The sequence below is a fragment of the Nyctereutes procyonoides genome, unplaced genomic scaffold (assembly GCF_905146905.1).
Source record: "Nyctereutes procyonoides isolate TBG_1078 unplaced genomic scaffold, NYPRO_anot_genome, whole genome shotgun sequence".
NCBI lineage: Eukaryota > Metazoa > Chordata > Mammalia > Carnivora > Canidae > Nyctereutes > Nyctereutes procyonoides.
In genome coordinates, this window is record NW_026575123.1 from 3,932,979 (window position 1) to 4,004,202 (window position 71,224).

At 43.4% G+C, this 71,224-nt stretch overlaps 2 protein-coding genes across 3 annotated transcripts; one reads left to right on the top strand and one right to left on the bottom strand.

Moving 5' to 3' along the window:
* The first annotated feature begins 10,426 nt into the window (after window positions 1-10,426).
* On the top strand, window positions 10,427-44,658 carry FAM234B (family with sequence similarity 234 member B). Of its 2 annotated transcripts, none has more exons than XR_008665955.1 (13): window positions 10,427-10,721; window positions 20,802-21,200; window positions 24,269-24,367; window positions 26,926-27,114; window positions 28,132-28,262; window positions 32,057-32,204; window positions 32,565-32,706; window positions 33,932-34,075; window positions 34,250-34,331; window positions 37,246-37,401; window positions 39,763-39,880; window positions 41,467-41,644; window positions 42,232-44,658. XR_008665955.1 is itself a non-coding variant. In XM_055336775.1 (13 exons), the coding sequence occupies exons 1-13, from the start codon at window positions 10,685-10,687 to the stop codon at window positions 42,235-42,237; spliced, it is 1,872 nt and encodes a 623-aa protein (XP_055192750.1). In that variant the 5' UTR covers window positions 10,430-10,684; the 3' UTR covers window positions 42,238-44,658. The 2 variants fall into 2 exon arrangements, 1 of the variants encoding a protein (XP_055192750.1); XM_055336775.1 differs by having other exon boundaries at window positions 10,430-10,721; window positions 41,424-41,644.
* Window positions 44,659-45,187: 529 nt separating this feature from the next.
* GSG1 (germ cell associated 1) lies at window positions 45,188-55,544 on the bottom strand. Its single transcript, XM_055336785.1, has 6 exons — window positions 55,491-55,544; window positions 51,118-51,436; window positions 49,774-49,944; window positions 48,525-48,677; window positions 47,772-47,883; window positions 45,188-45,814 (listed from the first exon to the last, which is right to left on the bottom strand). The coding sequence occupies exons 1-6, from the start codon at window positions 55,521-55,523 to the stop codon at window positions 45,469-45,471; spliced, it is 1,134 nt and encodes a 377-aa protein (XP_055192760.1). The 5' UTR covers window positions 55,524-55,544; the 3' UTR covers window positions 45,188-45,468.
* Between the last annotated feature and the right edge of the window lie 15,680 nt (window positions 55,545-71,224).

Here is a 71,224-nt window from a genome sequence, read left to right on the forward strand (position 1 = left end):
GCTTCCAGGGGCCCTTGGCCCAGATTCTATGAGAACATGGAAGAGAAAGGGCAACTGAGTGCCTGCAGGCATGACCTGGAGAGTTTTTCAAGGAGTAGGACTGTTTTTCATTCCATATATTCCTTTGCTCAGAGCACATACTGTGGGCTCATGGAGATATCCCATCATTTCCTCTACTTCATTTGGGTCTCCAAGAGGCATGTTTACTCCTGTCCTCCTAGATATATGAAAAGATACAAGCATGTTTTCTCCATAAAGAAGGGCTTTAAAAAACAAAGTTGGAAAAAAAAAATCCACCTTCCTCTCTTTTGTGTCTGTCTGATGTACAGCCCAGCTTCTGGGAAGTGGTTTATGAACCTTGCAGTACCTTGTTTAAGAACAATAATTAGGAATGGTCTGTTGATCCCATCTGCCCCCCATTAGAAGGAGGAATCACTACATGGCTGGATGAGGATCTGGGTGCATGTCAAGGTATTTGCACCTCCTATAATAGGTGTTAAAAGCTGAGCTAAAGAAGAAAGTAGTCCAGGAGAGAATCTTTCTAAGATAGGGCTAGAAGAAGAGGAAATAATATCATTTGGAAAACATAGTATAAGAGAGCAGACATTCACACCTCTCAGGCAGAGATATACAAAAAGAATATTTATGACTGTTGAAGGTTTGGAGGATAATAAATTAATACCCATTTTCCCTGCATAGCTCTGACTGAGCTGAGGATAGATCAAAGGGATGAGAAGATAGATGGAGATAAAAATATCAGCTTCACTATTAAAAGAAAGCCAGACTGAGTGACATGGCTTAGATCTGTGGCCAAAAGAGCTTGCAAATTCTTTGAGTTAGACTTATCCAGAAGGACAACTGCAGAGAGTAGACCAAAATGTATGCTCTGAAAGTAGGCAGATCACTCCTAGTCTGTTCTTCCTTGGTCTCTCTGCAGCATTTCAAACTCTTCATTATACTCCCACCCCAAAACATGTTTTTCTCTTGGCTTCTGGGACACCAAATTCTACTGGTTATTCTCTGATCCCACTGGCTGAATAGCTGGTTTGCTTTGCTGGTTCTTCCCCCTCCTCCAAGAACAGTGAGTGTTGAAATGCCTCAGGGCTCACTCTTCCCTCCCCCTCTTCCCTCTGTCCTCCTCCACACTCACTGTTTGAGCTGATCTCCTTGAATATGGGCTCACAACTCCCAAATTTACATCTCCATTTAGGACTTCTCCCTGAATTCCACTGCCTAATGCCCTTTCCATTTGTGTGTCCAGTTGATGTCCAATTTGGCACAGCCCAAACCAAACCATGATTTCACCTTTCATCCTAGTCTTCCCTATCTTCCCTTCACTGTTTTTCCAGTTGCTCAGGCTAAAAGCCTCAAAGTCTCCTTAATTCCTCCTTTCACAGCTCACATTCAATCATCAGCAAATCCTATGGGCTCTATCTTTAAAATAAATTAAGAGTCTTACCACTTCTTCCCAATTCCTCTGTTACCATTCTTGTCAACTACCGTCAATTCTTTTTTCTTAATTAATAATTTATTTGATGCGGGGGCGGGGGGGGGGGCTGAGTAGGGACAGAGGGAAACTTTAAGCAGACTCCCCACTGGGTGCAGAGCCTAACTTGGGGTTTGATCCTACAACCCATGAGATCATGACCTGAATTGAAACCAAGAGTCAGACACTTAACTGACTGAGCCACCCAGGCAGCACCTCCCCCTACAATTCTCACTGGGATTATTGTAGTAGCCAAAAGCATTCACCACCCCCACCATCCCCACAGTCTGTTCTCAGAACAGCTAAGTGATCCGAAGGAATCCTGAAATCTAAGTCAAGCCAACACTTCTGTGCTCCCAAACTTTCAAAGGCTTCCTATTTAACAAAGACTAAATGCCAAAAGGTCTTCACTTGGTCCTACTATACACTCTACATACTCTGTTTCTGCTTTGGCCATATCTGATCTCATCTCTTACAGATCTTTCTCTAGACTCACCCTTTCCAGCCACATTTTTGCTAATCCTCAAACAGGCCAGGCTTCTGCCTTTAAGACTTTTCACTTGCTATTTATCCTGCCTCCCTAAATCTTTGTTCAAACATCATCTTCTCAGTGAGGTGTTCTCTAACTATCCTATTTTAAATTGGGCACCCTGCTCCCTTCATTGCCTGCAGCTTCCATACTTCATTTCCCCTTCCCTATTCTTTTTTTTCTACATAACATATATCAACATTTGACACAGCATATATTTTATTTATTTATCTACCTTGTTCTCTGGATGACTTCACTGCTCCCACAAACACATATAGCAGAGGGCAAGGAGTTCTGTCTGTTTTGTTTGATCTTACCTCCCCAGCATCTAGAATAGGGCCTAGAAAGTAATGGTCACTCAAATATTTGTTGACTGAATAATTTATGAATGAATGAATGAATAAATGAATGAGTCCCGAAGGGGAAGCAGCTATGTTAAGCATGCTCTCTTTCTTCTGAACTCACCAATCAGAAAACTCCCTTCTTCCATGATCCAGAAATCCTTCCATATGGAAATCTGAGCATTGGTGAATAAATGCCCCTCCCCAAAAAAGACAGAGGAAAATATAACAACTTATTATAAAACATCTCCTCAAGTAAGACCAGCACTAGTTTTTAAGATTGGGGAAGTGGGGGATCCCTGGGTGGCGCAGCGGTTTGGCGCCTGCCTTTGGCCCAGGGCGCGATCCTGGAGACCCGGGATCGAGTCCCGCGTCGGGCTCCCGGTGCATGGAGCCTGCTTCTCCCTCTGCCTGTGTCTCTGCCTCTCTCTCTCTCTCTGTGCGACTATCATAAATAAATAAAAATTAAAAAAAAAAAGATTGGGGAAGTGGTGGAAAGATTAGTTTCATGCAAAACCTTCCAGGTAAAATGAAAACAAAAACCAAACAAAACAGGACCTTCTAGATGAAGAAAAAAACTCAAATTCCTAAGATTAACCCAGAAGATGAAATAAAATGAGACAATCTGTGTTAGGAAGGAGGACATGACTTTATGCAAAATTTCATGCCTAAGCAACCCACCTATGGTCTTTAAAATTGTGGTAAGGAAATAAAAAGTAATTACTCAGATGAAAGAATAAAAATTCCCAGGTCTGGAAGATTATGATGTAAAAGAATAATACTCATGATAAGAAAGAAGAAACATAAATGAATGTGATTTTATGAACTGGATAAATAAAGAGCAGCTTTATATAGCATTCTGGGAAAATTTCTCAGAGCCTTTTAAAATTTTTTATTATTATTTTTTGAAAGATTTTGTTTGAGAGAGAGAGAACACGAGTGGGAGGGGCAGGAGAGAGAGAGAGAGAATCTCAAGCAGATTCCATGCTGAGCATGGAGCCCGACTTGGAGCTCAATCCCAAGACCTCGAGATCATGACCTGAGTTGAAACCAATTGTCAGATGCTCAATCAAATGCACCACCCAGGTGCCCTAAGAGCCTTTAGTTCTCTCTCTCTCTCTTTTTTTTTTTAAGATTTTATGTATTTATTCATGAGAGTCACAGAGAGAGAGAGGCAGAGACATAGAGAGAGAAGCAGGCTCCATGCAGGAAGCCTGATGTGGGACTTGATCCTTCCTTGATCCTTGATCCTGGGACTCCAGGATCACATCCTGAACCAAAGGCAGACACTCAATCACTGAGCCACCCAGGCGTCCCAAGCTTTTAGTTCTTTAAGAACAAGCTCTTGAAAAGAAAATGAAATAAAAGAAGAATGAATGAAAATATTTGTGGTGGCAAAGGCAGAGTAGATGTATTTGTTTCACAGCCTTTGCATGTTTGTGGTGATGTATGTCCTTTCAGCTCTGCCAGTGTGATTACTCCTCTCAAAATCTCAAAGAACATGCTAGAGACAAACTAAGCATCACATCAAGTACTATGCCATATTAAACTCCAGTTTGACCAGATAAGCTCTCTACCAAACCCAGAAAGCCAGCCAGAAGTAAATGGTAATCAGAGTTTTATTAGATTATCTTAGATACAAGATTATAATGAAAACTACTTAAGAAATGAGCTTTAGATAAGATTATAATGAAAAATACTTAAGACAATTTTTAGGTCAAAAGTTTCAGAAATAATTTTTAGGTTTAACACTATTCATTAAATTACATTATAATGATGTGCTTCAAATAAGGAAAACTAAAAGTGTTAATTATATAGGAATGATAATAATGGATGGTATTTAATATAATTGTGTGTTAAGGAGAACTAGCTTTGTATAGTATATCTTATATGGGGTTGTTCACCTCCTCTTCGTGGCAGATTCAATATAGAGGGAAAGAGCTTATTTCCATATATTGCATGATGGTCTGTTGTCTAAGGCAATGTTTCCGCATGGCCCAGTGGCATCACTCAGGGTGGAAGAGAGCCAGGGAGCCTGTGACCAGTGCTCCAATGGATGCAAGCTGCCTGTGGCATGGTGAGCTGGCTGCCAATGGCAGACACATGTCAGGCAAGGTGTAGGTAAACTGTCCCATCTACAGTCAGGCTCCCAGGAGAAAACATAGGACTTCTGTAAGGTTTGTGTAATAGTTTGTGTAATAAGAGAAAAATCAACACCATCCATATTTTCTTTCTTAGCAGAATAGGAAGACAGGTAAAAAGTCAGAATTTGTGCATACACTGTGTCTGAAAGACTAAGCATCAGTAACTTAATCCACCATGACCTCTTTGTTACACCTGCTCCCTCTGTCTGCCTTCTTGCCTTTCTCCAATTTATTCTCCACATTGCAGCCAACAAGATCATATCACTTTTTGGTCAGTCCTTCAATGCCATGGCCTTCAAGTCTTCTGCACCACCTGGCTCCTATCCCCTCTCGCTCTCACCACTAGCTCTTTGAAACAGTCTTCCAGGTGCACTGGTTTTCTCCCTAGAACCAAGTTCCCCTCTGACTTTACGCAGCCTTTACCCAGACAACTTTGACCATGCTTCCTTCAGGTCTCAGTTTCTCAGAGAGCCATTTCCTGCCCTGTCCCCACCGCTGCAATGTTCTCCTTCATGTTCTCTCTCATAGTACTAGCTTCTTTTCCTTCTGAGTGCGTATCATGATTTGTAATGATACATTTTTGCATTAGTAGCTTAGTGTCCATCTTCGCCAATAGATTGTAAGGATCTTACTGGTTTTGTTCACTATTTTATTATATTCAGCTCTGCTGAGAGAACTGGCCAGAATGGCCCCTTGAGAAGGATATAGGATGTGGACTCCAGGAGCAGGGCACTTGGTACAGATGTCAACGTTTCTTTTTTTTTTAATTTTATTAAAGATTTTTATTTATTTATTCATGAGACACAGAAAGAGGCAGAGACATAGGCAAACAGATATATTTGGTAAAATGCCATGTGTACCTTGTAAGTAACTCCATCCCCTCACCCCCCTTAAATCTTCAGGAGAACTACACAAATCACAATATACTTGGTTCTCTGGATTTTTTTGAAAGCCAGTGAAGGGCTGAGTTTTGGATCAAGGTTGGCAAGGATCCAAAACAATGTTCTCTCCTGTAGGAGTTCAATGCTCAGTAAACGGTAACTGTTGGCAGGCCTATTTACTACCACAAGTACTTTGGTACACATAGGAATAAGCTAAAATGAAGGCCCAGAGGAATGGGAGCCAAGTTGTCTTGGGCAGGTCTGTCCTTAATTATACTGTCATTCTTAAATATATGTTCCAGTCAGAGACTTAAGAAAAAGCTTCTGTTTAAATCTCAGGGCCTAGAGGACATTTTATAATCTAGACTCTAGTAAGTTCTGTAGACTGGAAGTCTATATGAATCTAAGCTGGATGAGCCTTGTGTTTTATTAAAGAACACTCTGAGAACATAAATCTGTTTGTCTTCACAATAAGCCACTCAACTCCTGATCATAGAATCAAGTTATCTGTGGTAAGAAGTAAATATACCACATGTGCCCACCCTTTTAGAACTTCCTGATCCAAATGTAAGGCTGATTTCATAAGACTCTCGACATTGGATTTACCCCCAAAATCATCTTTGCTTAGGACCTCTTTTGCTCTTTTCAAACTCCTTGCTCTCATTGCTATTTGCTTTTCTTTTTGCTTTTTAAATATTAATATTGTTTTCTGATTCAATGTCTACGGCAACAGTGTAGCAGACAGTAGTACTCTGAACCTGATATGGGTCTGCCAATGGTTTCAGATTGGCCATGCCCTGTTGACAGATGTTGGAATAGCCCCCAGAAATCCATCTGTGGAGAGTTTGAGGAGCCTCCTGGGAGAGGCTCACCTTACACACAGTGGAAAGTCTTAACTCAGGACAACCTCAGCTCAGGAACAAAGCTTTAGCCTCTAGAGGAGAAGGGTAATTCTTTTTTTTTTTTTAAGATTTTATTTATTTATGAGAGAGAGAGAGAGAGAGAGAGAGAGAGGCAGAGACGCAGGCAGAAGGAGAAGCAGTCTCCATGCTGGGAGCCCGACGTGGCACTGGATCCCAGGCCTCCAGAATCACACCCTGGGCTGAGGGCGGCGCTAAACCACTGAGCCACGTGGGTTGCCTGAGAAGGGTAATTCTAAATAGAGCAGGATTGAACCTCCTCCCCACTACCAAGAACTGAGGTCTATATCCTAGAAAGATGTAGGGTATCTACTATAGCACAGACTGAACGGATGCTCACTAAACTGTTTCCTTTTCTTCCTGGGCTCATACCTTCCTGGCATACATGTTCTGTGTCTGAGTTATGGACAAATAGATGTGGGCAGAAGTCACATATACCACCTCCAGGCCTGGCACATGAAACTTCTTGCATGACTGGGGATACAAATCATCCAGCGGAGGAATCCAAGGACCTAAGGATGAAGAAAGAAGCCCTAGATGGAAACCCTGAATAAATGGGAGGAATAGAACCCCATTGCTGCCTATCCCTGTTCTCACTTCAACTGTGACATGAGCTCAAGTGAACATTTACCCTCTAAAACCATTGATATTGGGCAGCCCGGGTGGCTCAGCAGTTTAGCGCCACCTTCAGCTCAGGGTGTGATCCTGGAAACCTGGGATCCAGTCCCATGTCGGGCTCCCTGCATGGAGCCTGCTTCTCCCTCTGCCTGTGTCTCTGCCTCTCTCTCTCTGTGTCTCTCATGAATAAATAAAATCTTAACAAACAAACAAACATTGATACTGTGAGGTTGTTTGTTAAGAGTACTAACCTTGCACTGATTGACTAAAATGGAAAGTTCTGCTTAATGAAAACAATGCATTTGACCCTGAAGAAGAGGCAGCATAGCATTTGTATTTTTTCTAATTAAGAAACACAGAAAGAGGTAACCTTCCCTGCCCTGAACAGCTTTGCTAACATACAAAGTGGCATTGACTGCGGAGAGACAGAGGAAGAAGGAGCAGTTTTAAAAGGAAGTAGAAATGGCCAAGAGGCCTGGAAGTCTCAGTGGTAACCAAGAGGAAGGGGTGGTAGCTGCTTGTGGACACAGTGGTACTGTTTCCAAGAGGAAGCGGTGAAAGCTAGTTATAGGGTCCGAACCAGCAGAAGTGATGACAACAGTCACAGAATGTTACGGATTAGATGACCAGATTTTTTTTTTTTAAAAAAGCTTTTATTTATTCATGAGAGACACACAGAGAGAGGCAGAGACACAGGCAGAGGGAGAAGCAGGCTCCCTGCTGCGAGCCCCATGCAGGACTCAATCCCTGGACCCCAGAATCACACCCTGGGCCGAAGGCAGACGCTCAACCACTGAGCCACCCAGAAGTCCTTACATGACCGGATTTGATCATGAACCCATGTAGGACGCTTAGGGATTCTGAGCAACACTTGGGAGATCACAAAGGTAATCAGAACCAGCTGATATCAGTTCCCTCGATCAAGTATTAGAAAACTTGGAAGGGTGGGGAAGAATATTACCACTGCAGACCAACATTAGAAAAAGAAAGGGCTCTTCTGGCTTCCCTTATGACTTTTAGAAATAGAATTTCTGCTCTTCATAGCAGGCACGGCAGTCAGCTTAGGCTTTCCGTGGGCAGCTCTCCCCAGCCACCCTTGTGTTACTCCTCAGGGAAGTAAGCCAAGTTGGGAGGTTCAGAAGCCCAGAGTATTTGCATTTTCTGCAGAGACCTCAGTGGGTGTTCCAGTAGTGAAAGAACTCACAGGCTGCCAGGTAACTGGACAGGAACTTGTGGGTTTTTTCCATGTAAAAGGCAAGGATTCTGATTTCATTTGGTGGTCTCTTTGAGTTTTCTTTCCAGTTTTCTCACTGGAAGAAAAGCACATTGAATTCGAGAAACACCGTTCTCAGCCAGAAGTCCTGTGTTAAGATGCAAAAAAAAATGTGGAAAGTGGGAGCACCTGGGTGGCTCAGTGGTTGAGCCTTTGGTTCAGGTCGTGATCCCAGGGTCCTGGGATCAAGTCCAGCATCAGGCTCCCCACAGGGAGCCTGTTTCTCCCTCTGCCTGTGTCTCTGCCTCTCTCTCTCTCTGTATCTCTCATGAATAAACAAACAAAATCTTCTTCTTTTTTTTTTTCAAACAAAATCTTTAAAAAGAAATGTGGAACGTGGAGATTTCTGGAAGGGCCAAGGAAAAAAACAGGAGGGCCACTTAGGGAGCTGGGAGGCAAGGAGTCCTCAGCAGCTGCTTCCCCTTGAAAATCATCTGGGTAAACCTGGGATGATTATAAGAGTGAAAATGTTACAAAGATTAAGCATGGAAAAAGCTGAGGGGCTGGAGATGACATATCTATGGGATGTGTGTACACTCACATGTAGTTATGTGCTTGCACATAAGTATGTATGTGTATCAGTGCTTTTGGTGGCTACACTATGTGAAACAAAATTTTAATCGAACTTTAAACTGTACAATTTTATTTTACTTCCATCACATAAGAAGAATATACCTTTTCACTATGAAAAATGGGACAGATTTCTGCGTTTCTTCCTCTTCTATGTAACCTGGCTGTCCCAGGCCCCCTGCAGTCACCCAGAAACACAAGTTCCTGTTCTTCTGCAGCTGAAACTGACCTATCCTACATCCTGCTCACTTGAAAGTTATTTTCCTCAGTCTCCATATCTCAAGAATGTGTTCCAATTAACTAATCTGATATCAGGCAAGCTACTACTGGCTTCCTGTGACTTGTAGTGCTGCTCCTTCTGAAGATGACCTACATAGATGTAAAATATGGTTCTTAATCATACCTCCAGAGAGGTGACAAACAGTAAAAAATTTAGGTATTATAGAACGTTGGAAGAATAAATGAATAAATTATTAATGCCTTATTATAAAATTTACTATTTATTAAATTGTCAAAATGAATAAATTATTAATAAAAAGAAGAGCTAAGGCTTATAAAACATGGACTAGGTGCCAGGTACCTTCTAACATTCATTCAAAGCACTTAAGTGCTTTGCATGTATCCATGTAATTCCCAGGACAACTCTGGGGAACAGGAGCTATTTCAACCCCATTCTGCAGATGAGAAAATTGAGGCAGAGAGAGAGATTAAGCAAGCAGCCTTAGATCTGGCAGCTAGGAAATGGTAGAGTCAGGATCTGAGCTCAGTGGCCTGTACCAAGACTCTGTGCCCTGTTGGAGTCCCTGATATATTTTCCACCGGGGGGGGGGGGGGGGAAGAGTGTGATAGGATTTTTTTTTTTTTTATTTGATAGGATGGTTTTAAGAGTCTCTTGGATTACACCCCCAGGGTAGTCCTACTGGTTTCTCCTGGGAATGAGGCAGAGTGCAAGACAGAGGTATCTTAAAACTTTTGCTTGACATTAAGTCCCATTATCTTTCTAGATCTGCTTTCTCTTTAGTGAAACAAGGAGGTTGGACTAAAGGGCCTCTAAGACCCACTCCAGCTCTAAAGTAACATCCTTAGCATTCCTGCACTAAAATGCTGATCTCTTGGCGCCGGAGGGGAAGAAGCAGGTCGGTTCCTGTTCCTAGACCCTTCGAACTGGAAGCTCCAGGGTAGTGTCCAGTAGATACCTGGAAAGAACTAGGAACACAACAAGAGGAGGTTCAGAGCTCTTGGGTTCTTTACCCAAGAAACATAAAAATACACTTACTAGTGCCCAGTAGATACCTGGAAAGAACTAGGAACACAGCAAGAGGAGGTTCAGAGCTCTAGGAAACCTCCTCGCCCTTTACCCAAGAAACATAAAAATACACTTACTAGGTGCCTGCTGTGTGCTGTGTGTCTGAAACAGGTTATCTAATTTAATTCTTACAGTGAGCCTGTGGACCAGGTAATGTCTCCATTTTAAAAATGAGGCTGAAGCTTAGTCATACCAAGGGACTCGCCCAAGATGGCCCAGCTAGTAAGGGATGCAGGCAGCATTCAAGTCCCGTCTGCCTGACTCCAAGGCCCACGCTCATTTCACAACCGGCGCCTCCTTTAATACCTGCTATCTCATTCCTTTCTCTCGGCAAGCCTCCGGGGCAGTTCTTATTTCCCCATTTCGCTGAGCAGGAGGAACCCGAGAGTCAGAGCGGCGGACCTGCTCCGAGGGGAGCGCGCACGTGGGCGCGGACGCCGCAGCGGGGGCCGCAGCGGGGGCCGCAGCGGGGCCGCCCCGGGCCGCTCTCCGCCCGCAGCTCCCACCTCCCAGGTCGCAGCTCCCACCTCCCAGGTCGCAGCCCCGCGCACCGCCCGCGGCGAACTACACTTCCCGGCAGGACGCGCGCGCGCGCACGCGCACCGGGGCCTCCGCCATGGCGACTGTGCTGTCCAGGGCGCTCAAGCTCCCGGGTAAGGAGCCGCAGCCTCGCGACCACCCCGCCCCCCGCGCGGGCCCGGGGAGCCTGGGAGGCCAGGCTCCGGGGCGCCGCGGGTCGGGGCCTGGCCGCGGCCGTAGCGCAGGCTGCAGGCGCACGGAGGCGAGCCGGGGCAGCCCCGCGGGCTGGGGGTCCGTCGCCAGCAGGGGGCGAGACGGGCGCGCGGCCGGTCGGGGGTCGCGGGCGCGGGGCGAGCCTGGGAGACTCCAGGGCGGGACCGCGGGAGGCGCGCGGGCCGGTGGCCGCGAGCGGGCGGGGGCGACCGTCGGAGCGCGCGTGGCCGCCATCCGCAGGGGAGGGCGGGTGAGCGGAGCATCCTTCGCTGAGGAGCTGCGGACCGCGCCCCGCGGGGGCTCGGGCTCCTGGCCTGGGCGCGCCCTGGGAGCGCGGGGGCCCGGGGCGGCCGGACAGCGGGCCACCCGCGGAGCAGCCTCTCGGCTTAGAGACCTCAGGTGAGGTAGGTGAGGCAGGTGCCTACCCCTTCTGGTTGACAGAAGAGGAAAACGAGAGTTATTCGGCCGACTGCCTCGTCCAAGGTCGCGCAGACCGTTGGAAAAGCCTGGACCAGAACGTCGCGGGGGGTGGGGGGGGGAGGGAGGGTGTCTTTTGAGCCTAGATCTTGGGCTTTTAATTCCACTTGGTCAGCCTCTGGCTATCGAGGCTGAGCGTTTAGGAGGGAGATGATTTGGCACCTGCAAACTGCAGATGAATTGTGGAATATTCTTTTAGGAGGCACTGGTGGTGATGACGACTTCAGAGCTAATTCAGTACTTTGGGCGGCAGCTCCAAGTTTAAAAAAATTTTTTTTTATTCTCTTAGACCTCCGGAGTGAGACTGTGCTGCTACAAACTTGTTATGTTAATAAAAGTATATTTATTCTGCCCAAATAAAATTTAAAAGTAAAGGCTTTAAAAATGTTATGGTTCTTGGGGCACCTGGGTAGCCCAGTCCGTTAAAGGTCTGCCTTGGGCTCAGGTCGTGATCCCAGCCTCCTGGGATCCGCTCAGCGGAGAGAGCCTGCTGCTTCCTCTCCCTTTCCTGCTCCCCTGCTTGTGTGCACGCGGGCTCTCCTCTCTCTGTCAAATAAGTAAATAAAGTCTTAAAAAATAAAAATATTCTGGTTCTACCTAAATAAATTTTAAACATTAAGCTATAAACATTTATTTGCTGATAGCTCCAGGTGATAGTGGGAAAAGCAGGTGTTAGTAGGAAAAGCAGTTGCTTTCACTGGCATCATTAGAAAGGGCTAGTTAGGTGTCTGGTGGATATGCAGCATGAGGCTGCAAGGGGATCATAGGGACCTTATTTGCAAGGAGCATCCAGTATGCTACATTGTGCCACGGATGACACTGGGTTGGATATGAATTTGCATTTCTGTCCCCAGACTTCATGAGCTCAGACTTTTTTCCCCCTCCCCACTAGGCTCATTAGAACTTTGGAAGAAACATTGATGATATCTATCTTGGAATACGTATGTAACATTGGGATGAAGTGGGGGATGTGTCCCTTTACCAGCAGGGTAAAGAGGACCTTTTATGTCCTTAGTGTAGGATGATGTTCTTCCCAAGGGGGTAATGAGATATCAGACATATTTAGCTTTATTTATTTTTTCTTTTAGATTCATTTTTTTTTCTTGGCATAGATAATTGTTCTTCTCTAAGGATAGGAATGCAAGAAAACCGCATTAGAAACTCTTGAGCTCTTTTCATTTTCACATCCTAAGGCTGTGGCATTATACCTCCCTGGAGTATTCAGTTGCAGTAACTTGGTCAGCTGACAGGGTAGGGAAAGTACAGTCTGTTCCTTGGGCCTGTGTTTGGACAGCATCTTGGGCCTGAACAGAGAGGTATGTTTGATACTTCTTAATGGCCATGTGTTCTTTTCTGTGATGTGGGTTGTATTTTTTTAATTTGTTTTTGTTTTACTTTTGTCTGTCTCCCTTTTGCCCTTTCTCCCCACTGCCCAAAATGCAGTTTTTCGCTTTTATATTGGGTAGAAGTTGCTTTCTTACAGCAATTTTTGGATACCCTGTAATTGAGACTGTGAGGCTGCTATCCTGTGTGGGCTACTGTGTTATGTTTCTTCAGTTAACATCCTTTCTCTCTCTCTTTTTTTAATTGAAGGCTAATTGATATATGCTATTAATTTTAGGTGTACAGTGTAATGATTCGATATTTGTATATATTGCAAAATGCTCACCACTGTGACATCCTCACTATTTCTCTGTATGAGGAAGCAGACTAGAATGGAGTGGCTAAGAGCACGAGACAGCTTTGGGTTCAAGTCTAATCTTTACCAGATTAGTTACTTAATCTCTTTAAGTGTTAGTTTCTTCATGTGTAACAGTACTGTTATTATGGAACATTCACTACATTCCACATGCTCTACTACATATTTACCTTATAGGCTTATTTGGCTCAGTAGAAGAAACGGATGTACTGAAGATATTTGTTTCCCCTTGACGCATGTTAATTATTCAGTGTTAGCAGTTATTATCACCTTCATTAGCACAATGCCCGTTTATGAACCTTGTACCCAAAGGAAGGCCTGATGTGATCATGAGCTGATGACAGATGTCATCAACCTTGTGAAGAAAGAGCAGTTTCTTGGAGTCTGTTTCGTGGTCTCATATGCTTCCACTAAGCTCAAGATGGAAAAAGATTTGGTTCACATGCATACAATGAGGTTAATTAGTAACAGAAGGACAATGTGACATTCATAAAGCAGCCCTTAGAACAACTTATCTTAAGTATATATATATTTTTAGTCCATTTTAAAGTTTGAAGGTCAATCACTGAAGGGAACATCCGAGCACAATATTACTGTAATGATTTGTTTTATTATGTGTAATTTGGAAACATTATATGCTCTTGGATAATCTAATCCATGAGGTGAATTATTTATCTTTAGTTGCAGTAGAGAGTATGGTATAGTCTATGTATAGTGTGTATTATATAATAGTATATACTATAGCATATTTTCCTAAACATTGCATCTCTTTCCTGTTTTCCTCTGTACCATTGTGGGAATGTTATTTAGCAGGCATCCTCAGTCTTCCCAAGAGGAAAAGTGATAGCTATAGAAAGTTCCTTTATATTGATATGTTATGAAAGTGGTATCCTCTCCTTTATTCTTTGAAAACCTTTCACTGAGGGTCACCTGGGTGGCTCAGTTGGTTAGGCATCTGCTTTCAGCTCAGGTCTTGGTCCCAGAGTCCTGGGATCAAGCCCCTCATCGGGCTCCCTGCTCATCGCAGAGCCTGCTTCTCCCTCTCTCTGGCCCTCCCCCTGCTTGTGCTCTTGCTATCTCTCTTTCTCTCTCTCAGATAAATAAATACAGTCTTAAAAACAAAACAAAACAAAACCTTTCATTGGTTAAAAATGTGGGTGGTGGCTGAAATCATTAAAGAGTGCTAAAGTGCCCAGGGCTTTGAAGTGTGGATTTGATGTCCAGCTCCTTAGCATGATCAAAGTTTTAGGCAAATTAGTATGCTTTGTACTTCACAATCACTTCTCTTTCTGTGAATAGATAGCAAAAATATTTGCTTAAGAGTTGTCTGATCAGATTTTGCAGTCTGGAATAATTAAGCTGACGTTTGTTTCTGTAATGGCTGGGACAATATACTATTTTTTAATAATATATGTTACTGCAGGGAAGTTAGCCTGAGTTTTGTTCCCATCCTTAGTGACTTGATTTCTTTTTCCTTGGCTTGGGTGCTCATATGGTTCTTTTTTTTTTTTTTTTTTTGTCCTTGAAGTTCATTCAGTATCCTTACTGCAATGTGTTTCAATATTGATTGTTCTGTAGGAGTTGTTCTTGGGATTCCTTTGTACCCTTTATTTTACAATTTTAGGTCTTGCTATGCTATGGGAACTTTTGGTATAGCTTTTTTCTGTTCTCTTCTTCAGTTCTGCACATACTGGATCACCTTTGCTCTCTCTGTCCATGCCTCCCTAGTCTTTTTAAAAGCTTTGATCTTTTCAGTGGGAGACACACAGCATAGACTTCCCTCAAAGCCAGACTGCCTGGATTTGAATCCTTGCACTATGGCTTACTTACTCTTAAGTAATTACTTAAACTGGGCCAGTTACTTAAACTTCCAAACCTCATCTTGAAAATGGAGATAATAGTGTATCTAGAGTTGTTATGCAGATTTGTGGAGATAAGATAGTAAAAGGGTTTGGAAGAGTGCTTGCAGAGGAAGTGCTTGGAACTGTCAGCCCATGTCAGTTCCATTTTATTTTGCTTGATTTCTCACCAGCCTGTCCTTTCTGTCTCTGACTCTTTTTAGCCACATCTGCTCTCTGCTCATCCCGCTAAGCATATCTTTTCTAAAATTGTTTTATTATTTTCTTCCTTTGTTTTTCTGGGCCCTGCTTGTTTACTTCTGATCTTCGCTACTGAGTTGTCATTTCTTCTTGGAAATATTGTATTTTTTCCGTGAGCTCTTATTTCAGAGAAAAACTGTTCTTTAATTTCTTGGATTCCATAGGGAAGCATCTGGTCATTATTTCTTCCATTTCATGGCATCATTTGCCCAGCATTGGTTCCTTGGCAGATTTTGTTTGCAATGTTTTGTTGTGACTTCCTTCTTGAATATTTGTAGAACTTTGTAGTATCTTATAGAATGAGTACTCATGGTGGCTTCTTTCTGATTATAAGTCATATTTAATGGTCAGTTGTTTTACAGCTAGCTCTTGGCTGACATATAGACAGAGGTTAGGGCCAGGGGAGTGAGTGAGGGCAGTTAGAAGCTAGAATTTAATCTAATGGGACCCAGCCTGTCAGAGAGAGAGAGAGAGAGATCCCCCTCTTCAGGACTGATTGTGCTACAGCTACTTTTTGTAAGTGCCATGCTGACAGCCTGCTTCTTGTAAAGCCTTTCTCATTTAATCTTACCTCCCCTTTGACTCTGTGGTGTTGAGTTGGGCTCATTGATGCCTCTGGGATGCCAGACTTCATTTTCTAAGCAAGAGATAGTGGTTTGGCTATATACCCATGGAAGAAGGGATGGAGGTAGTATAATTTATTGGTTAGGACTGTGGACTGTAATCAAACTGCCTGAGTTTGAATCCTTGCTCTTTTTCTTCCTAGTTCTATGATCTTTTGCAACTTACTTCTCTATGTTTTCATTTTCTTGTTGATACAATGGAATAATAATAATAATACCTGCTTTCCAGGGGCACCTGGGTGGCTCAGTTGGTTAAGCGTCTGTCTTTGGCTTGGGTCATGACCCTGGGGTCCTGGGATTCAGCCCTACATTGGGCTCCCTGCTCAGCGGGGAGTCTGCTTCTCCCTCTGCCCCTTCCTTGCTCATGTTCTCTCTCTTAAATAAATAAAATCTTAAAAAAAAAAACAACAAACCTCCCTTCCAGGGTTGTCATGAGGATTAAATGAATTAACATGTAAGTGCTTAGACCAGTGCCCAGAATAGTAGGTAGAGTACTTTTCTGTTACCATCATTGCTATCGTCATCATGGTTGTTGTCATTATTAACTCTGTGAACTGTGCTCATGGTTGGAGACTCAAGACAGTGTGCCCACTCTTAACTGTGCTTCTTCAATTGGGTACAAGTTTTGCTGCATTTGGCAGTAATTTTCCGTAAATTGTAGTTTCAGAATGTGGCTCTTTTTCTTTCTTTTTTTTTTCCTATTTTTATTACCTCCTCTTCCTAGTTTTTAGGAAAGACACTGACAGAAATGCCTTCCTTTGCCATCATCAACTGGAAGCAGATAATCTTTTTTTTTTAAAGCTTTATTTATTTTAGAGAAAGAGAGTGGGGGGTGGGCAAGGGGAGAGGGAGAGAACAGAATTTCAAGCAGCCTGCCTGCTGAGCATGGAACCCAGCCCAATGCAGGATTAGGTTACAGGACCCTAAGATCATGACCTGAGACAAAATCAAGAGTCAGATTCTTAATCAACTGAGCCACCCAGGCACCCCTACACATTATTTTTAGTAAAGATTTTACAAAAAATTAGAGTTAGTAAAGATTTTACTAGTTTCTGTAGCATATGCAGCCAAGTTCTCTGCCTGTGATAGTGTGTGATATCGTAAAAATGCATTTTCTTTAAACTTTTGTTAGCCAGTATTTTAGTAATGATTTTACTTTGTTTTAGACTGGTGTGGTTGTTGCAAGGTGCCAGCTGACTAGTAAGATTGAATTTAAAGTATCTATGCTAAATTTTTCACTTGATGCTAAAAATTCAATTGTACAATTACATAAGATGGCTTGAGTGTGTGTAGAAAATACTTGGGAGTTCAAATTTAATAAGTTGTGTGGTGTGACTGCCAAGGAAGCTGGCAAGATATTGGGTTACAGATCTTGAATTGTAGTATACCCTCTGTTCTAGGGAGGGCACAGTTCTGCCCTCCCCTGCCCTGGTCAGACTGCACCCTGGGGATTGTATCCAGTTCTAAGAACTATACTTTAAGAAGCATTGACATATCATATTGTGTCCAGAGAAGAGTGAACAGGATGTCGAGGATGTCTGTGAGGATGTCTGTCGAGGATATGTGAAACAATGCTTCTTCCAGTAATGAGTTGAAAGAGGTGGAAACATTTAACCTGGAGAAGAGAAGGTTGGGTGGGCAATTGGGAGAAATAGTGCTAACAATAGTAACAGAAGCTGAAATTTATTTATTTTAGAGAGAGAGTGCAAGAGCAGGGGGTCAGGAGGGGCAGAAGGAGAGGGAGAGAGACTCTGAATCCCAAGCAGGCTCCATGCCCATTGTGGAGCTAGACATGGGGCTTGAATTTACAACCCTGAGATCATGACCTGAGCTGAAATCAAGAGTCATTTGCTGAATTGACTGAACCACCCAGGCGCTCCTAGAAGCTGAAATTTATTGAGTGCCTCTGTAAGCCAGAAACTAAAGACCATGCATATGTTTTCTTATTTAATCCTCAAAAACAATCAGTGAGGTAGGAAAAATAATTATCCTATTTCAGAAATGGGAAGAATTAGGCTTACTAAAGCCAAATTTAATTGAGGTCACATGGTTAATAAGAGATGGAGCCAAGATTTGACTCTTTGTCTGCTTGTAAAGACTTAAATTCTTAAATACCATAGCATATGTTTCTTATGATTGGTATCTTCAAGTTTTGAAGGACTTGCATGTGGAGGAGAGATCCAGAAATTAGAACTAGGTAGAACAGATAATTGGCAAATGCCCAGAAATAGATTTTTTAAAAAAGATTTTATTTATTCATGAGAGAGACAGAGAGAAAGGCAGAGACATATGCAGAGGGAGAAACAGGCTCCCTATGGGGAGCCTGATGTGGGACTCGATTCCAGGACCCCAGGATCATGACCTGAGCTAAAGGCAGAGGCTCAACCACTGAGCCATCCAGGTGTCCTCCAGAAATAGTTTCTTAAATCAGTGTATGGGACTGCTTTCTGGATTGGAGAGCTGTGAATTCCCTCATACTGCTTATGTTCAGGTGTATGCTAAGTGACTACTTGGTGGGTGTTTGATTATGTGATCTTCAGCCTCCTCATACCCAGAGATTTGGGGCAGCCATCTACGTTTTCCTCTTTCTCAGATATATTCCTTTTTTTTTTAATTGAAAAATTTTAAAATTGTAAAATACACATAAAATTTACCATCTTAATTATTTTTAAATGTACAGTTTAATATCGTTAAAGGTATTCACATTGTTGTGCAACCAGTTTCCAGTGCTTTTTCATTTTGCAAAGTTGAAACTCTAAAAGATAGCCCCTGCCTTTTGATACTTTGCATTATGTCACTTCGCTTGTATAAAAGACCTACATTAGGACATGTTTTTGCTAACCTAAAGAAATCAGAAGAGGATTTTTGCTTTTATGAAAAATGGCAAAAAGCGAAAATAGCATTCAGCGTTTGTTTTGCATCAAGTCCTCCTACAGATAGTGCTCACCGCCTACCCCCCCAGGCCTCAGCAGTGAGGCCCTGCCCAGCTCCTGGCCCTGGAGCCACACTCAGCATCTCAGCTTCAAGCCGCCAGAGCCTCACACTGTGTCTGTGAGCCTCTGTGTTTTATCTCCATTTATTCTGTGCATCCATTAGCAAGATGTGTCCTTTGGTATCAAAAAGGCCTGGGAGAGGTTATTGCTTGGATCTGGGAAAGCTCAGAAATTTTTCCATGTAAATTAATTTGCTTCTTTGCTTTATAATACTATATTAGCTTAGGAGGAGTTTGATAGGAATGCTCTACTTTTGGATAGTGAGGGAAACCTGTACCTATTAAATAATAACAACTCTCCATTTACACCTACCCTCAGGCTCCGGAAGCCACATTCTATTTTGTCTCTATGAATTTGACTAGTCTGGATAAAAATGTTATATAAGAATCATGTAGTATTTTTCTTCTCGTGATTGGATTATTTCACTTAGCATAATATCTCGTGGCATGTAGTTAGAATTTCTTTACTTTTTAAGGCTGGATAATATTCCACTGGATGTATATACCACAGTTTTGATCCTATCAGTTAATTCTTTTAGTTAAAAAAACTTAAAAAAATGTTAAGATTAATATTATTACAGCAGTCTGGGGTTGTGTTTGCAAATTATTATAACTAAAGTTATATGGGCAGTTAGAGAGCAGTGTATCCTAATTAATAAAATAATTTGGTTCATAGAGTAGATATATAAAATATAGGAGCTTAGCTTGAACCCGTACTGATTTTATGGCATATCCTGGAAGTACTATTTTGAATTACATTCCTAATAATTGGACTACCTTCTAACAATTTGTGCCTTTAAAAATCAAATCCAATATTTTTTGAATAAAATGAATAGCTTTGAAAGGGAAAATACATAGAAATTTCTAGTTAATAGAATGCCAATTTTCTTAGTACCTTCTGTTTTTTTTTTTTTTTTTGGTAAAATACTTAATGTTATAAAATATTTCCGTGTAATATTTATTTTTAATTATGTATCTATTGACTTTCTATGTACCCAGCACGAAGCTTTACACTAAAGATTTTACTTCCCATATTAGTTTCCATATAGTGTTTTATTGCTTCATTTTATGTCTTGAGTAAACAAGGCATAATATATGAAGTGATATCACCAAGATAACAGTGACTAGAGGCAGAGATTGACATCAAGAATTCTTCTTTTTTCCTTTTTAATTAGTTGGGTTGTGCTTTATTTTTTATATTTCTGCATAATAAAAGATTTAATAATATAGTTTATATTAGTATTGCTTACCATATAATTTCCAAAACCAGAAATTTTTTCTTGATTTTTGCTTGGTTATAGCATGAACAAAAGGCACAAGATTATTCAGTCACTGGCAGAGAGGGCCAAGGATAGGCTTGGGAGGAGGTGTGCTTAAGTTCTCCTGTAATCTTCACTTCTTAGCCACCCTAAATAAGTGTGTTTAAGTAAAAACAGGGTGCTGGTTGTGTAAGCCAGCTTTGAGACAAGTCCTTTACCTCTGCCTTCCTGCTTGATCCCTCCCCTCCTAGAATACTTAGGATAGCATTTTTAAAGGTAAACACTGTTTACTGAAACATGTACTGACAGGGCATTAGAATCATAGGAAGCTCAGAAGTGAGTTTTTAGTAAGAAGTCTCCAGGTAATGTTTAGTGTTCAACTTTCTAAGTTATTTCCATGGAGACAATTGGGAAGCCACAAATATCCAACTGTGAGAAGCAGTGTATAGAGAACAACTATTCTAAGGTTTAGGCAAGTTCCAAGAAAGATCGGAACATCAGAGATCTAAGAAAAATCAAAGGAAACATGCCCATTAGGCATATGGAAGGTTGATATAAGAGCCATGTCTTTTTCATTAGTGAGATTCACACAAAAATTAAGAGAGGCACTTTTTTTTTCCAAACTAAAAAGGTATCTAATTTTCTTAAGCTCACGAAAGCAATAATTCTAGAACACTGATTTTCTTTTTTCTCTCACTCTTTTCCTTACCCATGGCCATCAAGATCTAAAACTTATAAAACTTAATTTGTTTTGTTTCTGTGTGTTCTTTTAGGTGTCCACAGTTGCCATGTAGTTGGTAATGGTTTCTCCTTCCTAGTTTGCCCTGACACTGTGTCTTTTCTGTGTTTCAGGGAAAAAGAGCCCAGACCTAGGGGAGTACGATCCCCTTACACAGGCTGATAGTGACGAGAGCGAGGATGATCTTGTGCTCAACTTGCAGCAGAAGAATGGAGGGGTCAAAAATGGAAAGAGCCCTCTGGGAGAAGTGCCAGAGCCTGACTCAGATGCTGAGGCCGTGGGGGCTGCAAAGCCACATCTTTCGGAAGTCACCACAGAGGGGTACCCCTCGGAGCCCCTTGGAGGCCTGGAGCAAAAGACAACCTCTTCCATTGTGTCTTACGTGCGCACATCTGTCTTTCTGCTAACTTTGGTCATCTCCATGATCCTGGTGCTCGTATGTGCTTTTCTGATCCCCTGTCCCCCTAGAGATCTGCACAGCACTTGGAGCCACCACCTGAGCCCCCAGGGAGGTGAGTTGCAGGATTTCTCTCCCTAATTCTGTAAAAACCTTATGTTTACATGTAATCTTGTAAAACTTCTGATTATGTTGAAAATTCCCTCCAGGTTTTTACAAATAAATGTGTGTTGTATAGCATCTCTTTCCTGTGTGTGGAGGTGGGTAGGAGGTTAAGATTGGAAATAAAACAAACAGATAGATTGATACAGCTCCAGAAACTTGGGAAGATCACAGCTCTGTTGTGTTTCTATTGGCGTTGGGCTTAATTAGATGCAGGAAGGACAGAACATTGGTTTGCTGGGTCCCTGCACTGCAGCCAACACTGTATTATGGGAGAGCAAAGCTGTGGGACAGGCTGTTTACTGAGAAAAGTAGGGCTCAAGTCCTGGCCAGACCAGAGGCCAGGGCTTTTGTAGGACCTTCAAGCATTTGTCGATTATAGGAGCCTGGCCAGTTTGAATTTTAAAATAATTTCTTTTCAAGTAAAAAAATGACTTGCTTTCTTGCAGTAAGTTTTGTTTCTTGCTCCTAATGATTGGGGTGGTGCCACCCAAGTAGTTCTAACTATTTTGTCTCATTCTGGAGCAGGTTTCTTTAGAATGCTTGCTCTGGTCCAAGAATGGGGATTCCATCTCCGATGTCAGTGCCGACCAGTTTTGTTTTTTATAAACTTCATTGGGGTGAAGGGGTTCAGAACATAACACCTGAAAATATGTCACTTTGGCACATTGTTTGAGTCGAAGGCACATGAATAACAGCAGATTCAGGAAGGGCACTCTGACCTTGACCTTTAATTCTTCCTGGAAGCAGGAGATGAAACTCCCATGTGCAAGATGCCCTCCAATATCAGGAGGACAGAAACATTCTTATCAACAGAGACTGGGAGTTGAGGCTGAGGGGAATCTGTTAAAACAGACCTTGTTAAAATAACTCATCTTCCTGTAGTCTCCTTGCAACCCATTGGTTCCCTTTTCAGGGCTGCCGCTCATCATTCAACAGGTACAGAAGCACTGAGGCCTCACCACTTCTGCTCCAGGCCTTTATCTTTCTGTGGGGGCTCCTGTGGACTTAGGAAATCTCATTAAATAAACTTTGCATGCTTCCCTCTTGTTAATCTGTATTGTTAATCAGTTATCTCGTTATCTGTCCTAGCTAGAAACCCGAAGGGGGTAGAGGAGAAATCGTCCCTCCCCTACAGTCCTCCCAGACCCCAACATCATCTTGATTTACCTCTGACGCTCCCCTGATCCTAGTTGATTTAGCTTCTGATGAGTTCTGGGTTCTCACTGTTTGTTTCTCTCAAGGTGAAACGACGTAGATGTGACTTATGATATGTTCCCAAGACATAGTATATGTCTCCCTCTCTTCCTTCCTTTTTTGATGGCTCTCAGTGAGCTCTTATATTTGTATATGATATAAAGACTAGGAACAAATTGTTAACATATCCACCACATAGTTTAAGGAATAGGACATTGGGGTACCTGGGTAGCACAGTGGGTTAAGCATCAGGCTCCTGATTTCAGCTTAGGTCATGATCTCAGGGTCATGGGATTGAACCCTGTGTTGGGCCCCATGCTCAGTGGGGAGTCTGCTTCAGGACTTCTCTCTCCCTCTGTCCTTCCCCCTCACTCTCCCTCCCTCTCTCTCTCTCAAATAAATAAATCTTAAAGAAAAAAAAGAAATGGGCCATTATAAAGACCTTTGAAACCCCCATGTGTCCCTCCTCGCCAGCTACCTCTTCCTGCCAAAGAGTTCTACTGTCCTGAATTTTGTGTCATTATTTCTTTACTTTTGGTTGAAGTTTTACCATATGGTAAAATAATTTTGCCTGCTTTGAATTTTATATAAATTTAATTAAGCAGTCTTCTGTGACTTGTTTTTTGTTTAGCATGTTTATAAAAGTATTTTTTGAGATTCATCAAAATTGATGCACTGTGACTAGAGTTTATTCCTTTTTACCACTGTCTCATTTCCCATGATATGAATATCCCATGATTTATTGATCCATTTTACTGTTGATAAACATTTAGGTAGCTTCTATTTTTTAAAAAATAAATAATACTGTTAAGGTTCTTATGATGCAGTGTATACGAATTTCTCTAGGGCGTTAACTTACAGCTGATATTGCTAGGTCATAGCGTGTGTGTCATAGGTCCTAGTAGTTTATGTTAAATTATTGTCCATAGTGGTTATACCAGCTACTCCCACCAGCCTCTTATGAGTTCTCTCCAAATTTGGCAGGCATCCTCTGACTCTACACTGTTGAGGGGCAGGATAGCACTGTTTACCTTGTCACTGCCCAGGCTGGAAGTCTGGGCTCACTGCTAGGCCTCTGCTACCACTAGTCTAGCGGGGGTGGGAGGCTGCATCATTACTGCTGGGTGGGGTGGAATTCTAGGCTTCCCTTATGTGTAGAGGGCCTAGGCGGGGATGAAAGTCCTGACTCCCCACCTGGCCTTCTCTGACATGACCTTGGTTGAGAGGTTGGAGGGGTACCCTGTTTTATAGCTGGGCAAGGGTGGAAATCTAGGCTCCCATTTAGCCTTTGTTATGGGAGTAGGGGTGGGGCCATAGTTCTATCTGTGTGGTGTTTGGTTGGAGTAGAACATTTATCATCTAAAACCTTTCTGTCTTGCTGTAATGTTCCTTTTTTGGACCTTTGGCTGGGGGAGTCAACTTTTCTTGGGCCTTTTTTGGGCTGTACCTGTTGGCATTTCTGGGTTGCCAGCTTCTGCAGCACCTTGTCTGGGACATATGAGGCCAAAAGAAAACCCAGGGGAGTCATAACCTTGCCATCTTTAGGCTCTGTAATCCCTAGCCAGTCTACCTTCTCTCCACCTTCTAGAATAGTCTTACATTTTTTTTCTCTCTAATATGCAGGGAATTTAAGTGTACTTAGAGGAACAGGCAGAGGAAATTGTGTATATGTTCTTATTTAGGAACTGGGAGTCTGCCTGGTTTTTATAGAGCTGCTAGCTGTGCTATGTGTCTCTTCCCTTTCTAACCCAGAGCAGAGAACTGGTTTGTGGTGACTTAATTCAGGCTTTTTTTTTTTTTTTTTTTTTTTTATGTGTTTATCAGGTGGGGACCTGTCTCCATTGGAATTGGCTGATGTGAATGGAGATGGCCTGCGTGATGTACTTCTCTCCTTTGTAGCTTCAAGGAATGGGAGTGCAATCGGTAAGAGACATACATGTCTTTTAGAGGCTGCTACAGGAGAAGCTTATTGATTGGAGGGGCTGTGAGCTAAGAGAAAACATCAGAGTTGTCTCTTGAAGGGCACTGTAGAAAGGGATCTGGAGTGAATAGTTATCATGGGTCTCTCATACATGACAAACTTTATCAGTAAGCTCCTGCATGTAAGTAAAGCTCATTTGAAGAAATAATGGAGAGGGGCACTTGGATGGCTCAGTGGTTAAGTGTCTGCCTTTGGCTCAGGTCATGATCTCAAGTCCTACCTCTCCCTCTACCTTTTCCCCTTCTTGTGCTCTCTCACTCACTCTCTTTCTCTCTCTGTCAAATAAAATATTTGAGATTTGTAGCTGGAAGGAACTTTTGTGGTTACCAGTCCCGTGAAGAAATAGAGATCCAGAGAAGTGACTCGTCCACACACTTGTTATAAATAGCATTGGTTCTTAGGGTCCTTGAGTTTTTCCCATCCAATTTTCCATTGCTTCTTAAATTATAGTAAGTGTTGACACAATCCTACCTTCCCATCCCCAGTAGAAAACTTCATGTTCATGTTTTTAAATATTTTTATACATACTGGTGGCCAGGTACTTTCTTTTTACTCCTTTTGTTTACTCCTCTCTCTCTGTTCTCCATCCTCTGTCTGCTTTGGATGGTTGGCCAGTATTCATTTTGTCAACAGTCTCCCTTACCTCCAACTTCCAGTTGGGTTTGGCCAGTAGGGAGCACAGGCAAGAAATTGGAGGAAAGGAAGAGAGTGAAGAGAGGGTTTTTATTCCCTTGGCTACCTCCCCACTAGTGACCTCAGGCTGGCTACATCCTTGATCATAGTCACATCCTCTCTTAAGGTGGTCTTCTTATAGGACTTTCTTTTTCTAGATTCCAAGAATTGGTTCCTCTCCTGTCTCTTTGGGCCTAGGAGTGATTACAGTTCTCACAGACTGTACTATCCTCATGATTTTTCTACACCCTGGCCACATCTTTATAAATTATCTCTTATTAGACCTATATAACTTAACCTAATTGAGTGTGCTGATACACATCAACTTCAAAAAAAAAAAGTTGCATTTTCAACATAGGTACATGGGGGCTTCCAGTTTGTCATGCTGCATCCATTAAAGTAGATTCAACCTTAAAATCTGTAAACTGATACAGTAACTCTGGTTTGAGGCTGAGTATACCCTCATCACAACTTTTTAATTATCCAGGCCCTGGGATAAACATCTAGGTATGTTTCAGAGAATCCTAGGCTGCCTGCTTCTCTGATGTTATTAGAAATACCTTTCTGAGTCTTGTGTAATATGTAGAAGCAATTTAGAAATGGATGCAGAGAGGCCTTCAGCTTGGAAGGTTGGTTTTTGACTTTAATTAGTTTTATATGATTGAAACTTAATTACATTTTTTTTCTACCTTTGATTAGCCTTTGAAGTAAAAATTTTCCCCATCCACTTTTAGATTTGGAGGTTTGTTTTTTTTTTTTTTTTTTTTTTTTTTTAGTCATTTAGTGTTTGACACAGTTTGCTATGTATGAGAACTCATAGGACAAGGCCATGATTTTGGACACAATATGGACCAGCCTGATTTGGTTACAGATTATAAAAATAATAGAGCTAGCATATGGTACTTCCTGTATGCTATGCACTAATGTAAGTACATATGTTACAAATGAATTTATCCCTCAACATAATCCTGTGGGGTAGACTAATTTTATTATCCTTCATTTGCAGATGAGGAAACTGAGACATAGGGAGGTTAAGGAACTTGCTTAAAGTTCCACACCTGATAAGTGGTAGAACTGGGATCCAAATGGTGTAGCTGAGAGACTGTCTCTGGAGTTCATGTCCTTGGTCTTTAAGTTTTCCCAGACATTCTTGGAAAAATACTGAGGCTGTATTACCTGATTCCATGGGACTCTAGACCTACTGATCACTGCTAAGTTGTAATCCTCAGGTTTATTTTCAAAATATTTATTTTTTCTGCTTTCAGGGAGCACTTGCTAGCAATGATTAGAATTCAGGTATTTCTTTGCTCCCTGCTCTGTAGATGTTCTAGATCAGTCTCACTTTTCTGAGCATGCCTTTCCCTCTTGATTTTTTTTTTTTTTTTGGTTCTCAACAATGACTTTCCCATATTCTGGATTTTGCTCCTGTCTTTTTTTCAGCAAATGATTGGTTGCTGAATATGCTAGGTGCTTTGTTTGCACTAGGATACAGAAATCAGTGTGATAGTCTTTATCCTTTAGGACAGGACTATTTAGTGGGAGCTGAGGTGACAGGTAACCAAGTGTGCTGGGAGAGATGTGTAAGATGCACACAAGGTGGCATGCAGGACATCCACAGCATCTTGTCTAACCTGAGAAATGTGTTGAGCAGGTATGATAGGTACTCCGTTTTTCAGACTTGGTATCAGGAATATGGGAGGCTGTGGAATACACAGGTGCGACTTGCTGCCTTAGCACCATTTACTTTTGGTTTTCTGGCCTCCTGCTTACCTGTACTGTGTATCTTCTCTGCCTCTTTTCCTTTCTTGTGTCTTTTGTGTGCTTTTAGGTGTCTCAAAGCCAGCTGCCATTCTTGTGTGCCTTTCGGGGATGAATGGCAGCACACTCTGGTCGAGTCCCCTCCCCGAGGAGGCCCGAGATATTACATGTTTGGATCTAATGCCAGGAAACGTGGCTGAAACCATCTGCCTTGTGACAGGGACGCATAAGATGTTCAGTGCATTCAATGCAACATCAGGTAAAGATCATTACATGAAAGTCTCTGCTCCAGTGAGCCATAGTCTTGGATCAGAGCAATCTTATATGGAAGGGACCTTTCCACTCTCACATGGTGGAAAATCTGATTTTACTGTTTTGGAAGGTGGATATTAAGGTAAACAGAGAGGGTTTGAATAGGTTGAGTAATAGATCTACAGTTAAACCTGTTTGGTGATGGGATGGGGCTAAACTGAGTTACCCAAACAGAAACTACCCTGAGGCTTTTGGTTTCTAAGTAGTCCTCTCACTCTGTACAAAAGAAGCTGAGCTTTGGTTCTTCATATTTGATATAAATGGGGTCCATGTGTAAACTTGGCGATTAACCACTTAAAAAGGGTCAGGGAAGAAACTAAGATTTGTTGATATGTGTCGATTTGGCCTTTTAACTTCTGATTATATATAGACATCCATGACATGAGGAGTGAAAAAGAATCAAATATAATGAAGGCCCCTGACAACACCATAAATGTACTGCTTGTTAACACTTTGGACTTGACCGGAGCTGAATACCTTCCCAGTTTTAGAGATTGGAGTTTGGTAGTGGGGTAATTCTGAGTGAAAAAAATTGAAATGTGAGTTAACTCCAGAACTGAAGTCATTTTAAAGACTTCCTATGATTTTCCTGCTTATATAAACATGTGGAAGGAGAGAGAGTTGGTCTGGTTGGCTCCCCTGGCTGGTTCCTTTATAATTGTAATAATCTCTAACAGATCAGTTCCTCTGCCCCAGACAAGTGGTCTCCTCATTCTTGGAGAGACTTCAGCACCTCCATTTTATTTAAAAAACTTAGGTGTGAAGTTACCACATGGGTTTATTAATTAGACACTTGAGGATTTCAGCTCCCTTCGTCCCCAGTAAGTTAAAAACTAAAAGAAAAAGGTAAGGAGTTATTGTCATTTGTTCATTGAGTTTCTCTTTTCTGAACCAGGAGCATTGCATCTACCTTTTCCAGAGGCCAAAAACTGTAATTGTTATCAGCCTATTTGTCCTTCCCTAGGGAAAGCCATTTGGACTTTAAACCCAAACTATTTATCCAATGGTACCCTGGCTGCCCCAGGGGTGGTGCTGCCGGACTTGGATGAAGATGGCGTTAGAGATCTTGTCATTCTGGCCATTGGGGAATTGCAGGTATGCTCCATGTTAAATGGTCTCTGTTTCTCATAGGAATTGCTTCAACTTCAGTCAGTTCCTAGTTATTATTATAGATGCTGATTGAAACCTTTTTACAAGGGCTTAGGTTTAAGCAAATTCTCTTTTGGAGATTATTTTTTTAATGCTTTACTTATTAGAGAGCAAGCATGAGACAGAGACAGACAAATAGGGAGGGGTAGAGGGAGAAGCAAACTCCCCGCTGAGCAGGGAGCCCGATGCAGAACTTGATCCCAGGACCCTGAGAGCATGACCTGAGCTGAAGGCAGATGCGCAACCAACTGAGCCATTCAGGCGCCCAACTGAGCCACCCAGGCGCCTCTTTGGGAGATTTAATGAATAAATTGCCATCATGAACTCATTTTCCTGGCAGCCTCATTATGTTCCCATTGATTATGGCATAGTGGAGCTTTGGAGCCAGATAGGTCTGTGTTTAAATTCCTGCTCTACTGTAGCTCTGCGGCCTTGGGCAAGCCATGGAATCCATCCAAGCCCTGGACATGGGAATGTTATATCTACTTACAGGGTTGTTGTTAAAGTTGGAGCTAACATATTTGAAGTGCCTTATTTTATTTTATTTTTTTTACTATGTGTGTATTGTTATGTATACTTGACTTTTATATAGAACAATAAAGACAGTTCATAAAATGTATATATAGACAACATTACAGGCTGAATAGGTAATAACAACAATGACCTAAGAAAGACTAATTCTAACACAGGCTGTGTCAGTACAGTCTTTGAACCTAGTACGCTGGTCCTTAAATTATGGTTCTTGATTATCCTTTCTGGAGATCCAGTGTACTGGAACTTGTTATTCTGTGCACAGATAAAATAACAGTAATTTTCCTTCCTGAATCACAGGAAAGAATATATTAGTGACCGATTTATCTCAGTTTTAAGTTTTTACTCCTAACACTTTTCTTTGAGCTTGTGTCAAAGTTTCCTTAAGACTTTTTCTTAGACTTCCTATGTGGAGTTTGCCAGGAAATGCTTGTGGACGAAAGAATTGAACAATCAGCAAATAATATTTGTGGAAAAATGTGGATGTAGATCATTTTGCTTTATTTGATAACTTATTTAATTTTAAGAGACCTTGTGTTTGCTGTTGTGATTTTTGCAATCCATGTACATGGGGTAGAGTTTTAAAAGCTGCAAGTAAAATTATTTAGAATAGAAGGAAATCTATCAGTGTTTTATAATTTTCTGCCAAGAGCACCATAAATGAACTGAAAGTGCTTCCCCAATCATAGGTTTTGAGGTGCACTGCTCTAGTGCATCTGGTGATACTTTATAAGATGAGAACAAAGAAGGAAGGTACATTTCTGAAGTCTAGTTAGTGTTAAGGTATTTTCTGTTAGTTTTCCTTCCACTAGCTAGTTGATCTCAAAGTAGATTGAAACAAAAACCTTTATTTATGTAATCCTTTTTTATTCCAGTCATTGTGAATAAAGAGACCAGGGTCTAGGGAAAGTTTCAGTAACTATGTCCATCAGGGAGTGATTATCTGAAGGTCCCAAAGTGGAAAATATGGGGAGTTTGTTTTTAAGAGTTTAATGAAGTATGGTTAGCAGAGGCATAATAAGAAATTGAACAAGTTTATATATCCTGAGCAAGTTTAAAAATCTTGGTCTTCATACCCTAGTTGGCTTCTTAGCCAGTGGTGGTTGATAGACTAGAGGTTCAGGCTTTTATGGACCCTCCACAATGAGGCAGCCTCTGTGGAGGAATTGGCTTATTGCCTACTCCATACCTTTTTTTTTTTTTTTTTGGTCCTAACTAAACAGCAAAAAAGTATACTATCCAACTTGCCTCACAGAATTTACTTATTTTCACTTAGTATAGAGAAATGAATAGTCCCCTTTGTGTCTGAAAAGTGGTAGTACTAGAAAAATCTTAGAGAAGCTATGGGTTTAGAGCAGTAGCCTCACCTTTATACTGACCTTTTTGACCTCTAATGCTAACAACAAAGAACTTGGGGAACCTAGCTCTGGTTTACTCTAAGCTACAGTATGGAAGGCTGTCTTTTCTGAAGGAATAGAACATATTAGGTCTATAACTTAGAGTAATTACATTCTTAGATCTGAGTTTTAAGTGAGGTGGGCTTGGGACAGCCAGACCTGGTTTGAGGTTAGAGAAACTGATCTGGTCTAGAACATTAGTGAGAAGGACCTCAAAAACCATGTGGTTAACACTCTCACACTGTTATAATCTCTGGTACAGTATTCCAGACACATTGGCACCCATACTCTCCTTGAGTACTCAGGCTAACGGGAATGTCACTGATTTGTAAGATAGTTCATTTTATTTTTGGTCAGGTCTAGAATTTTCTGTCATTGGTGAGAATTCTGCTTTCTCATAGCTTCTACTCACTGTTTCCACTTCAGCTACTTTGAACGAATCTAATCCTCTTTTTACGTAAAAGTCCATTAGCCTTAGCCACATCCCACTAAGCCTGCTACTCGCAAGGCTAAATACTCCCAATTCCTTATACTGTCCCCTATGCAGCATGAAGTCTAGATCTCTCTTGCTTTTTTTCTCTTTGCAATCCATTTTTATCCAGATCTCTTTTAAAATGTACCCATTATCTGAAAACAGTATTCTATTTGTGATATAACTAGTTATATCAATGTAAGGAAATTGTTACTTTTTTTGACATAGGCTTTATATTTCTGTTAATGGCGTGGAAGATTGTGATAGCCTTTCTAAGATTTAGTTTTTGTTTATAATCATTTAAAGCACCCACACCTTTTAATTAATTAATTAATGGCCCCATTTCTTCTTTCAGATTTTGACTCCTCTTCCAAGCCTAAAACTTCTTTGAATTTTGAGATTGTCATATAGCATATTAGCTATCCCTTTCAGCTTTGTGATAAGCTTGAGATAAGCTATTCATTCAAGTCTTTGTTAAGAATGATTAGTAGGAATGAGACAATAGTAGAGTGTTGTGATATTCCACAAAAACCTCCCTCTGAATTGGTATTGACTTTCACTCTGGGTACACTGAAAAACGTATCTTTTTATTGTCCAAAAGAATTCATGATGGTAAACTTTGTCGAAAGCTTTACTGAAATCAGGATGTTACCACAGTTATTATATTTCCCAACTAGTGACTCTATTTCTAAAAGAAAACCCTCTAGAGCAGAGGTTGGCAAACTGACCTGTAGGCCAAATTTGGGCCACTGCTTGTTTTTGTAAATAAAGCTTTTTTGGAGCACAGTCATGCCTATTCATTTATTATTATCCATGGCTGCTTTCACACTATGGCGGTCGACTAGTTGCTTCAGAAATCATCTGGCTTGCAAAACCTACAGTGTTTACCATTTGACTCTTCACAGGACAGGTTTGCTGATCTCTGCTTGAGAGTAAGGTTGATAGTGGCCAGGCTAAACATGTTATGTTATGATGGGAGAGACTGCCTGTATTGATTTTAGTTGGGACTGAATATAACTGGGGATTTCTGGGTATGAGAGTAGAGACCAGGGAGTCAGAGGTCCTGTAGTTAGCTCCCAGCTAGAGTTCTGTGTGCTTCAGAGAAATTGCCTGGGTTACCAAAAAGATGCTTTTTGCACATATCTGCCAAGGAATTGGGAATGTTGACTTCATTTTCTTCCATTTTCCAGGGAAAAAATTGAAGCATGTTTAGCTTTGTGCTTTCCAACTTTGAGAAGTGTTCCTGAACCCTTAGCTAATCAGAAAGCAGTGACTTCTGGAGAAACTTACTTGATTAGGAAACGATATGGCATCTGTTGACTCTCTTTTCACTTCTTCAGCCAGATCTGTGCTTTCTGCTGGTGTCTGGCCAGACAGGGAGTCCAGTGGGCCGACCTGTGAAGTACAACATCGTGGGAGTGGGGAATCTGATTGGACCTCAGGTTTATGTCACCACAAATGGGGCTGTCTACATCCTGTTTGGCTTTGGTAAGAAGCAAAGCTAGTTTTGCTGCTATTCCTCATCTGTGTGTGTGGTAGGCCTCTCTTTTGAGACAGAGTGAAAGCTTGGGAATTGCTGACACCAGCTCTTTTGCCACCTCCTGTCCCAGGGACCCCTCACTCTCCCCCACCCATTGCCAGTTATTAACTCTGCTTTCTCCAGCTACCTTCTCCAAAGAGAAGCCTCTTTGTCCAGCATCTGCTTCATCCCTTCCCCAGTCCGTATTGGATCAGTCTGAATGGACTCTATGATACCCATATGATCAGGCTCTGTGTCTCTCAGATCCTCACCTTGGGAGATTTCTAGTAAATTCAGCTTCTCAGTGTTGGTTCTTCCTGTGGTGCTAGGAAATATCCAAGCTGTCGCCCTGCGGGACATTTTTGTTCAGGCCCAAAACCGAGACAGCTTACCACCTTCTCTGCAGATAGAAGAGCCAGAATGGGAGAAGCGAAGATCCATCAACCTGTCTGAGCTCATTGACATTTACAGGTAGGGCAGATGTCTGACCTTGTCACACAGTTCAGTCTCCTGAAATCTCACATGCCGTAGAGTCTCCAAGTTTGATTGGGCTGGTGAATAAGGGGGCGGAGGAGGTTTGGGGGGAAACAGTACTAGTCTTAATATACCAACTTCTGATCTGGCGAATTAGAAACATTGTTTTCTTGGTAACATAATGTGCTGATAGCTGTGTGTTGGTGATCAAGATTTGTGATCACTCTGCACATGGATTGCAAAGAAGGATATTTGTTTTGCGTTCTGAGTCAGAGCAGGACAGGCTGAGATGGGGGACCTTCAGGCAGGGAGAAAGATTTATGTAAAATACCTGCTTGTAAAAGCAGGCAGAAGTATCTGCCCTACTCTTTTTCTGTGTTTTTCTCTTATTTGAAGAATCATTTTGGCAGGAACAGGGCTAGCATCCATGAAATCTTATTTTTTATTCTTGTTTATTTTATTTTGTTGTTTTTTTAAGATTTTATTTCTTTATTCATGAGAGACATGGAGAGAGACACAGGCAGAGAAAGAAGCAGGCTCCCTGTGGGGAGCCTGGTGTGGAACTCGATTCTGGGACCCTGGGATCATGCCCTGAGCCAAAGACAGACACTCAACCACTGAGCCACCCAGGCATCCCACTTGTTTATTTCTTAATCAAAAGCATGTCATTTGTCACATGCAGTGGATTTTTACCCATTTAACCCTAGGCTTGTATAGTGATTGTCTTCATTCTTTTCTATCAGAAGTTTCAAATCATTTTCTAGCATTTTCTCAGACAGTATCACATTGTTTCAGTGAATTTGGCAGGTGTTAAATAGAATGGTCCCAGTTGTCCAGAAAAAGAATAATTGAATGCAGTGTAGAGCATGAGTTGCTGTCCCAGCTTAGCGACAGCTTCAGGCCTCCTGTCCAGGTCTCCACCCACCTTCCCTGTCGTTATCCTTGGCTCTGTTATCTTTCCCAGAGTGTCCAGTGTGAGGGATATGGCTCTGCAGCACTTCTCTGGAGACTTTCTTTTGAACTTTCATGAATCTCATTTTAGAGAGCAGGTTTTCTTTCTTGCTTTACAGAGTGCTCCCCCCATAAGATAATGGTGGGAGATGAATATGAGAGTATATACCAACATGTACCCCAAGAGAAAGAGCCCAAACTCTGGAGGTGGGTGTGAGTGTGGAATCTCTTCCAAACTGGAGACTAACCGTTGGGATCTTGTTTAATTCAGTGATGGTGTTGAGCTACTCCAGATGGTGAAGGCACCTGATTCTAACTGCAGCAACCTCCTGATTACAACCAGACAAGGGCTTGTCCTGCTTCGGGGGCAAAATCTTACACCTTCCTGGACATTAAGCCTGCATAGCCTGCACAGGTTTGCAGTGTGTTCCTTCTAACGGGTACTCTTTTGATCTGCTTTCCCATGTTTAAAAATTGCCCAGAAGAATTGCTTGATATTTAGGATAATGCAGGAAAAGAAAGAGAGATAGAATATCCTGTTTTCCTCTCTTTCTGCTTCGATACTGAGCACTTTTGTTCTCATTTGCAGCCAGCCTACTCCCGGATATTTCACTGATGATCAGACCTTAGACTTCTTCCTCCAGATACAGGATGGAGTTGGGATGAAAAAGGTAAAACTTTGGGACTCAAATCAATTAAAACACTTGTAAAGTGTCTTTGTTGTGTCTGCCACACACTAGGCACTGTGAGAAACAAAAATAACCTAAAATATTCCTTCCTTCAGAGAACTCAGAGTCTAGCTGATGGATAAAATGAGAACTCACCATTTAGTGCTAAAACCTATAGCATTGGAAGCTTTTCCAGCTAACCTTCCTGTATGTGCATTCACTCTTTTGAATTCTTAACTTACAGTTAGGCAATAGAAGCCTTCTGAAGTGTCCTCGTGGGGAAAGGCAGGCATAAATAAACTTAGTACTTCAGTACATATCTTCCTAAGATTTCAGAGAAGGCAGGATATCTGGGGTGGCTGGGTTGTCATGGAAGACTTAATAAAGGAGGGAAAGATGATGAGCAGGAACTCGAAAGCTGAATTATATTTATGTGAGGAGGAGTGAGTAGGAAGGCATGTTGGGTCAGGAACACACACCAGAGGCCCAGAGACAGAATGGTATTGTGTGTTCCAGGGACACAGAAGAAGTCTTTCTGATAGATAGAAGGTATGTATGTATGTATGTATGTATTTATTTATTTATTTTTCTGATTTTATGTGAGGTTGCATACTGTGAAGATATAATGATTGGATAGACAGTTTTCAGTCTTTTTTTTTTAATTTATTAATTTAATTTAGAGTGTGCATGTGTGCACACGAGTAGGGGGGAGGGGCAAAGGGAGACGGGGAGGGAGGATCTTAAGCAGACTGTATCCAGTGTGGAGCTGAACTGGGGCTTGATCTCAGAACCCTGAGATCGCAGTCTGAGCCGAAATCAAGAGTTGGATGCTTAACTGATTGAGCCACCCAGGCATTCTTATTATAGGAAGAATTAGAGTTTTAAAAATTTCTTTTTTATAGTTGACCTAGCTTTTTGGTTTATCTTCACTGTAAAATATGTATTGTATATTGCACACTGTTCCCTGTGAGCAAACTTGACACTTAATCATCGCTTCTAATATCTGCCAAGTTGCATGTCAGATGTACAGATGTCTTTGGAGACACAGCATTAGTGACGACAAGGTCCTGGTCTTGTATAGTTCACAGTCACTGGAGTGCCTTTATGCACACAGCTCTACCACGTTATGGTGAATGCTGTAAGGGAGGTCCACACAATGCCACAGGGGCAAGGAGAGCAGATAGAGTCAGGGGAGTCAAGAGGTGCTTCATTTTGCGGGCTACATGCTCAAATTATGAAAGCAGAGAAGTGGTTTGCTGGATTGATATATAAAAAGAAGCTGAGGGGCTTTCTGCCAGAGAGATCCAAGTGAGCTTAGTTTATGGAAGGCTCTGAAAGGAAGGCTGCAGAATTTAGGAGACATATTGGAGGCAGTAAGGTTATTTGGTCATGAGCAGAGGACAGCTCCAATGATAAAAGCATCACTTCAGGGAGAGTCTCTCAGCAGTGCTGTAGAGGAAAGAAGCAATATCTGATTGTGTTTCAAAAGAATTTCAGGTAGTGACTGGAATTCTCATTGGCATTCCCAGCAGGATTAAGGGAGGGGGGTATATCTAGCTTGATTAAGAGCTGAGGTGCTGAGGGTTTGGACCTGGAATTTAATCTTGGCTCCACGCCTTTTTGGTGACCTTGGCCAAATTACATAATTTCACCTAACTGCATATTTCTACATCTATAAAGCAGAGGTAATATCACCTGTCTTCATAGGGTTCTCATGACAGTTAAATATATGTGACTGGATGGTATTTTTTAGTGTGGTGCCTCAAGGCTTTTCTCCCAAGACCACCAAAGGGAATCTTGAACTGCTGGCTCAGGGGAGTTTGTCTCTCCAGGTGGTGCCAGGACCTTTTGTGCCAATTGAGTCTGAGCATGGACGTAGAGGGGTGGGACCCAGAGGCTGGAAGAATAGGGAAGTGGTAGTCGACAGAGGTGCCGTCCTTCCACTTCCCAAAGAACAGACACTAAGGAGAGGGGCCCTTAAGATGGGCTAGGGTGGGAGGGGAGTTTCTTGTGCATTTTGGCCAAGGAGAGGCTCTGTAAAACTGTGAGATACGATGTATTTGGGGTGAAAAGGAGACATGCTGCCAGGGATTATGAGCTCAGTCCCCTTCATAATCCTGTGAGAGATGCATCTGAGGAGTAAATTTTCTCTTAGTTTGCCTGTTTCAATGTGCACTTTTGAATTTGAGACCACACTGGGGCTGAGCTCCATGTGTGTAACACCCAGTAGTCAAACCCATAAAGCTTGTAGCACAGCGCATAGGACCTGCATCCATGGGGTCACTATTCCCTTAGCAGGGGCTGCATTGTGAGAGGGAAAGAGCAGGCCAGAGGCACTGCTGTGGGCAGCTAGGTACAGCTCCTGCCCTCCAAAGGGCTGCTCCCTCTGCACAACAACAACCATAGACACTGAACAATCTGACTTCCATCCTGTCCCTGAGCCACCATTCTCTCATCTGTGGAATGAGAGCTGGATTGGATGATTTATAATGTTCCTTCCTGTTTGAGAAATTGGCAGTCTTTTAAACTCTATGAAATGGGGACAAGGGCCGCATAAAACCAGATCTGGTCCCTAGTCACTATTTAATGCCCTCTGAATGCCCAGTTTGTTCACATGTAATAAGCTCAACCTATTAGTATACGTGGGTTTTCATTCTTTTGTGTGTTTTCTTGGCCTGCTGCCCTTTTTTGTTTTTGTTTTTGTTTTTAAGAGCCGGAGTTGGGGAGGGACAGATGGAGAGGGAGAGAGCAGGCTCCATGCCTGGTACAGAGCCTGATGTGGGGCTCCATCTCACAACCCTGAGGTTATGACCTAAGCCGAAATCAAGAGTCTGTCGCCGAACTGACTGAGCCACCCAGGCGCCCCAACCTGCTACCTTTCTGAAGGTGGGCTCTACTCACTGTCTCCTCTTTGCAGATGATGGTGGTGGACGGAGACTTGGGCTCCATTACCTGGAGTTACAGCGTTCCTTGTCACATGAAAGAGACGCCAACCACCTCAGCAGTTACTTCAGACCAGAAATCTGTCTTCCTCTTCTGGGCTGAAGGGATGTCCACTGTATCTCCCAGTTCTGTGAGTTAGCCTTGGGGGGCATGGGTGGTGTAGGGGTCCTTATGTCACTTGTTGAGATGACAACTGCTCTGTGGGACTGACTGGGTTTAGAGTCAGTCCCGCTAGTGGAGGGGCTAGTAGAGCACCCACGCTTCCAAGTGGGTCTGGGTGAAACCCAGTGACACCTGAGTAGGCGAGGCTGGAAGCTGCTTCCTCCTGAGCTCTGCTTGCCCTGGCCTTGCCTTTCAGCCCAGCATTGTGAAAGCTGACAGCAGCCCCTGGCTACTGGCTGCCAACAATGTGAGTCTAGATGAAAGATAAGCCCTCTCAAGATGTGAGGTACAAATTTCCAGATGATTCATGTGTGCTATAGTCAAAGAGAAGTAACTGACTGTCCTGGAATGGGCAGAGCAGGTTTCACAGTGGATAAGACTGGGCTTCAAGGTGAATAAATTGAGTCTGTAGAAATGATGTGGGGCAGGCAGCGATGGTCAAGTAATTGGAGAGAACATTGACGAGGCTGAGGTTGAAAGTTCACCTGGGGGGAATTATGGGAAGGAAGGTCCAATGCCCAGAAGGCAGATTTTAGAAAGTCTTAAATGCTATACTGAAGTATTTTAATGGGGTTGATGAGGCAGGGCACCATCTATAATAGGTGCCTGGGAGTTTTTGGTAAGGCCTACCCTGAGTTGGTTCAATGAAACATATCTTGACCAGCACCTGCTATGAGCCAGGCACCATGTTCTCTGTAGGGACATAAGGATAGACTAGAAACGGTGCTTGTGCTCTAGAAGAGAAGCCAGATGGTCCCCCGATGCTGGGGGGGGGGGGGCACAGAAGGACTTAGAATCCTGAATTCATCAACCTGCACTCTTGGACAAGCCACCTAACTTTTCTGAGTCTATGTTCCTTATCCATCATTGAAGATGCTAATCTGTTCCCTCATTTTGAGGATCAGATTTACTCAGAATCCAGATGATAGTCTTAATTTGGCCCATGCCCTAACATGTGCCCATGGACAGTTTACTTGACATTTTAACTTCCTGGTTTTCTCATTTAATAAAATGAGGGGATTGGAGCAGGTGACTCTCAAATGTAAGTGTCTATAAATAGCATAAAACAAAAGCATGTTACAAATGCACAAATAAGAGATTTAGGTGGAAACACAAAAGGAAGGGGATATTTTGTCTGGGGCAACTAGGGAACTTTTCATAAAAGGTGGCATTAGGTGGGGCATCTAAGGACGAGAATTATTTTAATGCATGGAAACAGGATCCAGAGGATCATTAGACAGTCGAAGGGGGAAACAGGATTGACAGAGGTTAACTAGAGTACAGGTAACAGTCAGACTTTCCTGAAATGTGGGTGGGCAGGTAAATAATTGTAGGAAGAGGCTGGAAAAGGCAGGTTTGGGTTAAATGGTGTAAGACCTTGGTATGCAGGCTAAGGAATTTGGGCTCCATTCCCTTGGCAGTGAGGAAGGAGTTTGACTCTTTACTTGTCATGTGCACAGAACCAGAGATCTGTCCTGTTAGGTTTGGGGTCCTGGGTGTATGTGGAAAATGCCCTCTTGTGCTTTGCGGCACATGCTAGAAGTATGGCTGCAAGCTTCCTGCCTGTGTTTCTCCTTACTCTGTGGACTTCTTATGCTAAGAACATGGGATTCCATTTCCTCCACTAGTGCGGGCCCAGGATGGTCCCAGGGGAGGGGTGGTACTCGAGGAGTTTGGAAGAGCTCTTGTATGTGGTATTTTTGTGCTTTAACAATTATATGGCTGCACATGTGTGTGAAAGCCAAACGTCATTCCTGCGCAGAGGTCATTCAGGTAAAAGCAGCTCTAGTGTGCATTGCTTCCTCTGTAGGGACTTTAGAGACTGACACTTGGGCCTTGGAGTTTTTGTTTTATAATTAGTGATTCGCTTCTGTCTGGTCAAGGCTCTATTTATGTCAGGAACTGATATTTTTGTGATTTTAGCTTGATACTTGCAATTGGCTTTAATACCCAGTGAAAGGAAATGTCAAAGCCCCACCTACTTCAAGAGGTGACCCAGTGTTCTAATATTCCCACAGGCAGAAGACTGGGAGCCTGCCCTTGAGGCATGCATATTTCCGTTCTTTTTTTTTTTTTTTTTTCTCATAAGGGAGAAAGCATTTTCTAGCTCTAGTGGTTTGAAGAAATTAGTGATTAGTCTGTTTTGAGCTCTTTGATATATATCTCGTTTATGGGAGTTTCTCTCAAACACAAGCTTATAGTTGAGGTCAAGTCATAGCATCTGAGAGGAATGAGTTATCACCACGGTCTCCTTTGCCCTTTTTATCTGAACTGTCACATGTGGGAATCTAGAGTTACTGTGTTTTACCCTTTTGCTTGTCATTGTCAGGATGTCATCCCAGGAACTGGGCCACCTAGCCTTCACCACCTTTACCTCCTGCATCCAGCATTCCCTTCTATTCTTCTGGACCTGGCCAATGCCACAGGCACAGTGACGGCTTCAGAAGGTAAATCCCTGTGATGGGGCTGTGTACACATATGAGGGAGATGTGCTGGCTGTGTGTGCGAGGATACCATTGTCTTACCAAGGGAGGGACATGTGCCTTTAAACAACAGTGGGAGTGGGGGGCCGTTGAGCCACTCCCATGCATCCCTGGTATCCAGGGCCATTGCCAGAGTGCTCCCTTTGGGAGGAGCATCAGGCTCACAGACTGAGGAACCAACCCTCTGAATAGGCTGAAAGCGGAGGGCAAGTGCAGCCTCGTTCTCAAAGGATTCTTAAGAAGCAGTCACTCCTTCAGCAGACATTCATTGGGCATCATCTATATGTTGGGCACTGTGCCACATTCTCAGAAAACCAGTAAGACTAGTTGCCTGACCCTCTAGGAGCTTAGGATTTAGAATTAACTGTGAGGAATATGATGGAGGTAGCATGTTGTCTCCAGGATGTTGGTTTAGGATCAATGGAGACTTTCTTTTAACTAGTACAAGTAAACATGCCCATTGCATAAAAATGGCTGCCAAGAGGAAAGTCAAGGAAAAAGAAAAATCACACAGAATCTGAGCACTCATTACCACTATATTAACATTTTGGAAGTATTCTTCAACTTTATATACATATGTAAATAATACTATATAGCAAAATTTGGATCAAATATTAGAGACCCGTAATTCAGGCACTCAAAACTGGAAACTCAACCACTGCTACCTCCTAGTCTGGAACTGTCTGATGGTCTCCCCTGAGATCTTTTGCCTCACTCTGGCCTAAGGGAGTCTGTAATTCTTGCTGGGAGGGGATTATGTGTGGAAGAAAATCAGACTGGCCACTTTTCCTTGACTTCTTTCTGTGTTCTCTTGCCATTCAAAGATTTTCTCTCTGTGTACAAACTCATTTGCCTTGAAGTTAAAGCCAGTACTTGTGGCTCTCAATTTGCTGGGATATGTTGGGAAGAACATGTGATCTGGAACTTGCAAGCACACCTGCCCACTGGCTTTGTGTGTGGTGGGGGGCTGGGATGGGGGAAGTGTCATCCTATAGAATCCTGAGATTGAAGCTCCATGAGTTGTTTTTCAGTATTTTAGCATAAAATACTATTCAGTGAGCATTAAATAGTGGTAATAGGAATTGACACCATTTCTATTATACCACCTGGTTTAAGGATAAGGCAAACTAAGTACTGGCTGGGCAGATAGCTTCTTTGACCATGTCCTGACAGAAGTTCTAGCCTGTTTTGCTCTACCTTTTCTACCAGATTGAGTTGGTGTATCCTTATTTTCTGATCTGGGGCTTTCTTAGAAACTGCTTCAGAAAAGGAAAGGTCTACATAGAGACTGAGAGGAATGTGCTGCTTTGCCGGCATCCTGTCATTGCCCACTGTGTACCCCTTGCCTAGCTCAGGGCCCTGCATGTGGTAGGTGCTCAATAAACTCCACATATGAATTAATGAAGGAGTAAATGAGGGAATGCATCTAGTTGCCGAACCAAGCCGCTTTCCCATGAACAGAAGTTTTCTGTCTTTGTTAATTGCTCTTGTTTTTGTCCTTCCTCAGTTGGAATTAACGACCTCTGGAAAGATGCCTTTTATGTTACCAGGACAACAGGGCCGAGCTCCGAAGGCCATCCAGCACCTCTGGTGGTCAGCAAGCTTAGTCTACGGTGGGCGCTGATGGAAGGCCAGGTGGTCCAACTCGAGGACACCACCCCCAAAATTGGCCGTGGGGAGCTGCGAAGATTCCTCTCTAGGATAAAGTTTGTTGATCCTCCCCACCAGGTGAATCTCTTCGGAGAGATGCCTGTGATTACTACTAAGGGTTTGGGGCAAATGCTACCAACTCCAGTTTTGTTCTCTAGAAAGTAGGGGGAGTAGGAGCCTTCTTGATTTCCTGAGTGTCAAGAGCCAGTTGTTCTTCAAGAACAGCACTATTTTCTTAGGTGCTTTTTGACCATACAGAAGTGGTACTCAGTTTTTAGCTGGGAATGGTACCATCCCCCTTAGGGAATATTTGGAAATGTGGGGTCATGGTTTTTATTGTCTCAGTGATTGAACATCTTGCCTTTGGTTCAGAGCATGATCCCGGAGTGCCAGGATCAAGTCCCACATCGGGCTTCCTGCATGGAGCCTACTTCTCCCTCTGCCTATGTCTCTGCCTCTCTCTCTGTGTCTCTCATGAATAAATAAAAAATCTTAAAAAAAAAAGTTTATCATGGAAAAAAACCAAATCTCTGGATCTTTTTGGAAGGACTTAAGAACTATTGGGGCTAGACAAAGGACAGAAAAGTAGAGGAAAAGCCTGACCTTTGGGTTTCTTTATCATGAAAAAAGATGAAAGTTGCTGATGCTTGCACTCTTTCCCCTAGATATAGTCCGATGGAATCTTCAGTTTCAGAAGAAATGAACAGCGTGGTACTGTCTCTCTCCCATGAGTGTAACGTCAGTTCTTTGGAGAGAAGGAAGACTTCAACCTCATTTCACCACCTCTGCATTATTGTTGCAAAACACTTTGGAGGGCACATTGGGAGTTCTTTGATGACAGCACGATCCATTTGGCTGGGGTATCTGACCTACCTTTTCAGTCCCTGCATAAACCCCTCTGGGCACTCCATGGATAGTTTGGAAATGTGAATATTATGTTTTATTTTTTGTATGTCTAATTTATAAACTCTTACTGGGGAATTCTGGTGAAGGTCTTCCCTGGAACATTTTGTTTTGCGTTATGCCACATGTGTGTGTATGTATTGGTATTGTGATGACATTTTCCAGATGTTCTAAGCTCCAGGGGACCTGAACACCACCACCCCCTGCCCCGTCCCCTGCCCATTTCTTGTCCTCCTGAAATACATCTGGTTGGTTTGGTCGTCTTGAAACTTCCGGGTGCCCTGCCTCTGATGTTCAGGGCCATTTGTCCTTTCCCTCTGTGTTCTCTCACTACCTGTACCTTAGCTTTTTCCCCAGCCAGGCAGCAGGGAGACAGACAGACAGTGGGAGCCTCCCTCCTCACGAACTTTCCAACTCTACACACTTGACCATAACGACCACCACATTCCTGTCAGAAGGGGAGCTAGAGAAGCATAGTTTATGACCACCCTCTAACAAGGTCCCCATTATTATGTGGTTTTGATTGGTCTACCGTCATGACCTTTTCCCTGCAGTAACTTCGGAAATGCTTGTGTGTGTGCTGTCCTTATGTCTGTGAAGTTGGGGACGATTCAGGCAGGTAGCCTTATCCCTGCCTCATTGCCACTTTGATTTCCTAGCTATCTTTTATTGGCCATCCTCTGTACTGCCTCCCATTTGCTCTATTTTATTCAGAGATATTTTTGCTTTGCTTGCACGAGAGCAGAGTGGTTTCTGGATTTTTATTCTTGCTCCTTGAGTCCCGTATGCAACCACTTTGCCTGCAACATCTCCTTCCTTGTAGAACCTTTGAAGTGCTATATTTTGAGAAAATTCCTACGTGTAAGTACTGTAACTTTTATCATTGGTTAAGTTCTTTAGAATTACCTCCACTGCTTACTTCTGCCTTCTTCCATAAATATTTTACTTCCATTAAGTTCCCTCCTAAACTTCTGGGTCATTGTTTATATAGCAGAAAATGCCATGTTAGCCAGTAGAGAACTGCTTTTCTTCTTGAATAATTTTGATCATACCCGAGTACAACTCAGGTTTTGTCTTTACTTGGGCCAGTATCTTTTTAGCTTGTATTAATAGAGGGAGTCCAGAAAAATTTAGGGAATATAGAAATTTAGGGATCCCAGATTTGAAGGGATATGTATTACTTGCCCAGTGGTAGGCATTATAACATAACAGAACAGTGGTAGCAAACAGCAGATTGGCCTGCCAGGTTTCGGGACATCCCCTGGCCTCAAGCCCCTGAAAGCAAATTTGGTTTCAACACTTTGAGAAGCTTGTGTGGGTCTAGCTTTTGTAAACTTGGGGCAACAATTAGAGGAGACCCGAGAGGATGGGGATGATTCTAGATTCACTTCTAGAGTCTGAATCTCTTGGGTAGAAGAGTCTGGGATCTTGTTTGGCCCAGTAGAGGATTCCAAGGACTAATTTTTAGTCGACTGAATAGCTAAAACTTGACTTGTGCTCCTGTGGCCTGGGCTGAGCCATCTACACCTAATCTTCCTTCTTCCCCATGTTGAGGATTTCTGGGAAAGCCACTTTAGGTAGAGGAATAAAATTCAAAGTCATTGACTGAGGACCTGGTCTGAGTTGGGGGGGATCCTTTTGGGTAGAAGATTGTGTTTATGCTGGATGAGTCCCAGAAATAAGATGAAGCTAGAAGAATGTCAGTCACTAAATTCTTCATGGTGTGTTAACAAACTAACTTCACATAGTTTGTTTTGAATCCCTTTTTGCTAGACATGGGACAGGCTCTGGGCTTCTCTTCCCTCCTGCAGCCAGGGCAGAGGGTTGAAATGGTGGCTGAGGACCGAAACTCATCCGAGCAGTGTGGGTGCTAGTCTGTCACGTGTCCCTACACTTCCTTCTCCTTGTAGGCACCCACTCTACCAGACATCTAAGATAGGAAGAGCGCCTTTCTTACCCCCACTCCAGCAAGGCCAATGTGACTGCTCTATCCACCCTAGACAGCATCTTCCCCTCCCCTAGATGGTCTCTACTCCACTTTCCAGTGTGGTATGCTGATATCAACCCCTTTTGAATGTGAACTACTACTTTTATTGCCCAGATTACAGAAGAGCCAGCTGGTATATTGTCAGGAAGCACTATTTAAAATGTGAATTGTTGCAGAATAAATACTATATATAGGAAACACATTTGTGTGTCATTCTCATTCTTCTTGGCCATCATGATGGTTTTCTCTTATGGGAAAGAGGAAGGGCAAGTGGATGGATGCGTTGGGGATCCAGAGAGGAGATATGCCATGGCCTTGTTCATTGGGGAAGTGTCCTTTACCATAAATTCCATCTAAATAACTTCAGTGGACCATTTCTGGAAGTGGACCTGTCCCTGCATGCTATGGGAGGCTTCTTGTGTTTAATAGTCTCCTGGTAGCTTCTAGGTTAATACTTAAGTTCTCACTGGGTATGTAGTCTGTGGGACACTGTAATAGGCAGTGTGGAGGACATCTGTCCTGCATGTCCAAGCTCCCAGGAGGGCCTTCGCTTTCCATTCTGTGACTTCTAGGAAAATTAAAGCACACCATGGAAGGTTGAGCCACAATGGATGACTATTAAGTTGTCCACCTGCATTTCTCCAAACCCCAGATAGAGGACCAGACTGATAAGCCCCTAGAAGGCAGGAACTCGATTTTACTTCTCTTTGTCTCCATTGTTTAGCCCAGAACTTGGCACATAACAAGCAACCAGTAGAGAAGAGGTGATTCTGAACGCAGGAGATAGGGGGGTGGTGAGATGGGACACAGGAAGGGAAAAGAAGAAAAGAGCTGGGAAGGAAGAGGGAATGGTGGCCTCTGGGCACGCACCCCTTTGGACTTGTATTTTCAGAGACGCTTGCTCTTACCCTGTGAAAACCATGCTCAAGACACAGACTTTGGCTTCAGTACATGTTGATAACAAGTGAACATGTAAGATTGGGTTCAGCCTGCCCTCTAAACCCGACTACTGCTAACACGATTCTTCCTCTACAGATGACCCTGCCACCTCTTCCTTTAGCCCCCGGCTAAGTCCTTGTTGAAATCCCTTGCGGTGTAGCTCTGAGTAGAAGTCAACTCCTTCAGAGACAGAGCGGATGGGCTGATTGTGGTACTGGTGGTAGCTGGTCAAAGTAACCCCCGTGTGGGCCGCGCATGACAGATGCTGAAGGGAACACTGGTGGTGGTGCGGCAGGAAGCTCAGCTTTCCTTTGAAGCTCTTACTGTGCTTACACTTGAACTCCAGCACCAGCTTGGTGTATGTGTTGAAGGTGGTGACTGCTGATGCCATGCAGCAGGTGAAGGAAACCCAGGCCACACTAGGGAAGAACAAAAACACTGGACAGTCAGAATCTGACCTACTTATAGGTCTGAGAGAAAAACACCACAATCCCTCACTAGTAAACCAATAAACTAGGCTGATGCCCCTTACGGATTCAGGGACCTGAGTGTGTTCCCTTCTACCATGTTGCAGGTAAAGAGCTGTGCTTAAGAGGCCTGAATTTGGTCTGCCTTAGTAGGATATGTTCTGAATATTTTCTAATCAAAGAGAATGACTCTTGTAGTATTACAAGTCTGACTAGGAGTTTAACAGATTCATTTTCACTGGATTGCTTAGCTATCAGCACTGTGCTCTTTTATTCCTGATGTGCTTGTTCAGGCACACACACGCACACAGTTTTCTGGACTATGGTTTCCCAAGCTGTGGTTATCCTTGTAATCCCCCAAGATTCATAGACCTATAGCTCAGTCGTATAGAGTAGCGCAGTGCAGCACTCCACACCTACCTGACACACACACACACACACACCCTGCCCAAGATTTTCCTTCTCTCAGATCAGACACTGGGAGTGAACATTCCTCTTCCATCTTCTTTTGTTTTGAGTTGGTCTTAGGGGCCACAAAGTTGAGCCTCTATCTTGCAGGCAACATTCACTACAAATCTGGAGGTATTATATGTTGTACTGGTGGAATTTGCCTATTACGAAAACAGTGTGGTTCTTGGCTTGAGGAAGTTTAGAATGGCTGGAAGAGAAGCTGGAGATTTAAGAGAAGCTGGATGGATTCAACAAAAAACAAAACAAAAAAAAAAAAAAACAAAAACACCAGGGAACTCTATCAGACACATTCCTAAAAACTTGGAAAGTCAACCCCTAAATCTCTCACCACGATTCTGGGAAGCCCAGGAAACAGGAAGTTGTGTAAGGTTAGTGAGGAATTTCATGAGGTCAAGTGATGGGTAAAGCCAGGCCACACGCTGGCACTGCACGTTCCTGTGTGCCGCCTCTGACAGCCTGAGCAGACCGGGCTGGGGATGCTTCTGATGAGTGTGCGATAGTCTGAGCTCTGCAGGTGTAATGCCAAGAACAGCGAACGAAAGGTGCAGAACGATGGGTCTGGAAAATAAGTTCTGGCGGCTGGTAAATAGCCCAGAGACGCCTGAATCAAACAGCACATATTCTATCATGAGAAAAGGGGATAGGATCTCATGACAGACATGGGTAGTCGTCCATATTGCCTCCGTTAGCTTGGAAACTCGAGCTGGAGGCATTGTCTTCTCAGCACTGTTAAAGTACTTAGCACTTGCTCCAGACAGCAGTGCAGGTCCAAGCTGGCACCGTGAATAGAATGTGTTCCTCAAGGGAGAGAGTGAGGAACTCTGAGACAAAGGGGATATTTGCTTCGGATATGTTTATTTTCTCATGGTTGCTGCTTCTCTCTTTTTAAGAGAAACCGAAAGTAATTGCTTCCTTCATTCTTTCAGGGTTAGAGAATGACTGGTGGGGAGGGGTGGTTTTTTCTCACACAGTTTGGTGGAGTAAGAATGGAAGTAGGAAGAAGTTACTCTTCATTATAGAAGAGTCAGCCATTCACAGGGAACGGAATTCAAATCTCAAGGCTAATTCTTCGTTTCTCTGTCCTCCAATACCTTGAACCATAAAATGTATAGAATACAGAGCATCACTTGCACAAGCCACCCAGAATCAGTCTTATTTCCCATGGCAAGATATATTTCAGGTGAGGGAGCAGCTACTACAGTTGTAGGTTTGGAAAGACTGGACAAAACCAGCCAGAAGGATCTTCTCTGTACCTCCACAGGAGGTGGGGAAAGAACAGGTGTGGCCTGATGGGCCAGCCATTGGGTCGACAGATTCCTGGGCTGAGCGACGAAGAGAAGACAGAAGGACACTGAGCAAGCATCTAGTCAAGGGCAGAACATCTAATGCAGGGTGGCTGGGGAGGGGCTAGAAGGTTCAGGAGATGGTGAGCACTTACTAGAAGGCCCAGCCATAATTCCAAGCATGTGGCCTCCAGTCTTCTGGACCCAAGTTGGCAGTTGCCTGGAAGACTTGTGAATACGTCATATGGGCCACCATCCCCAGAAGGCCTACAGAGGGAACAGGAAGGCAGCCCCCTCAGACACTGGCATTGCCCTCTCTAGGGAATGTGAGTTTGGAGCAACTTTCCTCATTTTGCATCGGGTACAGCCTATGTTGAGATGCTCTGTTTCCCATCTGCCACCACACGTCCAGGGAGACTAATCTGCAAAGGGGGCTTCTCCTTGAATGCATAGCCTTGCAGTAGGTTGCCCCAGGCTTTAGGTGGAGAGCTAAGGGGAAAGTTTCTGAGTCAATGCTGCACTTAGGGCCTTTTGACTTCTTCCCACCCATGCCCTCAATATGAGATTTATTTTTGATCTATCTTTATATCTGCATCTCTTACTCTTACTTGATCCCATGGAATCTTGAAAAGCTCTGAGTATGTACAATGGAAAAAAGTAAACCAAACTGTATTTCACCTACTGAGAAACCTTGCAAATAAGATGAACCTATAGAGAAATCATTTTGCCAAGTACATAATGATCTAATATAAAATTTCATTCCAACTCCGATGTACCTGCAACATGTCTCCTCCATCCGTTCCTTATCTTGCCTCCTCCTTCCTGCCCTCCCGATAGACACACGAGCCTAGCAGAGGTGCCTCAAAGGTGATGAGGCACCCACTCTCTCCTGTCTGGGAGGTACCCACCTGACAAGACAGAGGAAATTGCCGCGAAGGCACTCAGCTTGAGCCCGTAGCCCAGGTTCCCAGTGAACAGCAGGTCCATTAGCAGCAGGAGGAAGCTGACGAATTCAAGTCCGATGGAGAAGAACTGGGCTCCCAGTGATAACCATAGGATCTCTGTCAGAAACCAGAGGAAGAAGAGCCCTCACCCTGACAGTTGGATGACTGAACACTGAGCAACCAGTGCCTGTCAGAAGGGAAAGCCTTGCAGAGTCAGAGAAGAGGAGAATGGGACAGAGCTGGCACCAGAGGGGAGCTTTCCCTAATGTGGGTCTTTTGCTGTCACCCCCAGGGCTCTCTGCTCTGCTCAGTACCTGATAGAGAATCAAGGAAACTTGACTGACTGGAAATAGGTGAGGAGATTTGAGAGGAAATCTTCTAATTGTCACAAAATCTTGGGGCGCCTGGGTGGCTCAGTGGTTGAGCATCTGCCTTTGCCTCAAGGTCCTGGGATCGAGTCCTGCATCGGGCTCCTGGGGATCCTGCTTCCAACCTCTGCCTATGTCTCTGCCTCTCTCTCTCTCTGTGTCTCTCATGGATTAAAAAAAAAAAATCTTAAAAAAAATCTTGCAGGGGCATGACTTTGCTGTGGGTCATTTTTGCTCTCTTTTTTCCTGATTGAATATTAGAGCAGTCACTTCTGTTTCTCCCTTTCCTTTTATCACTCCCTCTGTTAAAATGTATATATATTTTATTTAAAAGATATATGAGAAAAAAAGTTTTCTAAGCTTTTCAACATGGTTACTTGGCAACATGAGGAGGTTAGAGCTGTTGGTGTGTGTTTTTTTTTTTCTATTTGGGAACTTTATTTTTATTTTTTTTTAAAGATTTTATTTATTTATTCATGATAGTCACACAGAGAGGCAGAGAGGCAGAGAGGCAGAGACACAGGCAGAGGGAGAAGCAGGCTCCATGCAGGGAGCCTGACGTGGGATTCGATCCCAGGTCTCCAGGATCACGCCCCGGGCCAAAGGCAGGCGCCAAACCGCTGCACCACCCAGGGATCCCTATTTGGGAACTTTATATGTTCCTGCTGTTCCTCTTTTTTTTTTCTTTTGCATTCCTGCATATGAATGAGAACTGGCTCTGGAAGGAATGTGTCACCCCTGGGACTCAGAAGAAGAGAAAAAGAGAGGACAGTACAATATAGAGCACTGTTGGGCCAGAGGGGCCCAATTCAATGGCAACTAAATTTGTTATCAAACCCACATACTTGCCACAAGCCCCAAGGGAGGGTGGGGGAGGAAAGCCTTCTCCATCAACTGCTTCCCTCCAAATCGGAGAGTGGGGTGACATGGGCCTTGCAACGTGGCAAACTCCAGTAGTCCTTTCTCACCTCTCTCGGTTGGTGGTGTGAGTTCATTGAAAGTTCGGCACCTCTCCCCTGAAACACAGTCAAGGTATAACCTCAGGGAGGGATGAAAACTTCCCCAGTCCCACACCTGGCACCGTTTCAGTGGCTCAGACCAGACATCTCTCTTTGAAAGCAGGAAAGAATGCATCGTGGATGGATGGATGGATGACATAGGCAAGAATCACTCAGGATTAATTTCTCTGTCCCTGGTTCCTGACAGTGAGGAAGAGGACATTACCCCGAGAGGGCTTCTGCAGGGAAATGTTCCCATTTCTCATGTCAGGAAGGTTAACAGTCCTAATGTTAACCAACACCTTTTGCTGCCACCTACCACTGGTCTGAATGGCTCTCAATTGTCTCTAGGACTGAGGTGGGAGCTGCATTAAATGGCACATTATTAACACATAGAAATACACACACCACACACACACACACACACACACACACACACAATTTATATTCCTCTTCATCTCTTTTTTCCCTTAGCTCAAGTAGGGAGAAATAGGCTAATTGTACTCAATTCTGGGCTTCAGGAAAACTTCACTACCTGGTGACCTCTGAATGCTTGGAGCAAGGAGGAGAGGGTGTCCTTAGGCTAAAAACCCGAGAAATGCAAGTTAAGGAAGGCACAGTGACACAGCACCCGCTTTGTCAGTAAGGCATTGAGCTGCAGGAGACCTGAGAGGTCAAGCGTGTCTTTACTTGATCTAGTTACCTTCCTGGGGCTTCGGTTCCCCTATGCTGGAAATATAATGGTGATACTTAGAACAAGAAAATCCTTTGGGTGGGATGAGGGAGGAAGGGGCTTTACAGGTGATCTACTCTGATCCTTCCATCTCACTGACAAAAAAATCAAGGTCTGTAGAGAGGATGCTGCTCATATAAGGTCGCAGCTGGGCAGAGCCAGGGCTTTTCCTGTAAGAATCATCTCTCCTCATTTGGTCTCCAAAGACACCAGAGTGGGAATTCTCATGATGTTACAAGTCTAAATAAAACCACCTAAGGACAGTGCTATTTAAAAAGCAGCATGTCTACTAGACGGTCAGGAGGGGCAAAGCAGGTGGACTGTTGGTCTTATTTACTGGGAGTCCTAGGCCGAAGGGATGGGATACAGAGGTGGGAGATGCCGAGCCTTCCCACTGGTTCTTGTCCCTGTTAGGTCCTCTGGGGAAATAAATCAGGCATCTGGGCTGAGGAACCCACCTGGTTCTTCCACAATTTCCTCACAGGATAGCCACATGCCGCTCCAGAAGGCATGGAAGGAGAAGCGGTCATCCCCAGCCTCCCAGCTGTATTGCACCACCTCCTGGGATGATGCGTCGGTGCTGCTCCCATCCAAGGGCACCGGCACGTCAAAGCACTCGGTTGCCAGACCTTTTCCGCACACGGGCTTGGGCACCTTCTGTGTGCCCACAAACCAGGAGTTGCTGAGCAGGGATGTTGTGGAGAGGCTGAGTGATAGCATGTTGAGGATGGCAGATAGGAGTGTCCGTTGGCCAGAGGAGCCCTTCGAGAACTCCATCTGTAAGACAAACAGAGAGCTTGATTTCAGAGCCTCCTTGGAGGGCTGGAAATCCTTCCCTGCGGCTCCCTGAGCACAAGCCACGCTCCTCCACCGCGATGGGCCTATATCTCCGGAACTTTCTCCAAGGAGTCCCGTGGAGGCTTAGCTTCAGGAATGGCCTGGAGTAGGCACCATAGTGTTTATTTAAGCTGGACCTCATTATACTAAAATGCTTATTGAGGGTGATCTGAATAAGTATCAGAAAATAGCCTAAGTCAGAATGTGATTAAACCACTGAGCTAGTGTCTATCAAGTTGAGGGAAGGAATTGGGGCCACTCTAATGCGCTTACTGATAATTATTTTTGGCTTTGTCTCAATGAGAGGTAGTAGCACTGACTTGCTGAGGTACTTTTTAATCGTAACAACGGAAGTTTGGGGTGCCCTCTCCTCTGTATTACGGAGTCCTCTGAGAGAAGAGTAAAGGAGGATGTGGCCTATCAACCAAAGTTAAGCTGGGTCACCCCAGGTAGGGAGCAGCAAGGATTAGGGCTGTCAGGATTGAAGAAGGTAGTGGACCAACTGGGCTGTGGGGTGGCTGAAACCCCTGGAGAGGTGGTGAGGCTATAGGTTCTGAGAGAGGTTGTGATGTGGGTTGAGGTTTCATACACAGCCACAGAGATGACTGAATCTCAAAGAGGAGGTGGCTACATGGCGTCCAGGAGACTGGAAACCCAGTGTCATGGTCATGGAGCCCCCCAGGGAGGGTGCCCTTGGTCAATAAAGAGGCACTTAGAGGGGCATCTCCACGGCTTGATGTCACAGTGATGCCTGGCTCCCAGAGGATACAGTGTGTGGCAGCAGAAAGATCTGTGGCCCCATGGCTCTGGCTGGAGTCTCTGACCCCCCTATCATTTTAGCCTAAGAGAAGAGGAAAGCCAGTTGAAAAATGACCACTGTTAGATGTTTCGACCTTGGTGAGTGGTGACTTGGAGCCAGATGGAACTTTAGAAAAATCAAGTAATCTGACAGGGCTTGCACTTTGTGTAATGGAGCAGTTTATACTGTTATATTAATACACACTGAAGGGAAAAAAGAAGCCCATATTTAGTTGCTGACAGATGCTTCTTAAAGTAAACCATCTTGAGCTTTCTGGGGATCTCTCATATCAGAATTAATCAGACCTAAATCTGCTTAGCTTAAGAAACGTAAATAAAACCATAGCTAAATGGGACAGGCCCATAAATCTGCCTCATAATCTTCAGCTTAACATTGTCTGCATTTAACAGGGAACTTTATCTTAGAAATATAACAGTTTGTTTTTCGGAATTTCCAGGACTGAAACAGTGCATACCACAGACAAAGTGCAGATTATTTATGGCAAAAAGAAATATACAAAGTTCATATGCATGTAAAAATCAATATATAAGACACATGATAAAACAACTTTGGGAAAGCAATCTGCTAATATGATTTTTAAAAAGCACTCAACAAATTAAATCCACCAAGAATTGTCGGTCTGTGCAGGACCTAGGTGGCCTTGGTAAAGAAAACCTTAGCATCTGGAGGGAAGAAAGATCTCCTATTAGCCCGTATGGAAGTCACACGTTGCCCCTGTTCCCCCACCCCCAAAGAATGTTTCTATCTTGCTTTTAACTGTGAAAATCCTATTGGTTTTAGCCACGGTTCCATTACTGTAAGTTATTCTTTCTAATTTTTTTTCTATCTATTGCTTGAACAGGAAATGGACTTCCAGATAAAGCATCATTAATCATTCTGTATCAAGACTGACCTAACGATTTAGGCAATTCTACATTTTAAACAACTTCCTTTTCAATCTAACATGGCTTAGAAATTTGTCTACTATCACATCAGATTTTTACTCTACCCTCAATTTGTTTCAAGTTACACATATTTGTAAATTGGTCTGCAGATTATTCACAGATAAGAATAATGAACCCTGGACCACAGTACAACCACTTTGTGGCACCAAAGTGATAACCAATTTAAGGAAGAAGTGATCTGAGAAACAAAGGATGAAAAAAAGCTTGAAATAAAGATCAAAGAGGCTGCTTCCAGAAGAAATGTCCAACCAAGGACACAGGGAGCCTTATTCAAGAATTATCTTGACAATTGAATGGGAATTAATTCAAGAGCCTTTTCAACACTTATAGTGCCTTGCGCTTCATCATGTTTTATTTCTCCCTAAACGTGCCCTTTCTCTCTGGGATCCAGATAACCTCTTGAATTGGAAGATCAAGTCTAATTTTGCAATGATCTCTTTAAGGTGATCATGAAGCAGCAGCAGCTATAAGAAATGTTGTATCTTTGCATATGCTGACAAGCCCAATGCCAAAGTGACTCTTTACTCTCTAGAAAAGGGACAGAGAGTGGCTTCCCAGACACTCTGGCTCAGATCAATAGGAAATGAATGCATAGGTGCCAAAATGTCACTAATTCTCCCATCAACATAGGTTAACAGAAAAACTCAGAATTAACATAGATGACAAATTGATGAGACAGTCACAACTCTTAATCAGGTGCAAAATAGCTATGGAACGTGTGTTCTGAACAATGAGAAGGGGAAGCTGGTTACCTTGGCCATGGTCAGCGTCTTGCAGCTTGTCTGGAAGGATCGTAGGATGTCATCTGCGCCGCCCCAAATCCCTTTGGTTTAATGTTGACAGAATGAGACTGCCTTCCCACCCTCCCTTCCGATCCCTCCTCTTCTATCACCTATTTTTTTGGAGTGTCTCATGATTAAATGCTGCCTTGCAGGGAACTTGGGCATTTAATAATTGACGATGCAATCATGGCCCAGCTGTTCTGGAAGATTACACAGGAGAGCTTGCCAGTGGGGATCTGGGATTAAGCAAAAGCAGCAAGGACCTGCATTCACCGAAGGAAGTTTCTTTAAAAAGTTAAGATTCAGTTTCCACCTAACTGCCATTCCCTAGGAAGCGGGTGGGAAGGGCTTGGGGTTGATTTGAAGGCAGATACAGAAACTATTACAGGGGCGCCATTACTACAAAAGTTCCCATTCCTTTGTGTAGGGTTTTCCATCCTTTTAATAAGCTCTGTTATCTGCAATGTCAGGGTTTCGGAAAGCCATGGGTATGAAACAGCTTCCTTGTGTCACGGGTGATCTTCACCATCCAGTTAACATCGTTAGTAGGGGTTATTAACAACATCCCTCCAATGGAATCCAATGGGATACTGAGACAGTCAGAGAGTGTTGGGTGGGGTTGGGGGCGAGGATGCAGATGGACTAGAACTGGAGAGAACTCTGTGTCTCTCATGAATAAATAAAATCTCCGCCCCCCTCCAAAAAAAAGAACTGGAAAGAAATGATCTCCAGGGTCAGCAATGCTAGATTTTATCTGCCATTTCTCTCCCAATCTTCAGGCAGAGGAATAAAAATGTTTGTTTCTAAAACTCAAAAAAAAAAAAAAGTAATCTGACAAATGAATAAGGGACATATCTTCTTGCTGCCAGTCACCTAGAAGTACAAGCTGTTCTTATGTCCTCAAAAATCGTACCGATTAACCGGGATGACAAGACTGAAACACATTCTGCAGCTTCTTTTGATTCTCTGAATACCCGCCATGGGTTTTTGTCCTCTGTGCCTTTGCAGATGCTCTTCCTTCTTTCTGGAATGTCTTCAGTCTCCTTTTTATCTGGCGATCTGCCTCTCATCAAGATTAGTGTAAAAGTCACTCCTTCTCTGAAAATGTCTCTTTTCTCCCAAAGAACAGTTTCCTCCTCTCCGTCCTTCCATACTGTAACCCTCTTGTGATATCTTCCCATGTTTCATGATACTTGTCTCAATCATAAAGTCCTGAAAGGCCACTCCTTTACTGGAGCAGCAGATCAGTTCTCAGATCTGACCGAGCACAGTATTCAGATTCCCGGGCCCTTGTCCTGAGATTTCACAGTAGGGGTGAGGCCCAGGACTCTTTCGTTTTAGAAATTAAAGTGCCATCAAGGAACACCCGCTGTTTGACTCATTTGGGGCTTACGTTTAATGAAACCCTCACATTCGGCCCGGTCCTCCCCCACCTCTCCCAGACTTACCACCAACCAAGTCATGGTTTTCCCATTCTGCATTTGTGCAGTTAGTTGGTGGAATCAAAGGCAGGCTCCCCTCCGAGTGAATGAGCCCACATTCTAGCCAGATGAGTCTCCTCTGGATCTTGCTCCCTACAAGATCTAGGGGTCTCGTCCTCTTCTAAGGCTGATGTAACAGCACATTTGATGCACGTGTGCTTATGCACAGTCACGGGTGTGACTCCTATATCACCCCAACGACTCTCTTTATTCATCGTGACAAAGCTCCCCCTCCTTTGGGAGAAGGGAGAAGGATTTTGTGGTCACTTTTCACATTTGACTTGGCTGTCACTTGACTGACTATACAGCTTTTGTCCCGACGCTGGGTGGCGCTCTCTCCTTATATTTTTCTCTCTCTGGTCACAGGCTGCCCCCAGGAGTCAGCAAATGTGGGTGTAGGTGGCGGCTCCTCCCTGTGGGATGGCTTTTTTTTTTTTTTTCTTCCTTTGGCTTCTTCCCCACTCCCACATCTATAGAATGCCTTGTGTCATCCGTAGGGAATTCAGGGCTTGGAATGAACTCTGGGAGCATCTAGCCGCTCCCTCGAGGACATCTTGTAGGATTATTTCCTGTAGCACATTTTTTTGTGGCCAGTTCCAGCTTTCAGTGACTCAGAGAACCTCAAATACTTCCCCTGGGAAATGCAACTCTATGATATCAGAAAATAGAGTTAGCCAATGCTTCCTGAGGAGTTTGGTGCACATTTTTCTTTATTGAATTGTTATCCTCATTCCCTTTCCACCCCACAATAGTGAACAATTCTTTTCCCTTCTCCGCGCTTACACCCCTCAAATACTTACAGACACTTCTCATATCCCGCTTGAGTCACCGTTTGGCACAGTGTGATGTCTTTGGTTTTTATTGCCTCTGCTCATAAACCACACCCCTGTGTCTTAGTAGGTTGAAATTCGCCTTCTCCAGGGAAAAGGGGATGTGAGTGGCAGAGTCTTGAGGTTATGTGAGGGGGCCTGGAGGTAGACTGAAAGTAAAGCAAGCTAGTGTCACTTCAGTCTCTCAATGACTCGGACCCCTTCCAAGAAGACCTGCACATACTCATCCCTTTGTATTATTTTCCTTAAAGAGAGCCTCCAAAGTTATATTATTTTAGGCCTCCCCAAAGCTTGAATCTATCTCTTAGGAGGCCATGCGTTCTGGATGCCTGGGCTGTGGCTGGTGGACTACTTAGCTGTGATCTATCTTGAGGACGTGTCCCCTCCCCATGGACTCTGTGCCACAATGTCTAATTTCCTTTTTTTGACGAAACATGAGTTTCTCTGCCTGGCATCCCACTCACTTCCTTTCATTATAATTTAGGCATGTTAAATATTTTTTTCTTCTCCTTCCTCTCTTCAACAGAAAAAGTAATTGCTCGTCAATGCAACATGAGTATAATTAGCTTGGGCTCAGAAAGCTCATGACTCAGGACAGACACGAAGATTCCATATTTCAAAACAGTATTTAACTTTGGTATGTTGGACTGTTACCATGTCAGGAAGATCCCCGCGGGGACCTATACGTGACTCAGCACTTATGACATCACAAAGCCAAGGTTTGGGACTAACCTATACTTGCTAGGCCCTCAGTGACTGTACCCCCGCACTGTAGAAACCATATTTACTAAGTACACACAGAGAGAAACAATGGTCTTGAGACACCCACATAAACTTCGTAAACAGGAATCCAATTTATTGTTTTGAGAATACACTGTAGATTAGAGGTGATTAAAGCAATGGGTAAGAAAGCTGAGCCAGAGCAGATTGCAAAGCATATCACTCGCCTAATGGCAAAGCCTGGGGTTAAATGATCTAGGGGTTTGTTTTTTCCCCATCATCAATAGTGCCATCTCCCAAAATAGGTTCATTTGCTGCCTCTCACCCTCCCACCCCTATGGGGCAGTAGTATCTCCCTCCTTTGCCCAGGAGTCGGATTTCTGACCCATGCCTCATTAACTAATTCCTTTCTGTTACTCAGCAGTCAAAAACCTGGAGTGGAATGTGAATGTTTCTGCTGTCTCGGGCTCTCATCGACATGCCCCCTGTTCTTTGTTTCTGCATGTTCCACCATGAGCCTTTCTCATGCAGCTCCCATGACAGGCAGGCTTGACTTGGGAGTTGCTTGCAGCTGTGTCTTATTCATTGCTGATCCTCAGAACCTAGCACTTTCTAACACGCAGGAATGAATGAATGAAGTTTGTAATGGAAACCAGGCTCAGCATACAATTAAGCAGCCTATGAGTGAAGAGAAGATATGAATAGAGAAAAGTGTCCAGTCTTCTATTGTCAAAGGACACACGAATCCTCCTGATTCACACACATAGGAGCAGTGAGAAGGTAGGAGGAGGTTCACAGGTCCACAGACACACCCTGTGCCTTTCTACACAGATGTGCATCGAACAGATCCTTTGCCAATACATTTCCTCCCACCTGTGGAAACATTCCTGCTTTTTGATGAGCAAAGCCCAGAAAACAGCAATGATCTCATGAACAAGTATTATCTTTGGTTCACAGAGACCAGGGTACAAAACAGATTGCTTAAAAGCCAGTGACCGATTGAAAATGCCATGTCCTTTCCCAAGCTCCGTGATTCCCTACTGATTAGAACCCTTTGGGATGACATATCCCCAACCCATTCGGGATTTCCCAGCTCCACAATTTTTGCTTCAGTGCCTCATGTTTGTCTCACTCACTGATGAAGATAAGGTCTTCATACAGGACATTTTGGTTTTCCTGCCAGGCCTGGAAGGGCAGAACAATGCCACCAAAATGCCCATGCTGAGTGTCCAAAATATTAACATTAGGACACTTAGCTGTGGGATCTCTCGGTTTCAGGTTAAGCTCCTCTGCAGCAGTGTTTTTTTTTTTTTTTTTAAGATTTTATTTATTTATTCATGAGAAACACAGAGAGAGAGGCAGAAACACAGGCAGAGGGAGAAGCAGCTCCCTGTGGGGAGCCCGATGTGGGACTCCATCCCAGACCCTGGGATCACGCCCTGAGCCCAAGGCAGATGCTCAAGCGCATCTGAGCTCACGCCGGCGCCCCTGCAACAGTGTTGAACGCCCTCATGGCCCCCCAACAGGGGCGTGGAGAATCAGAAGGGCTCCTTTCTGTCTAACATGGGTCCAGAGTTCTGGGAACACTTCGACTTCTGTTCAGCTGGACAGCCCTGAAGAAAAGCACTTTGGGGCCTCTCCTCTCGCGCCTTTCCCTTTCCGTTGTTAGTGGAATTGTTAGAGGGCTTTTGCTAATGCAGTCATTTCCAGGAGAGGAAGCCGCCTTTTCTTCCTAGCCCTGAGCAGCTGCAGTGAATCAGAGGGGCAGCCACATCGGCGCATCCTGTGGGGCAATCGCTCACGCGCGGGTGACCGAGCCCTGGGGCCTAAGGGGAGCCGCGTCTCCTGGGGTGCTCGGGCACGGAGCTGGGCTGCCCCCTCCCTTTCCACTCAGCCTGCGCCCCCGCCGCCCCCTCTCCGCGGCCGCGTCCCCGCAGGCTCCCCTCGCCCCCCTCCCTGGGTGAGGAACACGCCCGCCCCCGGTTTACTACGGCGCCCCGGTCGCCTAGCAGCGGGCGCGCGTTGCCATGGCGACCCGCGCCGAGCGCGCGTGGAGTCGCCCGGCGAGGCCCCGCCCTCGGCCCGAGCCGCCCCGCCTGGCCCGCGCCCCTCCCCCGGCCCTGGCGTCTGCAGACCGAGAGAGCGAGCGGGCCCTCGCCGCCGCCTGGGCCCAGGGCTGCCCTGGCCAGGCTGGGGGGTGGGGGGGTGGGGGGGTGGGGGGTGGAGGGGGGGACACTGCCCCTCGGCTCAGCCTCCAGGCCTGAGGTCCAGGAGGTGCGGCTGCAGGGGAACCCCAAGGCGGCATTTCCCAGCCCCCGCCCTTCCCCTAAAGGTCCGTCGGATCCGGGTTGCCGGGCCCTATGGGAAGACTTCGTTTGCCTCCTTTCGTGGATCGAGGCGGACACCCAGAGACCACGAGTCCTCAAGCAGATCTGGGTTCCAGTCTCTGCTCCACCCGCGACTGCACCAATGATTTTGGCCACGTTACAGGACCCATCTGGGCGATTCGGAAGCAGGGAGAGGGGGTGGTCCGTCACAGTCCTGCTGCGAAGCACCGAGAGGCCGCGGGGACAGTGTAGAGGAAGGGGGAGGCAAGCGGCCGAGCTCCAGACCCCTTGCTAGACTCCTCCGGTAGTCGTAGGCCATCAGCCTGCAGGAGAGGCGGCCGCTTCCTTCTAGGAGGGAGCATTTGCCTTGCCCAAGGCCACGGCGCCAGTAAATGGGAGTCAATATTCAAAACCTCTTGGCTCATCCTCAGGCCGCCAGGCAGGAAAGGGGAAGTGCAGCCGCTTGAACAAAAAAGGCAGGGGCTGCACGACAGATGATGGAAACACGCAGAATGAGGCAATGGATTAAGTGTTTTATACTTCAGATTATACTGAAAAATACTCCCTCATTCCCTCGGTCTCTCCTAAATAGATAATAGAATTTACTACACTTGGCTGTTTCTATCACTTTCTTACCCATTTCTGTGGGTTCTCCTATGTATGATCTCTTCACTTTGGGTGCTATCCTTCTGTGATCCCTAACTACCAGACAATGAACAGCACACCACAGTGCTCTGTGTGCGTGTCTGTGTGTTCCTTCCCTGTCTGATTGTAAGCTTCATTTTTCTCTCCTGAGAAAGGCAGGAAGTATGAGAGTGAACAACATTTGCTTTTTCCGTAACTCTCTGAGCTGAAAGTTGGCCGTTCCCAACTATCTCAGATGGGAGGCAAGTCATTTCCAGATGTGGGTTCTCCTACACAAGCCAAGACACATCTTTTGCTGACTGAGGGTCTCTCTGGATCTGGAAGGATACTTGAAGATTCTCTGAGACCAGAAAGAAGAAACTAGCACGACTAAGGATGTGTTCTCCTTAGTTCCAGTAGATTTTAGACCATAGCTGGCTATCAGCAGGACCATGGAGGGGGGCCTCACCATTCTCTGGCAGAGAACTTAATATCTGCTCTTAATATCATGGTTGCCACCACCACTGGGCCTTTTACCAGGAACCAGATTTTGGCAACAGGAATCATACAGAGGGGAGGGAGAAAGGAGAGCTAGAGGGTTCTAAGCAGTCTTGGGAACAGCGAGGAAAGGTCTGATGAAGAAGGCAAAGGAGGAGGAAACAAAAGTTTAGCAGAAGAAGATGAAAAACCAAAGGCCGAGGTATGACACCACCAGGTTGATCAATAAAAATGGGGCTTGAGGAACAGATTTCTATTTCCATTTGTATAATCTTACAGAGTGTTCTCCAGTTGGTGACTTTGTATAACCCGTATTACAAATCCAACATAAAGGATACGATACAGGCAATAGTCACGAGAGTCCAAAAATCTTGCTGTGAGGAGCATCGGGTATTTATTGTATGAAAGTGTCCAGTCACTATCTTGTACTCCTGAAACTAGTATTACACTGTATGTTCATTGCAATTTCAATAAAAACTTAAAGAAAAAAAGTGGACTACCTACCTTCTGGGTGAGACAAACATTTTGAGTCAGTTGAGAGGGATTGCTCATTCACTTTTGAAGCTCTGAGGCAAAGGTGTTTCAGTTTCTCTTCTGCTTGGCCTTGATCGGTTGCGTGGAATGAATATCTAGTGGGGAGATGAATCAGGCCCCTCCTGCCAGCAGAGGGGTGAGGTGGTGTGAGGTGGGCTGGAGAAGGTGTGAAAGGTTATGCTGCAGCCAGGACATCAGTTTGGGTGGGGCTGGCTGACACAAGAGATTTTTCTCTGTGACATCACAGTGGCAGGTAGGGCTCTCACTGCTGCCCCCACCCCCGCTGCCTCTCCCCATCCTCAAAAGGACAGGGGTGGGGGTGTGGGGGTGGGGGGGTGCCCTCTGGGGTACCTGTCAGAGGCCTGGATGTCTTCTGAGTCATCCAAATCATAGCTTCTGTTACTGTGTGTAAGAATCACCGAGGGATCCTTGTAAGCTACCAGATTCTGAGGGTTTGTGATAGTTCCTATGTGATGCTACCCAGACCCCACTGAGTTGTGAGACTCTAGACCAGTGCTGCCAAAGAGAAATAGAATATAAGCCATACGTGTGATTTAAAGTCTTCTAGTAGCCACATTAAAAAAAGTAAAATGGACCATGTGTTGCAGTACAGCCATGATATCTTCTGTAGTGGTATAATTTTTTTTAATTTTTTTTTATTTATGATAGTCACAGAGAGAGAGAGAGAGAGGCAGAGACACAGGCAGAGGGAGAAACAGGCTCCATGCACTGGGAGCCTGATGTGGGATTCGATCCCGGGTCTCCAGGATCGCGCCCTGGGCCAAAGGCAGGCGCCAAACCGCTGCGCCACCCAGGGATCCCTGTAGTGGTAAATTAAAGTAAAATGTAGTCCTCCTCAAAAGTTCAATGGAAAAAGAGTTGACACTGCTTCCACTTTTAAAATTTAAATTAAAGTGAAATAATATTAGAAATTCAGTTCCTTTGTTGCATTAGCCACCTGTGTGGCTCAATAGTCACATGAGGCCATTGGCTACTGTATTGCATGACATAGCTCTAGAGCATTCCCAGAAAAGGCAATAATGTACAGAAAATCCTTTTGGAAACCTAGTCAATGTTCACTAACATAATTTTAATAGTACATAATGAGGATTTTTTAAAAAAGATTTTATTTATTTACTCATAAAAGACACACAGAGAGAGGCAGAGACATAGGCAGAGGGAGAAGCAGACTTCCTGTGGGGAGCACGATGCAGGACCCAATCCCAAAACCCTGGGATTGCCACCTGAGCCAAAGGCAGATGCTCAACCACTGAGCCACACAGGTGCCCGCATAATGAGGATTTGGGAGCTATTTACACTGAGACATATAACTCTGAGGCTTGAAGAGAGGGGTAGTGTCTTCTCCAGTATTCCAGCTAAGAGGCTGGCTGGGGGCTTTCTGTCCTGTGAGACATGTCACTCAGATGCACCCCTGAGCTTTGCCTGGGTGTCCCTCACTGGGATTCCTTACCCTTCTTTGACACCTGACCTAAATCCTATACAACCTTCAGGATACATGATTCCAGTTTCAATTCAGTTCAGAGTCTTCTCCTGTTATTCTAGCTCTCCCCTATTTTTCTTCCCTTTGATCTTGCATAGCGTGGATCGTCTGGCTGCGTGACGGGGAGCTTCTTACTAGCTAAGATACATAAGGAAAAGTCTAAGAGAGGACATCAGATCTAAAATTATCTATCACTAGGGACACCTGGGTGGCTCAGTGGTTGAGCGCTGCCTTTGGCTCAGGGCATGATCCTCAGGTCCTGGGATCGAGTTCTGCATCGAGTTCCCCACAGGGAGCCTCTTTAACCCTCTGCCTATGATTCTGCCTCTCTCTCTGTGTTTCTCATGAATAAATAAATAAATAATCTTAAAAAAATAAATGAAATTATCTATCACTAACTTGAACAGAGGGAATTTACATGTCTTGTGCTTGCATGTTTCAACTTGATCAGATGTCAGTTCTCTCTAATTTACAAATTTAACGTGACCATAATACAAATACCAATGAACAGTTTTATTTTTTTATTTTTTTTAATTTTTTAAAAAAATTTATTTATGATAGTCACAGAGAGAGAGAGAGAGGCAGAGACACAGGCAGAGGGAGAAGCAGGCTCCATGCACTGGGAGCCCGATGTGGGATTCGATCCCAGGTCTTCCAGGATCACACCCTGGGCCAAAGGCAGGCGCCAAACCGCTGCACCACCCAGGGATCCCATCAATGAACCGTTTTAAAGAGCAGGACAAGCTGATACTAAAGTTCATTTCAGAAAACACATGTACAAGACTAGCTAGGAAATACTGGAGAGAGGGAGCTCTGAGTAAAGCAGGCTATACGCCTCTATAGGGAAGACAGTGTGGCACTGCGTAAGTCCAGAAATAAACATAGCTAAAGAGACATCTAAGATATGACAAAGGTGGTATCTATAATTCCTGGGGCAAAGATGGTCTTTTTTAACAAATGGCATTGGGTCAGACTGGATAATGATTTAGAAAAATTTAAATTGTACCCACTTTTTACACCATATGCAAGAATAAGCTCCAAATGGACTGTAGATGTGAATGTAGAAAATGAAATTATAAAAGTGCTAGAAGAAAGCATAAGCAAAGTATAATCTGGGTGGCAATAGAGGCTTTCTGATGATGGCTAAAAATCCAGATACTAGATAAGAAAAGATAAATTTGTCTATGTCAATAGACAAACAAACAAAAACCTTCTCCATAGCAAAAATCGCCATAAGCAAAATAAAAAACAAATCATAAACTGGGAGAAAATATGACCCATACATGTGACAGATAAAAGGCTACTAATTCTACTATATAAAGAACTTTTTAAACATTAAGGGAGAAAAGAGATAAAAATTACTATAGAAAAAGAGCCAAAATTAAGGAAGAGATGATTCATGAAAAGAGACATGTAAATGGCCCTAAATATATGAAAAGGTGTTCAACTTCATCTATAGTCAGAGTAATGCAGGTTAAAACAGCAATGAGGGGGCACCTGAGTAGTTCAGTGAGTTGAGTTAAGTGTTTGTCTTTGGCTCAGGTCATAATCCCAGGGTTTGGGGATTGAGCTCATTGGGGAATCTGCTTCTCCCTCTCTCTCTGCCCTTCCCTACTCCAGGATCACCACTCTGCTCATTCTCAAATAAATAAATAAAATCTTTAAAAAATAGAACAGCAATGAGATATCATTTTCTATCTGTCAAGTTAGCAAAATTAAAAAGCTGGACAATATACTCTGTTGATAAAGCTCTGGGGAAATGGCACTTTCATTCATTGTTGGTGTGAATCCAGAATGGTACCAGCCACAAGGAGAATTGGCAACATTTAAAAAAAATATTTATTTCATAAGAGATACACATACCGACACAGAGGCAGAGACATAGGTAAAGGGAGAAGCAGGCTCCCTGTGGGGAGCCCGATGTGGATCCCAGGACCCCGTGATCATGACATGAGCCAAAGACAGATGCTGGAACCACTGAGCCACCCAGGTGCCCCAGAATTGGCAATATCTAATGTTAACAAAACTATGTGTGCATTTATCCCTTGACCACAGAAATCCTACTTCTAGGAATTTACCCTGAAGATGCACCTCCAACAATATGGAAATATATATGTACAAAGTTATTCACTGCAGTGCTCTTTGTCATCATGAAATACTGGAAACTACCTGAATCTCCAAGTGTAGAGTATTTGACTTAAATATGGCACATACAATGGGGTACTGTGCCGCTGTATAAAAATAAAAAATACCAAATGAGGGAGATTTCCATGAACTGGTATAGAATAATTTCCAGGAAATATTAACTGAGACAATGGCGAGCACAAGAGAGGATATATACTATGCTATCTTTTGTGTAAGAAAGAAGGGCAAATAAAACATACAAATATTTGCTTATTGTTACCAAAGAAACACAGAAAAGATAAACCAAAAAATAATGAAGTTGATTACCTACTGGAGGGAGAGGATGGAAGTGATTCAGGAGGGAGTGACACTTCTCTGAGAACAATGTTTTTTGTATAGTTTTGACTTTTGGAAGCATGTTAATAAATGTTATACACATTCAAAAATAAAATTAAAACAAGATGGGGAAGGAAAGAAAAATCTAAGATGGAAAACAAACTGAAACAAACGAAGGCAATTGTATTTCATATAAACACTACAACCACACTGAAGGTGGAAAAGGAATAGAAATATCAAATCCAAGTAACTCATGGCACAATGTTTGGCTACTTACCTTCTGTTTTGGATGAGGTTGAGTTGGGAAGAATTGCAACCACTCCTGAACTCCTTTTAGTAAATACACTTAATTCATCTTGTGGTGCATGTGTCAGGCAGTTTTGAAACATTTTGGATATACTGGGACACTGGGCAAATGGAAATGTGTTAATGCTGTTGGGAGCTGAATTCCCAAATGGGAAAGTGACAGCAAAATGTAGAATGGGAGAAGGCAAGAAGGAACCTTATTGGTGTAGACTGGACTTAGAGGCATCAGTGGAAATATACACACATACACACATATATCTATATAAATACATATGAATATATATGTACATATTTGTGTGCATGTGTGTATAATATGTATGTGTGTGTTACACTTGTATGTATATGTGGAAATACATGTATATTTTTTTTCTAGTTTTGTCTACTTGAAAGGGCCTAGAAGTAAAGACTACCCATTAGCAATGAGCACCTAACACTCAAATCTTGGCCTCTAATATCAAAAGGTCCTCAAAGAAACAGCCAATCCCAGAGATGGGACAAGGTAGTTAACAGATGAACTTTGAACATTAGTCCAGAAAGTAAAGTAATGCTTGAAAAAAAAAGATGAGGGGCATTTCACAGGGGCATAGGAGCCACCGTGAAGGGATCTCTACCGGTTAAATCTGGTACAATTTGAGCACCAAAACAATTAACTACAGTACTGAATGATAAACCATTGGAAGAAAACAGGAATCAATGGGTCTATACTGATAGGGATAGGTACACATACAAATAAGGAACAAGGGAAGGCTCTTGCTTACTGAACAATGCAAGGAGCTGACTAGTAAATGTGGAGAGCATGCTGTAATTGAAAAAAATAATCATTTTGCAATTATTATGGAGCCCGTGAATGTTAATTTATGTGCCAAAAGCAAAACAAAATAGGTTTTAACCCAATCATTAATGCATGCTCAATATAGGGGAAAATTTTGATGAGAAATAGGCTATATTCATGGTCGTAAAGTGCCTCCCTACACATTGCTCATTAATTGCAAGGGAAAAAGTAACTGTACAGTAGAGAAATTGGATAACCCTTTGGCCAGGTGATTAAAATTGACCTGACCAACAACAGGCAGATGGATATCTTGCATTTCTAGAGGTGAGACCCTGAGAAGAATATTGCATCGCTTATGTAAGATTTGGGTGGCAACTGTATGAGATGAGCCTAAGCATGAGAAAACATTGAACAGATCCAAAATGAGTAGCACTCTATTAAAAAAGTTGGACTCTATTCTTTAAAAATGTCAATGTCACGAAAGGCAAAGAAAAGCTAGGGAAATAGTCCAGATAAAGGAAATTAAAGAGGCATGACAATGAAGGCCAATACCTGATCCTGGCCTGGATTCTGTCCTAGAGGAAGAAAAACTTAAAATAAAGGACTTTATGGAGTCAACAGACATAATTGGAAATCTGATGGTTGATTAAAGTATTATATCGTTGCCAAATTTATGAAAGTTGATAGCTGCATTACCCTTATGTAAAAAAAAAATTCCCATTCTTACAAAATACACAATAAAGTAGGAGCAAAAGATTATGATGTAAGGAATTTGTTATTGGGATGTTTAGAAAAATTTATTTAAGTATAAGAGAATAAGAAAGTGTGCAAATGATAAAACAAATGAGGTAAAATTGTAACTATAGGTAAATTTGGAAAAAGGGTAAATGACTGTTTTTTGTATTATACTTATTTGTGCAATTTTCCCATAAATTTAACTTATTCCTACCTTCTCCCCAAATAATTACTAAAAGTGTCTAGAGATCCCTAAACAGTTCTCAACTGTTTTGGGAGTAGATATGAATATATCCAGAGCTGGTGTTAGATCCTTTTGTGACCAGGGCTTTTGTCCAGATGTGACTCTCAGTCTTAATTTCTATTGATGTTTTGTTTATTCTGTTATTGCTCATTAAGGAAAGTGGAACCACTGTTTCTCTAGTTCCACCTGGTTTATTTATGGGGGCAGCGAATATACCTTACTCATCTCTGAAACTCCCGTGGTGCCTGAAACACAGATGCTTGCTCAGTTCTCATTTGCTGACTTGAAATGAGTTGAATAAGACCAGATTGTTCTGGTATCTGAAGCTTCTGTGGGCAGATCTGGAGAAAAACCTCTTCAAAGTCAAAGAGAGTAGCCTAGGTAGCAACAGCTCCAAGATCTTCCCTTTTGGATCTGGTGACAGGGGTATAGACAGAACTGGGTGCAGAGTTTAATAGAAAAAGTCCTTGTAGTAGGCTCAACACACACTCCTCCACCCACACCTCCCCAAATACTCCCATCCTAATCTCTGGGGCCTGTGAATGTTAATTTATATGCCAAAACCAAACCAAAACAATACCAAAAAAAGGACTTTGCAGGAATGATGAATTTAAGGTCCTTGAGATGGGAAGATGATCCCAGCTATCAAGATGGACCCTAAATGTAATCACATGTATCCTTATAAGAAGGAGGCAGAGGGGAGTCTAGACACACAGAAGAGGACAAGGCAACGTGGCCGTGGAGGTGGAGACTGGCATGATGTGGCCACAAGCCAAGGAATCCAGCAGCCCCTGGGAACCGGAAGAGGTAAGAAGGATGCTCTCTTGAGCCCTCAGAAGGAATGCAGCCCTACTGACACCTTGCTTTTGGCTTTAGTGGAACTGCTTTCAGACTTTTGGCCTCCAGAAATCTGAGGTAGTAAATTTCTGCTGTTTTAAGGCAGCCACAGGAAATGAGTGCAGTGGTAGGAAAGGAAATTACTTTGACTTTCATCCTTGCCCCCACCTTATACACAAGACTCGTGGGAAGGCATATCTTCTCTGAGCCTTGTTGCTTTTAATTTATAAAAGAGACATTGAGGGATCCCTGGGTGGCGCAGCGGTTTGGCGCCCGCCTTTGGCCCAGGGCGCGATCCTGGAAACCCGGGATCGAGTCCCACGTCAGGCTCCCGGTGCATGGAGCCTGCTTCTCCCTCTGCCTGTGTCTCTGCCTCTCTCTCTCTCTGTATGACTATCGTAAAAAAAAAAAAAAAAAAAAAAAAAAAAGAGACATTGAATATGTAGGGGTTCTGTGAGTAGGAGCAAAGGTCCAAAAGATACCACCTCTTCCTGCAAGCCTCTGTTGCCTGTGATACATAAAAATAGGTGGTTCTCAACCTTGCCTTCCTCCCCTGATCCATTCAGACAACACAGGCACGACGTGATCCAAGCCAACTATATGAATAATTCTGCCTCTTGTCTTTTTCTTTCTTAATTAATTGTTTGGCCGAGAAAGGATCCAATTCAATGTTTTAAAGAAAAAAAATCTAGTTGCATATACCGATTAGTCATATTCTCCTTGATTAAATTCAATATGTTCAAACTCCTCATGAGTTATAATAATAATATAATATTCTGTCATTATTAATAACATAATGCAGTACAGTATAATGTGATGTAATACACTATAATATTGCCTACCTAGTATCTATGGACTACTTACAATGTTCTGTGCTATGGGCTTTTTTGTCATTGTCTCAATGAACAGTGAGGTGGGTTTATTAACATTATTTTATCCACAAGGAACCTGAGGAGATGACGATACAGGTTGCTGACCCTTGACCTTCTGATAAGTTACAGCAGGACAGCAGTTCTCAGGGGGAGTTCTGTGCAAGTAGAAGTACCGTGGCCCGGACACAAATTCTGTCCAACTTACTAGGATGACTGAAAAACATGGCAGGAGTTCAGAGAAGGTGACTCTCCATGGAGGCAAACTGAGAGTGGACAGGCTTGCAAGGGAGGGATTCCAAGGGAGTTTGGGGTCTGAGTCACCAGTGACTCCAAAATAACTGCTAGTTTTGAGTGGTAAGTGCTCAAGCATGTCTGCTCAAGGTTACAACCATCTCTGGCACAGTGTGGCTTTGAGAGAGCCCAGCAATAGGAATTTTCTCTAATGTAGGTCATTTCCAGCTTGGCTTTGAAGAGTTCAAACCATCTGCCTTCTCTACTGGGTGAATGATAGAATTTTTAACATTTGGATGTGATGTTACTCACGTGGCAAATAATTTAAACATGCATGGATTGCATTCCTGCTTGTACTCAAGACTGTTTATAATATTCTGGTTTTCCCTCTTGATCCAAGAAGTTGCTGGTACTATGGAAGAATAATGGGCTAGATTGCTAAGTGAAATGGAGTTGCAGGGTTAGCGCCAAAACTCTTAGATAAGTCATTGAAACTCTGGAAAAATCTCTTTCTTCATCTTTAAATTTGTTAACTTAAAAATTTTTTTTTATTTGAGAGAGAGAATGAGAGTAAGCATAAGCAGGGTAAGAGGCAGAGGGAGAAACAGACTCCTCATTGAGCAGGGAGTCTGACGTGGGACTCCATCCCAGGATGCTTAGGGGTGAATAAAACCTTCTTTCTTGCATCATAAGACTGTCATCAAGCTAAAATGAAAAAAAAATTAAGCTTAGGAACTTTGGATTTAGACAGATCTTGGTTCAAATCTATTTCTTCCTTACAAGTTGTGTATGACTTTAAGCAGGTTTATTCAAAATCTCTCTGGCCCTCAGTTTCTATATCTGAAGAGTAGAGTTAATGACACCTCCCTCATAGGGTCTTAGAAAGGATTAAAGGAGGTAACAAATGCAAAGCATTTAACAGTGCCTGGCACAGAGTCAGCATCTAATTATTGGAAGCTATTATTATTAATAGTCCCAATTGACATAAAAGGAATTTCAAAGGGTAAAAGAAAGTGTGCCATATATTAGCTAAAGTAATAGTGAATGCAAGGCTGTGAAACCTAAATATGCCTTTGAAAATATGCAAGTATGTTTTTATTTCCTAATGACAGTGAGCAAGGCAAATATGCTGCTTCAAACCATTAGTTGTAGACATAGCAATATGACCAAGCCCTGATGATGCGCCCCCCCAACCCCCAGACATTGTCCCCCTCTACATAGACTTCATGTACTCCCATTAACCTTGGCATTTTGTGAAGCATTTTATACCATGAGTAATTTGATATGCATTTTCTCCTATTTCCTCTTAAACTATAAATTCCTTGAGACTAAAGACAGCATTTTCTCTGTGACCATAAAGACCTGCAGGGCTTGATGAGGATTGCGTGGGTGTTCAATATATAAGGTACTAATTGGTGCCCGAGTGCGGCAAGGATTGTTATGAACTTTTCCACCCAGTGTGATTCTGGGGAGTTTTGGATAGTGTGTGTGTGTGTGTGTGTGTGTGTGTGTGTGTGTGGCGGGGGGGGGGGTAGTATTCAGGGAGAGGCTAATGATTTGCCAGGAAAGCACACATACTTCTCTCTTTTGGGCCTTACATCCACAGTGGCACGAATTAAAGTAAATTCCAAAGCAAAGCAAAGAGGATTGGTTATGCGTCCTTTCTTTCTTGTTCCAAGTACTGCCTTTCGTTAGTTTAGACGGAGGTCTAGGTGAGCTCTGACACTCCCCAGCCGTGGGAGCTTGGCTATGTCATTAGGTTCTTTTGAGCTTTAGTTTTCTTACTCTTAAAATAGGGGTGACGGTATCAGTTGTATTTACTTCCCAGGGTTGTTATAACATCTGATGAGATAGCACACATAAAAGCTATGCACACTGTAAAGCCTGATCCACAAGCTTTGGGACACACAGGTACTATTATGATGTCACTCACCTAGGGGCGTGGGTCCTTATTGGTGGCTCTTTGCTGAGAGATGACAGCTATATTCAAAGTATCACATGCTTCCTCAGCTTTCAGGAGGCACTGCTGTACAGAGCAATTCAGGGGATGTACTCTCCCCTCCAAGTGGTCCTAGTTCTGCTCACAAACTGGGCTGTCCATTGCTCCAAAACAACACAGACCCAGACCTGGCTCTCCAGAAGCAGACAGGGATGTGCTCAGATATGTTCCTCTCACTCCAACACTCGTGTGTGTGCACTGACTCGTCCCT

Coding starts and splice junctions, on each gene's coding strand:
- FAM234B (XM_055336775.1), top strand. CDS start 10,685: ATGGCGACTGTGCTGTCCAGGGCGCTCAAGCTCCCGG. Junction 10,722..20,801: donor CAGGGCGCTCAAGCTCCCGG/GTAAGGAGCCGC, acceptor TCTGTGTTTCAG/GGAAAAAGAGCCCAGACCTA. Junction 34,076..34,249: donor AGCCTGCATAGCCTGCACAG/GTTTGCAGTGTG, acceptor TCTCATTTGCAG/CCAGCCTACTCCCGGATATT.
- GSG1 (XM_055336785.1), bottom strand. CDS start 55,523: ATGCAGAATGGGAAAACCATGACTTGGTTGGTG. Junction 48,678..49,773: donor TCCCTTGGGGCTTGTGGCAA/GTATGTGGGTTT, acceptor GGTTTCTGACAG/AGATCCTATGGTTATCACTG. Junction 45,815..47,771: donor AATTATGGCTGGGCCTTCTA/GTAAGTGCTCAC, acceptor GTTCTTCCCTAG/TGTGGCCTGGGTTTCCTTCA.